Below are 72,089 nucleotides of genomic sequence, written 5' to 3' on the forward strand. Positions count from 1 at the left end.
GAGTTCGATAGTCCCGAAACGGTCCAGTTCCGTCTCGGTGATTTAGTTCGCCAGTTGAGCATGCCTGAGTTCAGTGTCGCATTAGGACTGTATACGGATGAGTTAACGGACGACGACGACTTCGACAACCTATATCGCCACATCCACTATTCGCCTTCAAATTACTGGAAGGCCCTAGTCCCTGCTTCAGCCACTTATAACCCTAGCTACTCCAAGGCATTAGCTCTCGCCCCATCCCTGAAATACCTACACACCCTCCTAGCCCACACCCTAACAGGACGGTGAGAGAGCACCGGCGTCGTCAACACTAACGATGCCTATTTTTTATGGAGCATGGCACATGGGCACATATTCAACCTTACTTATTTCATCGCCCTTGCCATTAGACATCAGACAGAGCGGCATAGGAAAGGAGTCATTTCCATCGGCCCTTATGTGACTCGTCTGGCGCGGTACTTCAGTCTCTTCAACATGGCGACACAAACATCCTCCCTCACCCTCATCGGTTAGATGTCCCCACAGGGCATCTCGAGTATGCTCTATATGAGGATGATCGAGCGACGACATGGATTTGATCTTCCCCAATAGTGCCTCGTCCAGTCAGCTGTACAGGAGAACCTAGAAGACATTACTGATGATGTCCCACCACCTCACGAGGATCCACCCTCTTAGCCACCACCTATTCATCGCCTAGTTCATTCGGCTGCTTCACTCTCTGACATCTCTGAGCATCTCGCTCGATTCGAGCAGCAATGTTTTCAGCGTTTTGATCACATTGATGCAACCTTACATCAGATATGTCAACACATTCACATCTCATCGCCACCCCCACCTCGCGAACCATCTGGCGATGAAGATTTTTGAAGATTTTTATTTATTATCTTTATGTTTTTACTTTTATCTTTTTAAAACTACATTTTTTTTTATTTCTCTTTAATTTTATTTTTACTTCATCCTTAGGTTTTAAAATTTATATTAAGCAATTTATGTTTCGGCCATTTCTTTACTAGTAATCATGCTATTTTATATTTCCTAAAGAGTTATTGATTCTATTGCAGTTATAAAGAGCTCCAAAGCTTACTATTACTTAGGAATTTGCAACTCCACGGGAAAAGGCCTCTACGACTACCATGTCTTGCTCGACCACCACGATAACCTCTTCATTGGACACTATGGTTGTGAGACCCAACCTCTACCACCACTAGAGTATCCTCCTCCAATATCACCCTTGCCTTAGTCAATTACTTTCCATAACTCCAATTCAAGGATTTCATCTAACATTTAGGAAGTTTCACTTCTTTCCCTATCGTATGATCTTATATCTATATTTTTTAGTAAGTCTATCTTTGTACATTGAGGACAATGTACATCTTAAGTGTAGGGGGTTATTCATATCATTATCAGAAAAATCTCTGAATTTTGTCTTATTCTCACGTGACTCACTCATATCACTATTAGAATGAATTTTGATTAATTTATGATTTTTATTAATATGTCTTGAATTAAAACATAGGCATTTATGCATTGATTGTTTAAACTTTAAGGAATTAAAGAATCAAGCATGATAAGTTGATTTTTGAAAATTAAAAATTTTTAGGTTGTTTCCCCAAGTTTAGGTATTATCTTGAGTTGAAATTCACAGGTTTAACATCAAAAAGCCATAATTTTTGTGAGATCTTGAGCCTTTAGAGCATATATTATTTCTTTCATGCTCACTTTTATTGTTGCTATGAGTGCATCAATATTGATTTGTTATTCTAGAACTTGCTTTGAGTATGCATGTCAGGACCACACAATTTGATTTGCTATGTCGAGATGATAAAGGCACTTAGGTTTAACCCACTTACTCTATAAAAGTCTACCCTCATAATTAACCATTATTGAACCCCCTTGAGCCTAACAAGCCATTCATTGATTTACCCTCAATATTAATCCATAACCCATTATTGTTGAAATCCCCTCATTTGATCCCTATTTTTGTCGAGATTTGATTTGAATAAATTGCTTAGCTATGTTTTATTTTTGATAGTTAACAAAGTTCTATGTTATTTTGATTTGTTCTTAAAAAAAATACATACATACATATTAGTAGTATTTTTTTATTTTTGAGCTTAAGTATTTAATTCTATATTCTGTAAAGAAAAGCTCAATTCTAGGATCTTCTAATTAAGAATGTAATTTGTCAGTTTTAGTATTTTTCTAGTTAGGTAATTTTGCAATTCAATCTCGATTCTAACCTTTTCTTTCAGCTTTTGACCACACCCCCTAACCAAAGCTACGTTACAACCCTCTAAAGACCTTTTGATTGATGTATCATCTCAATATATGGTGGTGGAGATTTGATTTTCACGCAAGCCTATGGTAATAACTTTTCATATTGACTGTTGAGCGCTAAATTTCTTGTCCTTAAACACCTCTAGTGATTTGAGTGAGTCTTTAGTGAGGATGTGAAACTCTTTGATATTTTTAATCAAAGGTGATTACTTAGATAAGGGGAGACACCTATGTTTTCATGATAAAATGCTCAGCTTTGAATGTTTGAAACTTTGATGTTCGTCAAGTTGAATTTTCAATGTATGATTACTTATGTATTATTTTGAGACACTATTGATAAGAATTATAAGTTGAGAAGAATTTATTTTGATTGTGAGTTGAGAATTTTACTTGAGGACAAGCAAACGCTTAAGTGTGGGGGTATTTCATAAGTCGTAATTTATACATATTTTTATCTCATGCTTAGCATATTTTTGGATGAATTATCATTAGATTTGTGGAATTCGATGCTCCTAATCCTTTAATTTCATGTTTTATACTTAGGTGAGCATAGGAGAGTAAAAAGAGCTAGAAACGGGCCAAAAACGGAGAAAATGGGTTAACGTGGGAAATCAACACAGCATGGACTTCCTCACACGGGTAGACCACATGCCTATGTCTATTTAACAAATTGTAACACGGCCTAAGCCACACCACATGGTCGTGTCTATTTAGCAGACTCTAAACACGGCCTAAGCCACCTCACACAAGTATGTCCCTGTCGAGCCAAAATCTAGTCCTATTCGGAAAAAGCCACTCTTGAGGGTTTTGAAGCATTCTAAAGCCTATATAAACACCCCAAGAGGTACCTAAAAATGACACACGGAGTAGGAGGCAAGGAATTACTCGAAGAAAGCCAATTGATCCATCTCAGAAGTCAGATTCTCCTTCAAGACTGAAGATCTCCCTTCAATTTCCTTCAGGGGTTTTTGGGTTTTCTTTATGTTTTGTTATTATTATTCTTATGAGATGTTTCCTTTTACACTTATGAACTAAGTCCCCTAAATACCTAAGGGGAATGAAACCTAAGACGGATCTTGTTATTATTTTCTGAATTATATGATAAATACTTGATTTGTTCTTAATTATGTGTTCTTAATTCTTGTTTTAATATTCCAAGATATTGATTCAAGTTTTGATGTGCTTATTCAAAGAAGAAAAAGTCCCTGTCTAAGAGTAGATCTAGCATAATTAAGCGGAGTTGATTGCACCCTTAGACATAGGGCAACATAAATCTGCCGGATTAGGGTCAAACCTAATAAGGGAATCCATAGATTGAGTTAATGCAACACTAGGGGTTTTAATTAGAAAGAGATTTCAATTAATCAACCTAGGGTTAGACATTGTTAGTCTCAAGAGAGATAATAATATAAGTTAGGGATTTTTACGGATCGAGTCAAGTGAATAAATCGTCTGGTTCAGAGTCAAGTAACAAGTGAAGTATAGGTGGATTTTTCCTTAGGTATTGTCCAAATCAATCAGTTTTCCTAAAAGTACTTCCCCAATTTCCTTCCTGTGCATTCTTAGTTTAGTTAATTAGTTTAGATAAAGTAAATCCCCTTATTTTTAGGCTAGATAATAAAAAGAAAGTTAATACTAGTACTTTTAGTTCCTGTGGGTTCGACATTCCGGTCTTACTGTAAACTGTACTATTGCTCGATAGGTGCGCTTGCCTTCATCATGATAATAGTTAGTTTTCAAATACGATCAATCATAAATATAAAACTTATCATGCATACATCTCTGGGATCAATTGTTTAGAATTTCTTTTGGCTGAACATGCAATTTGAGTATTTGGGGACGTCTTGTATTCTCCAAGGTCTCCTTCCTAGTGGTTTACGTGTTTTAACTAGTGAATAGTTCTCTAAATGTTTTAGTGTGTTAGGGTAAAGTCCTAATCCTATGTTACTTACCACCACCACCAGTCAAACTACATTGGCATTGCCCACTTAGCCATTACATAAGGATATTGAGCGAGTTTGAAGAGGTGTTCCAACTTTCTACAAGGCTCCCTCTTGTCAAACTACAGGATCACAGAATGCCCCTTCAACTTGAAGGCTAGGTGGTCAAAGTTAGGCCCTATTAGTATCCTATTGTTTAGAAGAATGAAATAGAAAAACTTATTAGAGAAATGCTTGATGTTGGAATTGTGATGGACAATAACAGCCCCTTTAAATCACCAATTATCATGGTGAAAAAGAAATATGGCAGTTGGAGATTATGTGTGGACTATAGGTAGCTTAACCAGTTAGCTATCAAAGACAAATTTCCTATCCCTGTGATTGAGGAACTTCTTGATTAGTTGGGCAAGCTCTTTATTTTTCAAAGCTAGATCTAAGGTCTGGATTCCAGTAGATGATGATGTGGGAAGGTGACATTCATAAGACAACATTTAGGACTTATGACGGCTACTATGAGTTCCTAGTCATACCCTTTGGTCTAACTAATGCACCTACTAGCCTCCAATCCTTAATGAATGGCACGTTCAAACATTTGTTGAGGAAATTAGTGTTACTTTTTTTATGATATCTTAGTGTACATTACTAATTGGTCATAACATTTGAGGCATTTGAGGGAGGTTTTGACCATTCTTAAGCACCATCAACTATATCCTAATAAGGGGAAATGTAGTTTTGGTGCTAATCATGTGAAGTATTTAGGGCACATAATATCTAGAGGGTTTGTTTCTGTGTATCCATCAAAGGTGGAAAGGGTTCTTAATTGGCCTAGACCTACTTCAGTCAATGAGTTGAGGGGATTCTTAGGGCTCTCAGGTTACTATAGAAGGTTTATACGATAGTATCAGGTCTTAGCCAAGCCCTTAGCAGCCCTGCTTAAGAAGGAGGTACCTTAGAGTTGGTCTTACAATGGACAGGAAGCCTTTGATCAACTCAAAGCAACAGTGACTCAAGCACTAGTATTACTTTTTCTAGACTTCAAAGAATAATTTTGCATGCGAATTGATTTTTGTGGTCAAGGTTTGGGAGTAGTTTTGTAATAGAAGGGAAGGCCTGTTACTTATTTTAGTAAAAGGCTAGGGGTCAGGCACCAAGCCTTGTCCATTTATGATAAGGAAATACTAGTACTGTTGCTAGTTATTAAAAAAAAATGGCACCCTTTGTAATAGCCTAATTTTTAATGGTGATGGAACAATGGTTCGGAACCACAAACTTCCATCGCATCGACTCATAAATATTATTTTTAGAATATTTATAAAGCCATTAGGGTCGTATTAAAATTTGGTTAAGAAATTTTAATATTTAGATAGTTAATTAAGAAAAAGGACAAATTTGTAAAAGGTACAAAAGTTAGTAATTATTACAATTAGTAATCAAATTAATAACTTAATAATTGAGGGAGGACTTAAGTAATAATTAAACCATAATTAATGTGTGGGACGACAATTAGAATAAAAACTGATAGAAAATTTCATGATAATGGCATAATTGTAAATAAATAGAATTTTAAAATAAAACAAATTAGAAGAAATAAGCTTTTCTTCTTCATGTCTTCTTTATCTATTACCGAAACACCATAGAAAGTATCTTCGAGAATCGGCTAAGCATAGAAGACTTGCATGTAAGTGAAATTCTTGCCCGTTTCTTGTAATTTTTATATTTTTGAGATCGTTGCAACTAGGTCCAGCTAGCTCGTACCTTTTTTTTTATTCTGTTAAAAATTTTAGAAGTTTCTATTTATGAATCTTGAATGTTTTTTATGATTACCATGTATTTGGAGCTTTGATTGTGTTGTTTGATGATTTTGTAAAGTGATTTTTGTTAGATTTTGACTTTAGGATTAAATTGTGAAATTTTCAAAATTTTAATGTTTGATAGTGAATTTAATGTTCATTGGGGACTGTTTAAGGGCCTAGTTATGGAATATTGACTTGAGAAAAACGATTAATTTGATGATTTTTTTGTTAAGGTACTAAATTGTAAAAATTATAAAAGTTTAGGGTAATTGTGTAAATTTTAAAAATAAAAGGATATAAAATGTAAGTGAATTGGAAGGTGATATGTCAGCTAATAATTGAAGAATTTTACATTTTAGATTAAGACCCAGTTGATACTCATGAAAAAGGAAAAATTATGGAATAGTCCTTGAACTTCTACAACTACTACAATTTAGTCCAGGTAAGTTCGTACAGTTCATAACTTAACATCTTTATGGAATGTTTGATGATAATATGTAATGTGATAATTATATTTAATTATAAATGTTCTATTTTATTTGATAAAAATTGTTGAAATTCTATGCTTGGATCGAATTAAATGCGAGATAAAGTACGGTCGATATATGGTGTGTTATGGGTGATTGGAGTGGATACGATTGTGGAGTGATATATATATGTTTCTCGAGTAAACCAAGGTTCAACATTTGTTGCGAAAACTCGTGTTATACTCTCTATTTTGGTGTATATCGATTGGATTAGCTCTTCGGAGCCATTGGTGTGTTCCGAATGGGTTAGCTCTTATGACCATTTGGTGTGTTTTAGATGGACTAGCTCTTATGAGCATCTGGTGTGTTTTGGTGGGATTCTCAATGTACTCTTATCCATAAGTCGTTCTTCAAATTGAAAATCTCGATAAGGTAATTTGTTTAATGATTTTGATAGATTTGATATATATATATTTGATTATTGAATTGAACATTTGTGATTTATCGGTTGAGATTGTAAATGACAGGGAACTTTCACGGTTGAATTGTTATTGTTTGAATTGTTGTACTTACTTTGGTAAGATTTATTATTTTAATACGTCGAACCTACTAAGCTTTATTGAGCTTACTTATGTTATTTAATGTTCTTGTAGATACTTGGAAGGTTGGACGATGGGATCGGCACTCAAGTCACACTATCCAGCATAATTCGGTAGTTTTTGGAGTGTTTATTTCGGATTATATGGCATGTTTGTGTTGTTATTACTAATGTTTTGGGATAAGTAAAATGTTTTTTTTTTTTTGGATTCGGGATAAGTAAAATGTTAAGTATGATATTATGTGTAAGTTGTCAACTTATATTATATATGTGAATGAGGTGTGGTTCTAATGCAAAAATAAAATGAATGATATTTGTTAATGATATGTTGTGATTCAGATTGTAACAGCCCGATTTAGACCCTAATCGGAACGGTGGTTTCGGGACCATGAATCCAAGTCAGAAAAATATTTTAAGATTATTTTCTGTGTTTATTATGTGTGAATTGATATCCGTAGAATTTTCGTGTTTTAATTTTGATATTTGAGTGCTCGATTATTAAAAAGGATTTAATTGCATCAAATGAAAATTAAGCATGCTACTTTGTAAAATGCCTAATTGCTATGTCTTTTTAATGTAGAGGTTTTATGTTGCAATTTAGCCAAATGAAATAAGGGTGGACGGTTATAACCATGCATGATAATGGTTGTATATTTTACTTGTAAGGTCAAATCAGTAAAGTAATTGTTTAGTTAATATATTATAAAACATATAATAAAGAAACCATATTAGTATTCATCTTTAAGAACCGAAAATACCAAAAATAAAAAGAAAAGAAAGAGTTAGGCATTTGGCTACTTCTCAAGCTAAATCAAGGTATGTATTTACTTCGGTTTTTGATAATTTTTACGTTTTTGAGATCGTTGCTTCAAATATTATCCGACCCATGCTTGAATTTTTTATTTTGATGAATATTTTGAGTTATGTCATTGATGAGAGCTTGTGATTTTTGTTGTTTGATGATGAAATATGAAAGATATATTTTAGATTAACTGTTTTGTATTGGAATTTTTGATGATTTTGAGAAATTAGGACTAAATTGCTAAAATAATAAATTGAGGGACTAAAATGTGGAATAAATGAAATATATGGACTAGTATGAATATAAGGAAGATTCGGCCTAGCTATGTTGTTGTGAGATTTTGCATATTTTGTGTTTTGTGCAATAGGGACTAAATTGTGAAAAATATGAAATATCAGGGGTAAAAATGTAATTTGTTCATTTGTGTGTTTTTGGATGAATTTGATTGAATATTTGATTTAATAAGTTTATTTTATATTAATTTAGATCAAGAAAAGAGAAAATCAGATTTAGATCGGGGGAAAACTAAAGTTGTCGCCTAGTCGATCCGAAGCGGTTTTTCATCGTTCGAGGTAAGTTTATAAGCAAATAGACGTGTTTAATTGTAATTAAATACTAGATATATATGTTGTTATGAGATGTATGGATTTATATTTATTATGGCCAAATATGAAAAGGCTTGATTACTGCATTTTCGAATTCATTTCGACCGAGATATGATGTTCGAAAGCTCCGTATGAACCTTAGGAATAGTTAGGATACATATGTCATGACATAGGATTCCGATTTATGTGTGCGAGTAAGACCATGGCATCGATATGTGACTCCGATATATGTGTACGAGTAAAGACCATGGCATCGATATGTGATTACATGTAAGACCACGTCTGGGACGTTGGCATTGTACGATATGTGTGATTATCTGAGTGTCCTATCCAATTCTGAATGTTTCATCAGGCAACGATAAGTTGTGATTGAATGTGCAAAACGAGCTAAGATGACCAGGTATGAGTTAGCTTATTACCTACTTGAAATAAGGTAAGTAAGTTACTTGATATTTGTTGCAAATTACGTATGAGGTAAATGAAAAATGTATATGTACATGGAAAGTGTATTCGGCCTTTAGAACAAATAATATGAATATTTTTGTAATAACTTAATTTTTGAATATGTGAATATAATTATATGAACATTCGGCCAAGGTAATATTTATGCATGAAAGTATATATATTATTTATGAAATGGTAAGTTCAAGATAATGTGATAATGATATTATAATTTGGTCTTGTTACAATGAGTTAATCTTATCATTGAGCTGTTTACTTGCTTATAACTTACTAATCTATGATAGCTTATTGTGTGTATATGTTTTCCTTTTTTTTTATAGATTTTAGAGTCAAGTTACGAGCTCGGGGATCATCGTCAAAGTCTATCACTCTATCGAATAACTTCAGTATTTTATAAACTAAATTTTTGGAACTATGGCATGTATAGGCTGGGTTATATTTTGAAATAATTGATTTTGGGATATGTATATATTTAAAAGCCATGCAAAAATGGCTTGTTCATTTGCTAAATATGGGTTTATGGTTTGATTAAATGATGTGGTTGAAATTTTAGATGTGTTTGGCATATTCGATTATGATATATATATGTGTGTGTATAGTTAGATGTGATTATTCGATTATGATATATATATGTGTGTGTATAGTTAGATGTGATTATTGCTTGTAGTGGTTGGTGAAAGGTGAATGGCTTGTGAATTTGATCATGAGATGTGGTATAAATATTGTTTGTCTTGAGTGATGTTTATATATATATATATATATATATATGATATTTGAGATGTGAATTGGACTTATAAATATACATGATTTGATATGTTTGGAAAGGTGTATCACTTATTGTGGTTAACACTTGCATATAGATTGATGATTCAGTTTGCTTATTGAAATGGTATAGATTTTGAAAAATATTTAGTTAACTTGTGTCAATGATTTATACATTTAAAAATTGATTTGGTCAAGTTATGTGCAATGTTATAAGTATATATCTGAGTGACTTTTTAATTCGGCAATTATTTTTTTTATATGGGCATTTGATATGTTTGTTTTGACTTGTGATCATAAGTATATAATCGAATGTATGATCATTATGTTAGTTTTATATAAGTCTTTCGATTCAATGCAAAATTGTTGGTAATTAAATTTCGACCTTTTGAAGTCATGAATATCGGTATTCGACAATTAGTATGGAAATTTGATTATTATTTGTCATGTGATATTTGCTAATTGAATAATCATGAAAATGTGATTCTTTGAAAAGTTTTCATGCAAATTGAATAATAGAAATTGGTTTAGTAAATAAATGGTCATTGAAGGAAACACATGTATTAGGCATGATCATATTTGGCTAAAGCCTTATAAAATGATCATATGAATAGTAGATTATTTATGTTTGAAATGAAAAAAAAATTGAAATTTCTTGTAATTAAAATTTACATGTCGAATGAAGTAGGGTAAACATGGTATGTATCTCGAATATGTATGCTTTATAATTTTCATGTATGATGTTTTATAATTTTCATGTATGAAATCCTTGATTGAATAAATTGCATTGTATTTGTTTTTGGTTTAATAATGAAATGCCTTGTATAGGAAAGCATATGGTAATCGACTAATGCTTATAAAAGTAACCAAATGAATAGTGATTTTAGTATTATAAGGTTTTAATGGTTTGCATGCAAATTTGGTTTTTGTGCTCTTTGATATTTCATGCTTATAATAATTGATTTAAATTATTTTATAAAGACTTTGATATGCGCATATGATTTGTGTCAAAATGATATAGTTGACATTATTTGTTTATGATTTAATATTAGATACAAGTTGATTACTATGTTATAAATTGTTTCGTAAAAATGTTAAATTGATTATTTAAGTTTATAATTGATTTGAATTTGAATTACATGTTTTAGTATGTTTGTGATTGCCTAAAAGCTATGTCTCTTCTAGTAATACCTCGTAATCCATTTCGACGACGGATACAGGTTAGGGTATTACAAAGGTACCTATGATAGGTACATTGGTTAGGTATTAGACTGGATGAATTGATATGTTGTGTTTGATGTTTTATTTTTGATGCATAAATGTATATACTTATAGTATCAATGAGGATACATCTGTTAGGCACTTAGGATGTTGATTTGGCATGTTGTTGACTTGTTTAATGTTTCTTTGAATAGGTCTTTTGGTTGTTCAATGGTTTGCTTAGAACCCAAGTAAGCTTGGAATGGTAAACCTATTGTTTAAGGTTCATTTTGGGTCCACACGGCCTGAGACATGGGCATGTGACACACAGTCGTGTGTCCCCTGTAAGTTTCATTGCATGCAAGTCAGGTAGTATATGGCCTAGCACATAGGCGTGTGAAGCTATTTCGAGAGTTACACGGCCTAGCACACAGGCGTGTGGGGCTATTACGAGAGTTACACGGCCTGACTATAATAGCCCAATTTCAGTGAAATCAGAATAGTGGTTTCAGGACCACAAATCCGAGCAAAAAATAAAATTTATTTTAATTTTATTACATGGTCTGTATTATGTTAGAAATGTCATGTGAAAATCCTGATAAGAAAATTTTACCAATTATGTGTTTAATTACGGGAAGGACCAAATCGCATAAAATGAAAAAGTTAAATTCTAGTAGCTAAAAGGATTAAATAGTTATGGAATTCAAAACTTGAGGTCCTTATAGGGTAATTAGACCATTAAAGAAAAGTATGTAGATATTTTTTGGTGACTCATCCATGAAAATTTAGGAAAAGGGTAAGGACTAAATTGGAAATTAAATTAAATTAATTAATTAAAGTATGATAAAAGAAATATCATCTTATTTTATCTCATCTTCATGATAAAAGAAATATCATCTTATTTTATCTCATCTTCATCCCCAAAATACATGGAAACCCTAGGGGAGAGAGAAGAAACTTTCTTGGCTTAATTGGGTAAGTTTTATTGTCCTGTTTTTAGTAATTTTGATATTTTTGAAATAGGGATAACTTAATCTATCTATTTGAGGGATCAATTTGAAAAGTTATCGAAGTATGGAAATTATGTCATGGATGAATATGCTGAAAATTTGAAATTTACGGTAGAAAATGAGAGGTTGTTGATAGATAAACAACTTTTACAAAGTGATTTTTGATGAAAACATGATTTAGAGACTAAAATGTAAAGTTGTGAAAATTGAAGAAAAATTCTGAATTTTATAGAATGTATGTGCTCTAAACTTTATAGTAAAATTTTGGTTAGACTTGCAATAGGGAGTAAATTGCATAAATTTCATTTTCTGAGCCCAGGGACAAAATTGGAATTTATGGAAAAGTTGGAGGCAAAATGGTAATTTTGCCTAGGATGTAAATTGAGTCCACTTGAATATGCAATGTGATAAATTGATGAATAAATTCTTTATATAGATCTGGATAACACAAATTCGAAGCTAGATCGAGGAAAAGAGAAAGTTTCGAATTAGAAGATTTATATACGCGAACAAGTGTCGAGGTAAGTTCGTGTAACTTAATTGAGCTTGTAAATATGATAAATTGAATGTTGTGGTGTATGGAATGTGTTTTGTATTTATGTGAGTTAAAATGTTATAACATAAGAAATGATTACATGCTTGAGATTGTTTGAAAAGGATTAAATTCCATTTGAGTATTAGATTTCGATGCATAAAAAAAATTTCCTTACAGAATGAGGTCCTGCATTGTTGCTGACGGGATTTAGCCTAGACTGGTAATCCTGTTGTATGTTATGAGGCTCGAGAATGTGCTTTCTGATTAAGTGCCTTAATGGGTACTCCTAAATATAAATTGGCAGGTTATTAAATTGTACACCTTGAGCGTACTATTTGAATATACATCGGAATTTCAACTATTCAACGGATAAATTACTTGACATGATATGAGAATTATGAGACGAAATGAATGATGTCTTGGAAGAATATAGTATGATGAGCTCATCTATGCTTACTTGATGCATATGTAAACATTTATGTAACTAACTTGTTTGATGAAATTGATGAAAAAACATGTTATTGAATGCTTAATGTTAATAAATGTAAATTGGTAAGTTTTAATTCCTATTATATGAACTTACTAAGCATGTAATGCTTATCTAGTTTTATTTTCCCTATTTTATAATGCTCGGAAGCTCGCAATGGTTGGACATCAATTGGAGCATTATCACACTATCTATAAATTTATTTTGGTATAAATAGTACACTTATTTTGGTATAATGGCATGTATAGGTTAATTTGGCCATAGATGACTTAAATATGTTTTTTGTAATCTAGCCATTGGAATGGCTAGTAATGGTATGTTTTGGTACTTATAAAGCATAATGTCATGATAAACACTTATGTGTTAAGTATAAATGACCAAATGATGTTCAATGTTTAGGTTAAACAAAGGTAAGAATTTAAACATGTATGGATGCTATGTTGTATCATATTAGATGTTAAAATTTGTTTAAAATCAATTCTTGGATTGGTTGGTATTTGGATGTAAGTTTTGGTGCAGGAAAATGGTAAAATTTTGGGTGAGAAATGAAGCTAGAAATGGTTTTATTTTGTCCACACGGGCAGACACACGGTCGTGTGTCTAAACCGTGTGTGACACACGACTTGGTACATGAGCATGTAGTTAGGCTGTGTGTTCCCTGCATCTTAAATTCGAGAAACAGAATGCTAGAATTGAGCACACAGGCAGAGACACGGGCGTGTGTCTCAGCCTGTGTGCTACACGACCTGGAACACGGGTGTGTGTCTTTACCGTATGAAACCTGCACCTAATTTCAAAAAATTTAATTAACCACACTGCCTAGCACACGGGCGTGTGGCTGGCTGCATGGTACAAGTTAGAGAGCTACCTAGTTTTGAACACAGCCTGCAGCACGGGCGTGTCCTAGGGTCACACGGGCGTGTCCTAGGGTCACACGGGCGTGTCCCTTGGACCAAACGGGCATGTGAACCCTGTAACTTGGAAAATTTTTTGAAATTTCACGAAAAATTTTTAAAGTTCACAATTGAGTCCTGATTCGATTCTAAAGCTCATATAGGGCCTCGAGGTTCCATTTAAGGGACATTATGAATAATCTCGAAAAATGAACAATAATTGACATGATTATCTGTAAATGTTCTAAAAATTCTGGTAACGCTCTGCAACCCTGTTTAGGTGACGGATTCGGGTTAGGGGTGTTACATTGACATAAGTGTGTGTGACACGGTCGTGTGACCCTACTAAAGAGTTACTGGGGTGAGGACACGGGCTGCGACACAGCCATGTATCCCTATTTCGAAGGTTACAAGGCTTGAGACACGAGCGTGTGTTTCAACTGTGTGAGGCACACAGCTTGGCTACACGGGCGTGTACCCTTGTAGTCAAACTTTTCTAACTTTTCCTTCAACTTTCCAAATGTTTACAATTTGGTCCTGAATTGTTTCTAAGGTATTTTTAGGGCCTTGAGGGCTCGATTTGTAACAGCCTAATTTTGGGGGCTAGTCAGAATAGTGGTCTCAAGACCACAAATCTGGATGCAACTAAAATATTTTATCATTATTTTGGAATCATTGCATGTTTATATTAGTGTACGAAAAATTTGGTAAGTTAATTTTGATGTTTGTGAGCCCAATTGCAAAAAGAGACTAAATTGCATAAAGTACAAAAGTCCTAATTTGATAGCTAAAGGTGTTATTTTATTAGAGAATCAAAATTGGGGGATTTAAAGGACAATTAGACCCTTAAAAGAAAGCATAGCCAGCCATAGAGTCAAAGAGAAGAAAAATTTTTCAAATTTGGTGAGTTAGATGGCTTATTTTTTACTAAAATAGAAATGAATAAAGGAAGGATGATATCATCTCTTTTTCATCTTCTTTCTCTACCAAAATAATCATCCATTAAGGTGGGTTTGAAAGCTAAAAATTTTCAGCAACTTGAAGCACTCACAAGTAAGTGATTTCCATGTCCTTTGTTGATGATTTTTGTACTTTTGATACCCTTGAAGCATGAGCTTTCAAATGAGGGGTCTATTTTGAAAAATGCTTGAAAGTATAGGGTTTTTCCATGAGAGCATTTAGGGTGTTTTCTGAAATTTTATGGAAGAATTTCAGTCTTGGGTGTGACATAAACAACTTTTGTGAAAGGTGTTAGCATGAAAACACCTAAAGGGACCATTTTGCAGAAGTTGTAAAATAGATAAAACAATGTGTGAAATAGCGGGAATTTGGAGTTTCTATAAGAGTCAAATAGGTTCGCCTAGTCTTGAGAAATAAATAAATTCGATAAAAATAGATTTTCAGCCCGAGGGGTAAAATGGTTATTTTGTAAAAGTCTAGGGGCAAAATGGTCATTTAGTCCAATTGCGAATTGTTGAGTGCTTAGGTTGATAAAGTGACTTAATAAGTGCATTTTGTTATTATAGATCAAGAAATACCGAGTCCGAACCTAGACCGGGGGAAAGCCAAGCAAACTGACTAAATCGGCTAGTCGTCGCATTTTGTAATCCGAGGTAAGTTGTATGTAAATAATACAACTACATTGTTAATTATATGTGCTTGAATTATTACAACATAAATTTCTTGATCGTGAAATTGAGAATCTATAATGATAAATGATATAGTAGAATTTCCGTTGGAACCTTAGAAAGTAAATCGGATATTCATGCCATGACATTTGCGTCATTCGTGTGTGAGCCAGTGTAAGACCATGTCTGGGACATGACATCGACATTGAAACGAGGGCTAGTGTAAGACATGTCTGGTACATGCATTGGCCTCGAGACGTAAGCCAGTGTAAGACATGTCTGGGACATGTATCGGCTACGAGATGATAGTCAGTGTAAGACCATGTTTGGGACATGGCATCGACTTGAGATATGAGCCAATGTAAGATCGTGTCTAGGACATGGCATCGGTTCGTTACCCTATACTTGAGGCTTATGTAATATCCGGTAGTATTCCGAAAGGTTCAACGGTAAAAGTTATGTTCTTAAGCTAACAACGAAAGTATAACCGTGTTGTGAGTGGTACCTGTACCTAATTGGTACGTATGAGATATGAGCTCAATATGTAATATGTGACTTGTATGGATGGTAATGAGTAAGTTATGCTTATGCCTACCTTAGTGTTATAAGCGTGTTGATTATTGATAAATTGTTGTTGTATACTTACTTATATGCAACTTACTAAGTTGTTATGCTTACTTCCTTCCCTTTTCATTTCCATACAGTGCCTCCTAACTAGCTCAAGGATCACCGGAAGTCAGAGATATCGATCACACTATCAACCGAAGCATTTGGTGTAGTTGGATTTATATTTTTGAATATGGCATGTATAGGACTTAGCCTTTATTATTTTGTGTCATTGAGGTTTGGCCATATGTATTGGCTTGGGTTGGAAACCCTTCAATTTGTATTAAGCCTTGAATGATGGCTAACATTCATTTTGAATTTATAAAAGATGCATTATTATAGTTGAATGAATGTCTATTGTGGCTGATTTGGTTATAGGAATTATGCTTGTTTTGGTATTGGTTGGTATTTGGATAGTACTACATATGTAAGGGTGGCAATGGGGCTGGGTAAATAGCCTTATATTGTCCATACGGGTAGGTACACGGGCATGTGTCTAGGCCGTGTATGACACATGGTCTACCCCATGGGCGTGTGGTCCGACCGTGTGTCCCCTGTACGTAAAAATTTTAAGTTAGTATGCATGATAATAAACACACGGACAGAGACACAGCCATGTGTCTCAGCCTTGTGAAGGGCACGACCTAGCACACGGGTGTGTGCCTTGGCCATGTGACATTTTGGAGTTGCTAACGTCAAAAACAGAATGCCCATGTTTTTTTACGCGGGCTAGTACACGGGCGTGTCATGCCCGTGTGAAGGACATGAGCTAGGCACACGAGCGTGTGTCAGGCCGTGTGAAAACATCTGTAGGTGTACATTTAAAATAAATTCCACACGAGTAGAGGACACGTGTAACAACCCATTTTTAGGGTTAATCGGAACAGTGGTTTCGGGGCCACCAAATCCGACGAGTAGGTTTGTAAATATTATATTTAATATTTATGAGTTAATTGTGAGTTTAAAAAAGGTTTTTGATATTGTGATTTTTATTTTATAAGCGATTTATTAAGTTCAAGTGGTATGACCCTAAGGTCAAGTGGGTTTAAAAAATGAGGTATCGAGACCTCGTTTCTATACCAAGTTGTAAATATTTTTATAAATATTTACAGAGTGGAAATAAGATGGTATTAAAGTTTCGTTGAAAAATTTTATCGTTTTGATAGTTAATTAAGCAAAAAGGACTAAATCGCGCAAAGCGTAAAAGTTGTGTTCTATAAGTTAAAGATATTAAATGGCTATGGAATTAAATAGTGGGATTCCTTAAGTGGTAATTATTCCATAATTGTTGATAGTGGAATTCCATGGCTTGGTATAATGGAAATTATTAATTTATATTAAGGTTAAATATGGTATTTGGTAATTATAATAAAATAAAATAAAACAAAAGCCAAATTACATGCTATCATCTTCATCAATAGCCGAATGTGAGAAAGAAAATAATGTTCTCAAAGCTTTGAAGGTTCGGTCATGGTTGTTCATGCATATCAAGTTAAGCCTCGTACGAGTCTATATCGACGAAAAAACAAAGTTTCGAACTAGTCCATCCATTTCAGCGTTTTGACAATGGAGGTAAGTTCGTATGTATTAAGCATTGTTAAATTTATGCTTTTAATGCTTGATATTGTATAAATTTTCTATACATGATTATTGTTATGATTAACGACTTATCAGCTAAAATGACACTTAGTGTGCGGTTCGAAATAGCTTCGGCTAAAAGTGGCACTTGGTGTGCAATTTGAGATAGCCTCAGCTATATATATAAATGGCACTTAGTGTGCAAAGTATCGAGAATGGCACTTAGTGTGCGAAACATCCAGAATAGCACTTAGTGTACGAGGTATCGAGTACGGTACATAGTGTGCGAGACATCGAAGATGCAACGGCATTATGTATACGTATGAAATGGTAAGGATCGGTACAGGTATGTACAGAAACTCAACTTAATATGAAATATGTACAGAAACTCAACTTAATATGAAATCCATGAATGGTAAGTCCATGAGCATTGTGAAATGATGTTGTGTTAATTTGGTGAATAATGATATATGTTTATAAATGTATGGATTTCCAATTGAAAGAAAGGAAGGTGTGGTAAATTTAGTTATTACTATTTTCTTACGAAAACAGTTTTGGACAGCAGCAGTAGTCTGACTTTGAAAATACACCAAAAATAGTAGAAAGTGAGTTATAGATTGAATAAAATATGGAATTAAAGCTTGTTGAGTCTAGTTTATTATAAAAGAAACAGTGTAGGCAAAAGAATTTCATATTATGTTATATTTGAAGTTGTGTGAGATAGAGTTAGAACAATTTTGAAATCTCCTGCTCTGATTTGAGAAAATCATTAAAAATTGTACAAAAATAGTTATGGGTTATAATTTATATGCCTATAATTATTAATGAGTATATTTTCAATAAAAATATATGGGAACATCATTTGAGTCTTGTATTATGAGATAATTAATTTTTAGTGAAGAAAGGTTGAGGCTATTAGGTAGTGAAACAGGGGTGATTTTAAAGAATAAACTGTATTTATTGGCTAAACCAAAAATTCTGAAAATTTTATGGTAAGAATATATATGAGTCTAGTTTCAAGGAAAATTATCAAAACTTAATTTGGAGTTCTGTAGCTCTAGATATAAATAAATTAGTGACTATGACTCGAGAAAACAACTTGACCTGAACATAAGTAAAAATACAAATATGGTTGTATTACCTTGAGAAGCAAGTTAATAAATTGCTTATTATTTTCATATGAACTTACTAAGCTTTATAGCTTACTCCCCTTCCTTTTAATCTCTTATAGGTTTATTTAGCTAGCTCGGGTTGGAGATCGCCGAAAATTCAATCATACTATCAAGTTACCATTTTGGGTATAAGTATTCAAATACTTAAGTCTATGGCATGTATAGGGGCTTTATCTTTTGTAATTATGTCATTAATAATGTGGCCAAATGTGTTGGCCTATAATGGTTATAGTTCAATTTGTGTATAGCCATGAATGGTGGCTTATGTTGATTATATGATTATGCATGTGCCTATGTCATGGAGATGAGGCTTGTGATTGTGTGTATGTAATGAGTTATATTGTTGATGGTGAATGCTTGATGGTTTAATTGAGATGAGATGATGTGTTGATAACTAAGGCTTAAATGTGTGATATGGGAGTAATCTTATAAACTTTGATGCATGAGAATTAGTAAATTTGAGCTTGACTAAGCATGATGTTTTAAGTCTGTAAAATATGATATGAGGTTACCATGATCTTGTATTGTTTGTGGATGATTGAATGTTCAAATATGCCATGTTAATGGTCAATAAAAGTAAGCATGTGAGTTTGTTATTAAGGGTGGCAATTGGCTTGGAAAATAGCCTAAAAATTTTCCACACGGGCCGTGTGTCCCCTGCATCATGTACTTTAGTTTCGAATTGGCCACACAGGTTGTGACACAGCCATGTGTCTCAGCTATGTAAGGGACACGGCCTGGAGGCACGGGCGTGTGCCTTGGCCGTATGACCTTATTTTTGTGATGATGTCATAAACAGAGAGTTACATGGGTTGAGGACACGGGCGTGTCCTAAGCCACACAGGCGTGTGACCCTGTTTCATGATGAAATTTTCTAGGTTTTCCAAAAGTTTCTAAAGTTCTCAGTTTAGTCCCGAACCACCCCCGATGTATGTTTTGGGCCTCGTAGGCCCGTATAAGGGATGTTATGCATGTGTATGAAAAGTTTTAATTTGGATGAAATTTTATTGCCTGGTTTTGTATGAATGTTTTGATGTAAGTCCGGTAATGCCTCGAACCTTGTTCCGACGTTGGATACGGGTAAGGGGTGTTACAACACGGGCATGTCCCTATATTACTTAGGCCGTGTGAGCCACACGGGCCATCAACACGACCATGTTGAATTGGCCACACGGGCGTGTGGCTCTTTCACATGGGCGTGTGCCCCTTTCACACGGGCGTATACCCCTATGTCAAGTGACATATTTCTATAGTTGACAAAAGTACCCGAGTTGGTTCTGAGTGATTTTACTATGTGTGTTTAGGGCCTCGAAGGCCCATATTATGGATATGTTGATAAGTTTGAGAGAGTTTTAAATTAGGCCAAGTCTTGGAGATTGGAAATGGTTGTAAGCACGAGTTTAAGTGAGGTAACGCCTCGTATTTCCATCACAATGTAGGATACAGGTATGGGGTGTTACATGATTAAAGGACGATACGTATATGAATGTATTTATTTTAATATGATTTCAATGATGTGTGAAATGTATGTTTAATATTCTGTTTGTTCAGTAATGCTCTGTAACCCTAATTCAGTGATGGATACAGGCTAGAGTTGTTACACCCTTATTGGTTGGCAGACATTTCCACATAAAAACTGACCACCAAAGTCTACGGTTTCTTTCTAACTGACAAGCCATCACACCCTATCAACAAAAACGGATAGTAAAAATGCTTGGGTATGACTAGACTATCACCTACAGAAAAAAAAGGGCCAGAATACAATAGTTGATGGACTATCCAGAAGGGACCATTCATACGAGGGGCGATTGTTCCAATATGTTAGGAGCATTTCTTGGTCTGAGATATGGGGACAAATCCTTGATTCTTGTTTCAATGGTCTTGGATTGCAATAGATTTGCTTTAACCTTTAGTAAAAGCCTCAACTTCACTAAAATATTCATGGTATGGCAGAATTTTGAGAAGAAAATAGAAGGTAGTAGTTGGCCAAGATATCAAGATGAGGAAGATGTTTTTTAACTTATTCCATGGTGAAGCTGTTGGGGGGCATTCAAGGGTACATGCCACAAGGCATAGACTTTCAGGTCTTCTATATTGGAAAGGTATCACAAAAAATGTGAAAAAATGGGTGAAGGAATGTATTGTTTGCCAATGGTGTATGATAATTCAACATATTCAGGCTTGTTACAACCCCTTCAAGTCCCTGATTATGCATAGGTAGCTGTTAGCTTAGATTTGGTGGAAGGACTTCCAATGTCCAAAGCGAAGGACACCATCCTTGTTCTAGTTGATAGACTCAATAAATATGGTCATTTTTTAGCCTTGTCTTATCCCTTTATTGCACTTATTGTGGCTCAAGAGTACTTAGACCACATCTACAAGATACTTGGAGTTCCAGAATGCATCATATTTGATTGGGATAAGGTGTTCATCAGCTCATTTTGGCAAGCCTTGTTTAAACAATTAGGGGTTAAGCTTCATTTGTCCACTGCTTATCACCCCCAAACTAATGGCCAAACTGAAGTCTTAAATAAGTGCTTAGAATGGTACTTAAGGTGCATGTCTAGGAAGAGGCCTTCTAACCGGATCTTGTGGTTGCCCTTAGCTAAGCAATGGTATAACACCACTTACCATTCCACCATACAAACCATTCCATATGAGGCATTGTATGGCCAAGAACCTCCACACCATCTACCTTACTTAGCTGGATCTTCTTAAGTTGTTAGTGTAAATCGAGGCTTGCAACAGAAAGAGGCAACTAGGAGTACGTTAAAGTTTCATTTAAAGAGAGCTCAGGAGAGAATGAAGCAAATGACAGATAAGAGGAGGCCTGAGAGAGAGTTTCAAGTCGACTAAAGTTTTATTTGTAAATTTTAAGGATTAATTTTTAAAATTATAACTAAATTAATATAATATATAAAATTTAAGAACTAAATTTATTATTATATCTATTTTTTAACTATAAGCTCAATTAAGTATTTGTGATTTTAATAGAAGTGGCTAAAATGACTAAACTATATAATGTTGAGAGCTTAAATTGTAAAATTATATATATATAGTTAACACGATTTTAAGAAGAGTTAATTGCATTCCAACCTTTTTTTGCGGACAATTTCAATTGAAGTATATTTAGGGCCAGTTTGGCAATGCTTTTAAAAAGTGCTGTGAAAAAGTGCTTTTGAGAAGTGCTTTTGAGAAATACTTTTGAAAAATTTAAGTGTTTGGTATTGCTGTCAAAAAGTGCTTTTATGAAGTAAAATGTCTATTTTAGACATGATATTATAAAGTAATAAATATGTATTTAAATAATGTTTAAATTAGTTAATATTATGATATTTTAGCAAAATATAAAAATAATTTATTATAACTTTTATTAATATTTTAATATATTATTAATATTTTAATATATAATATTAATTTTAAATATTTCTAAGTAATTAATATTAATTAATTATTAAATTTAATTAGAATATATAAACTATATTTAAATATTTAAATATGATAATTAAATATTTGCAATTAGATATTGACACAATTGTATTATTTTAAAATTATTTTATATTTTTAATTAATACTTTTAACACATTTGTAAAACTCATATTAGATATTAACATAACATAGAAAACATAAACCTAACAAATTAAAATATTACATATATTTGGATTAAAGTTTCAAAAGGGATAATATTTATCTACCAAATATAAATACTAAAAATTTTATAATAGCATTTATAATTTAAAGTGAATTCATTAAACTAGAAGCTATAACATCTCTTGTTAATTCCATTTCAAAACCACTTGAATTGTTTGATTCACCGTCATCTTCACCATCATCATCGTCATCGTCATCATCATCTTTCTCGACCATGCGTATTTTCTGAATCAATAGTATTCTCATATGCCCAGTTAATATCTTCGTATTCCATAAAATCTGCATCATTTCGACCGACATGTTTTCGGATAAAATTGTGTATCGTCATTGTAGCAACAACGATCATCGTTTGCTTTTCAAAACTATAACTTGGCATATCCCTTAAAATGGCCCTTTTTTTTTCAAAACACCAAAAGTTCGTTCAATCACACTACGTAATGATGAATGTGAATGATTGAATATCTCTTCTTTACCAGACACCGGTCTACCTCTACGAAAGTCAGGTAAATGATATCGCTGACCTCTATATGGTCTAAGATAACCTTTCATTTGAGGATATCCAGAATCAACAAGATAATATTTTCCTACATGTCATAACATAACAAACAATTAATTCAAGAATTTTTTTTATAAAAATTATCAATTAAAGAACTTACACTTTATTTTTTTTTAAAAATCACATATAAATAAAATATCTAACCATTTGGTGGGTGCGGAAATTTGTATTTTGGATCTCGAATTGCATCAAGAAATATTCTAGTGTCATGTGCCGGTCCTTCCCATCCAGCCATGACAAAGGTGAAACACATATTAAAATCACATACTGCCATAACATTTAGAGTTGGGATACCTTTTCTTCCAATATAGGAAATTTGTTCATTTGGTGGAAGAATAGCGGCAATATGAGTACCATCAATTGCACCTATGCAATCCTGAACAAATAATCATATTAGTCTTGTGCATATTTTTAGTCGACCAAAAATATTAAAAATATAATAAGATAAAATTAAATTTTAACCTTAAAATGTGGCATATAACTAGAATCATTACGTATTTGTTCAGGTATTGAGCTAAAGAAAGGATTTCGGGTGCAATTAGATCAGTGGCCATCCTTGAAACTTTCTCAAGCACAATTGCAAAGTATCGACTTATTGTTAATCCAGACCTTTGAAATCTTTCTCGACATTGGGAAACTTTTGCACCGGTGCCTAAGATGTATAAAAAATTCCCAACATTTCACTAGAAGATATGTTTCTTGAAGTTTGCAAGTTGTATCTTGTCTCCAAAACTCTCAACAAACTTGTGAATACCATTTTAGACATCCTAAAATTAATCATACAATGTGATTTGTGACCGTCAAGGATCTCTCGAATCCATGTCTCACCTGACTGTTTTGAATTCATGCATGGTTGCTTTAATATATACTTCTCGTAATATAATTGCACGGAAGAAGATGCAACAACAAATAATTGGTTAAAACATTTCATGCGTTGTAAAATCTCTTTCTTTTCCCTTTCATTATCACTTTCATCACCGCTGTAATTCTCAACTATACTCATCACCTGTGAAAAAATTTGAACATCTAAAATCATATATAAACAACTATTGATAAAACTAATTTAGTATAAATAAGTAGAACATAAATCAATATCCAAATACCAAACATAAACAACTATTAATAAAACTAGATTACACATAAATAAGTAGAACATAAATTCAATATCCAAAAACCAAACATAAACAACCATTGGTAAAACTAGATTACACATAAATAAGTAGAACATAAATTCAATATCCAAAAACCAAACATAAATAACTATTGATAAAACTAGTTTAGCATTTTTAGTCGACCACATAATAGATATCTCTGAACCCTAGAAGATCAGAAAATTTTCAACTATCCTCCATTTCTGTCTTAAGCCACAAAGCGCTAATCTTGGGATTAATTGATGAAAACATAATTCGCTTGTCCTTATTGAGCAATAATCTAAGTGCGAAAAAGTATAGCGGACTAGCTTCGGGAACTTCTTCCGACATGCTGTCGAGCACTTTGACTGCTTGTGGAATACCATATGGATCCATAACAGGAGTCAAACTAGATGTGGCTTGACTCATATTGTCAGCTGCATTGCATAATTTTTCTATTTGACTGGACAATCCTGTAGCCCCTCCAATTTGTTTTGAAGATTTCTTTCTTCCAGTCTTAAAATGTGAACTTGATATCTTAGGGTTTTTTCTTTTTTGACCGTTTCCATCAATTTGAACATCATTTGAAATGTGAACATCATTTGAAATGTGAACATCATTTCTCACATTTTCTTCATCATCCTCTTCATGTATTTCATTGTTAACATCTTCAAAAAAATCACTACGGAGTGTACCAGAAGAAGGTGCCCATGCTTTATCACCTGTTGCAACTATTCCCATAAACATTTGGTCCAACTTCCCTTCGAATTCAGGATCAATGCCCGATGATCTAAATTTTTGAGCTTCAGCCACAACTTACATATCAAATGATAGTTTAATAACAGTAATTATCAATAAACTCATAAGTAAGAAAAAAAAAATTCAGAATTATTAATGTACCTTTAGCCTACTCTCCCACCAATCATCCGATGCATCGACGGTTCTTTTAATAGGATTCCACCCTAGACCAGTATCTTCGCCTTTAAGTTTCTTCCAAGCTTTCCATTCTTTTTTTAGGGCATCCCACCTATTTTTAAGTTGTCTTTGTGAAAAAGCCTTGCCCGTTTCTTTCTCAAAGTTGATCATTATTTTCAACCATCCATCTTTTGTGAAATGAGTACCAGGCCTATTGCCTTTCAATATCTCTTTAATACAAATATCACAAAATGTTTCTGTCAATCTCTTATCCCACACTACTTTCACTTTTTCACCACTAACTTCAATCACCGACATACTCATCTATTGTGTATACGAATAGGTTCGTTTCAGCCAGTAAAGCAATCAAGAAAATCAAATGTCACAAAAGTATATTTTTTTATATGTGTATCAAATCAAGATAGGATCCTAAGATTTTTTTTCTCAATCAAAATCAAATTTCCAAGACCTGAATAATAATCAAGAAAGAGAACACAACTAATAATAGCATCAAACACAATTAAATCATGCAGCTTCAATGGCAAAACAAGCATACTAATAAAACATAGAGAGGTTGTTTAACGCTAAAACATATACAAGCTAATACTAGGGTAATCACGCGCATAAGATAATATATATAAATATATATGGTCATAGTATAAAAATATTACAGTCAATATATAAATATATATGGTCATAGTCTAAACCAATGGAGAAAAGGATAAAGGGATCGTTTGTCTTGCAAGAATGATTCATGGTTATATATAAATATATAAATATATATTGGGTTCATTGACTACAGCAAAAATAGTTCGGGCTTTTGATTTCAGTATTACAGATTTTAAACCATTAACTTATATATATACCATTAGCAAAGTTCAAATGTAACACCCCGTACCCGAGACCGTTGCCGGAGTCGAACACGAGGTGCTAACCGACTTAATTCATTTACTCTCACAATCCATTTAAAAATTTTCCAGACGACTGGCTAACTGCGTCACTGTCACCTTAAAAATCATAACTTGAGTTCCACAACTAGAAAATCAGTTTCGTAATTTTTCCCCGAAACTAGACTCATATATCCATCTACAATTTTTTTTCTAGAATTTTTGGTCGGGCCAATTAGTACAGTTTATTAGTTAAAGCCTCCCCTATTACAGGGTGCGACTACACTGACCTTCATGCATTACGATTTGGATATCTCCCTGTACAGGGCTTCAATACTGATGCCGTTTGTTCCTATAGAAACTAGACTCAAAAAGGAATCTATAAATATATGGCATGACTTCTAAATGTCTCTGGTTAATTTATAATGAATTTCCAAAGTCAGATCAGAGGATCCAGAAACCGTTCTGGCCCTGTCTCACGAAAACTTTAACATCTCATAATATACTGTTCATATGAACGTTTCGTTACTTTCCTATGAAAATAGATTCATCAAGGTTTGATTACATAATTTATTCGCTATTTAATTCCACTCCTACTATTTTTAGAGATTTTTCACATCCACATCACTGCTGCTGCCAGCATCTATTTTTAAGGTAAACTTTACCTATTTCATGATCCTCCATGGATCAACTAGAGTTTGTCATACATATACCAAAAGTGATTATGAATAACCATTCCCATGACTAACCATTACCAACATTTCCATACCTCTCGACGGACGACGTACAAAACGATTATAATGCTATGATCAAAGTGTACTTAAGCCATTTTCGCATGGCTATCCAAATTTACACCAAACCGAAAGGTACATGACCTACAACAAAAGGGTAGTCCTATACATTAACCAAAATATCCTCTCACTACTAGTCTATTCTATACATGCCATAATATATTCCAAAACGTAGCAGTACCAAACAGTGGATGGTGATAATGTGACTAGTTGCTGACGATCCCCGAGCTTGTAGCTTCCAAATGAGATCTATAAAACAGAGGAAACAAAGTACACGGAATAAGCATTACAATGCTTAGTAAGTTTTAAGCCGTGTCAACGGATAACAATCAAATTATAACATAGTTGTTCGTATTTTATTTCACTCTTCCTTGGGCATACCATCCCCTTTTCCGAATATGCACGTCTCATCATATGTAATAGGCGATAAATTCTCACTTGATGGTGACCTCTTATGATCATAGGTACATTACATTTTTTTTACGACTTTCCACATTGACCAAATGCACAATAATCATAGAACAGTCTCATTGCTTTACTCACATGTGCATCACATAATGACCTTGTGATTTAGTCTAAATCAAACTTAAATATAATCTCAAAATACATACCTGATCAACTTAACGCATTGAACGTATTTATTACTAATTGTCACTGTGAAGTCGCATAATCTTACGCTTTACTTGAATCTTCAGCAAAACCTTTAGTTCGGGGCTTACCCAGACAAAATCTCCACACGTAGTCATCGGGTCATTAGAGCTTGGATATAGTACGAGCACGAAGCTTACGGTCATTAATCGGTGATAATATTCTCGCATAAAGCTGCGGGTTTTAACCGGATATAGTACTAACACAAATGCCCTTCGGGACTTATCACATTTATACACTTCCACATCCATCACGTTGGCCACTCGCCCTATCACATATATACACTTTCACATTCATCACATTGGCCATTCGGCCTTATCACATATATACACCTTCACATTCATCACATCGGCCATTAGGCCTTATCACATATATACACACTTTCACATTCATCACATTGGCCATTAGGCCTTATCACATATATATATCTCATACATATTTCATATTTTTCTTGTACATCAATTTCAGCAATAGCTTATAAGCAACTCAAATAGTTTCATCAAAGTTTACAACAAAATCACATATTCACTACAAGCAGTTTTCCTGAGCAACAGTCACTAAATTGTTTATAACTGGAGCTACAAAACTCAAAATCAATTGCCGTTAATTTTCCCTGAATGTAGACTCATGTATCTTTCATCCATAAAATTTTCAGAATTTTAGGTGTGGCCAATCAATACCAGATTTTTCTTAAAGTTTTCCCTTGTTTCACTGTTCGACTAATCTGACCACTCCTCACTACGAATCAGATTTCTCATTGTACAGAATTCAAAATGTGTTATATTCAATTTCATTTGAAACTAGACTCATTAAGGAGTCTAAGCATATAACTTTTACCTTATAACCATTTTGTGCAAATTATAACGATTTTCTAAAAACAGAACAGGGATTTTTGAGTCATTCGACACCGTCTCACACAACTTTAAATATCTCTTTATAGGAAATTTCTTTGCTCACAGGGCCTCTTTTATAAGGAACTAGACTAATTAAGCTTTGATTACATATTTTATTCAGCCTATAATTCCACACCAACAATTTATGGTGATTTTCTAAAATCACGTTACTGCTGCTGTCCTAAGCAAATTATTACAATTTGCTCTTAAATTTCCAAGTCCAAACACTTATGAACTTACCATTTGAGTTTAAAACATATCATGGCCACATCATATCTTATTAAATCAACTCATTATGTTCTATTATGATTGAATTTACTCAACGTTTAATCACTTAAAACTTACCTCGGATATTTTGAATAGTTGCGGATAGGCTACTCGATTGCTTTTTCTTTTCCTTTATCTGATTTTGACCCTTTTAGCTCTTGAGCTTGATTCAAACAAATAGATCTTATTTAATAACTTATCAAATTAGCTATTCGATTAAATACATGTATATTATACAATTAAGTGCGAATGATTTTATTAACTAGTTATTCAAGCATTATACATATGCTCTACTCATGCCCCATCGAACATAATACTAGCTTAATACCTTGCATATTAGGATTTCATAGACATCATTTAGTTTCACATAGTACACATATTGTCCCAAATCGACACAAGAGTCAAACGCATCACTCAAAATGCCGAAATCCAATTAAGTCTACCATTATAGCATTATCATATTTATGTACTTGGTAAGTTGGGTTTGAACACGTTTGGCACTAGGTGTCCAACCAAATATTCCTTGAACACTAAACTCAATTTATAATCTTTCCTAATTAAAACATTTAACACCGATTAGACATGTTTACAAGCCTAGGCTGAATATTATTTTAGACATTCAAGAAATCATTTCTCAACTCGTGATTCACTAACTTGGGAGTTATTTTCTAACAAATTTTAACTTACTTTAATACCGAATGCTACTCAAGCTTTAAGCTCATGTCCTTTCATTATTAAGCAAATGTTATAACATAACTAACATCCCCTTTTCAATTCGAACATCAACACATAAAGAAATTAAACACAAAGATTCATAGCCGAAACCTATACATAACATCATTCAAGGTTTAATCCCCTAAATTCATGCACAAAGCCGAACCTTATTCATGACTTAGAATCACCGAATGGTTGCTCCCTCTCTCCCTCTTAGAATCGGCCAAGAAGAAACAAGAATAAAGACTTGTTTCTTTCACCCCTTTTCTTCTTTCTTCTTCTTCTTGTACGGCTAAGAAGAACAATGTGATGCCTTTTTTTTTTTCTTTCCTTCACCCTTCATCCCCCTTATTTTATTACTAACTCATTATTTTATTCTTTCCAACATGAACATTAGCACACCATGCTTAAAATATGCTATGACCCATAGCATGGCCGCCACTAGCTCAATTTTTGGGCAATTTGACATGCAAACCCTCACTTCTATAACATGCATTAACGTGCCACTTTACATTTGCCTAGCACACTTCTAAATTTTCTCACATAAGTCCTATTTACTAAATTTCACCTACAATTAGCAAAATTCAAATATGAAATTTTCACACATGCATATATACATATAGTAAGCATCAAACATGACAGCTAATTATTTTTATGACTCGGTTTTGTGGTCCCGAAACCACTTCCCGACTAGGGTCATATTAGGGCTGTCACATCAAATTAATCCAATTTTCATGAGCAGGGATGTTATGATTACTAGCTTTTCGGGTTTAAATATTTTATGTTCATTTGATTTTTTATAAATAAAAGTTTTATATAACACATATAGGTGAATATTTAGTATATTGACAATATACTTTTTTTCATACCTTAAAAATTTAATATATGTTTCATTTTTTTTATCAAAACATGTTTTTTTTAACATTTATTTTAAATATTTTATACTTATCAACTCCCTAACCTTACCTATTTTTTTACCATAATTCATCGTATCTATGGGGACAAATTATTTTTAAATAATAGTTTTTCAAAATAATTATATTTTGGGGTAAGATCCAACGTGCCTATAACGTTGTTTATGGATTGTAGAATATGTCGGTATTGCTAAAAAGTGAAGATCCTTACAGTTTAATCCCCTTAATAAATAAAAAAAACTGATAATCTTTGGTTTATAAAATCATAATGGAAGAACAAAATGCAATTAAGTAAAAATCTACAACTTCCATGACTAAAATCATACACAATAGAACATCATTTCAATTTAGGCATTTATCTATGTATATATATATCAAGTAGTTTAGCAAAATGGATTAAAGAAAAAAGTGCCTAAACAGAGTATTGGTAATATTCTAATATTAGAGATCATTTTATCAACCGACCTAGAAAATCCATACCATTTCTGTAGTTGACATTGTGTGAGAATGCTAAACGTGCAGTGTAAAAACTAGAAGCCAAAAAAAGCTAAAGGAAGCTGCAATCAAATCTTTGAGCCTTCAGGTAATAGCAAGCACGGCACAAAAAGGAAAAAATGACTTTTTTCTCAGGAGGGTATCCAACTGTCTCCCAACTAAAGGAAAATGAAAGGTGAGCCAATTCCAAGGAGAAATAACATTAAACTAAAGGAAGAAATTTTAGAACTTTTTTTGTGCCAAATTTGTGAGACCAAATTTCTAATTACACAAACTACCAGATTATCATAGGATGTCAGATTATTGCAAAGACATCTCCAACTAGACAACTAGATGAGTGTGATAGTCCTAATTCGACCCTAGTCGGAATGTGGTTTCGAGGCCACAAGATCGAGTCCCAAAATTTATTTAAAAATTTGGTTGCATATCCTCTATGTGTATTAGTGCATGTGTGAAAATTTGATGTTTTAATTTAGACTTATGAATGTGAAGTTCATGTGATTGACTTAGTTGAGAACTTAAGAAAATATGATAGGGGGATATGTAAGGACCAAATAATAACAAAGTGAGGAAACTTGGGTTTGCATGTCAAATTGCCCAAAAACCCAAGTAGTGGCCGGCCAAGCCATGATGTCTATCCACTAGGTTGAATTTCAATGCAATTCTTTTATTAGTTAGCAATTAAAATAAATTAAAGAAAGGAATTAAAAAGAAAAGATGAATAAAATAAGGAAGGAAGAGGGAGTATTTATCTTCTTTCTTTTCTTGCAATTGCCGTGAGTTAGGAGAAGGAAAGAAGAAATGCTCTAGACATTCGGCCAACTCAAAAGGGGTTGATTAAGCTCAAGAAGTTAAAGAAGGAGAATCAAGCAAAGGCAAAGGAAAGAACATCGAGTAGCCGAGTTGGAACCGTTTTACCCAACACAAGGTAAGTTATTAAGCATATATTTTGTATTGATTTAAATAATCATAATACTTATGTACTTATGCCGAATGGGATGATATATAAATGCATGTAGTGACAAAATTATCGATTGTAAAAAGAAGTGAGATGTATTGAGTTGTTGATTTCGGCACTAAGTGTGCGGGTATAAACATTTACGATAATGAGATTGGCACTAAGTGTGCGAGTTTAATTGTATAGCACTAAGTGTGCGAGTTTGACTATTAAGCACTAAGTGTGCGGACTTACTATATATTTTCGAATAATTATTAACGCTAAGTGTGCGACTTTATCGAGTAAATCATGGACGGAATGAGTAGATATTTTGAGTTCATAAGGAATAGACGTTATGTTTATATTTGGAATCGAGCTTGGTAAGTCTTGAACCTATGTGGTGATTATATTTGAAGTTAGGAACATAGGATTATTGTGGAATAGATGAAATGCTATTATTAGTATAATCTAAACGAAAATAAAATGATGTGTGGAAATGCATCAAATATCATATCGAATATCATACGAGATGTCAATGGAGGCTTGGCTAGTTGAGAGCATGTAATGATAAATGTGCGTGAAATTATAGCATAGTCGGTATGGATGGAGTACCTAATCTTGCATTATTTGTTTTCTTTTATGATATTTTATAAATGGACAGCGATGTAATGCTTATGACTTCTTGAGTTATATACTCATTCGGTGTGTTTATTTGTCACTTATTTAGGTTCCTTTGATCCATTTTGTGTGCTCGGGACCATCGTCAAGTCATCACACCACTTGCAACTTTTGGTATCTTCTTCTTAGTTGGTCTAAGAGAACATTTCGCATGTATAGGCTATTATGTTTTGTTTGAACTTTGGTATGTATACTTTTAGCCATGCGAAAATGGCATAAATGTTAAGTTGGATTTGGTCTTATGATACTTAGTTATAAGCAATAGTTAAAGTCTATTTGATTATTATGCCGTTTTTCATGGCTAATCATTTCCGGTGTTACACTCATGATATGGTTATTGAGTAGTAAGGAAATGCTTGGTAATGATTAGCCTTTGGTATGGCTAGTCATGATCATACTTGGTGATATGTTTGTTAAATTACTCTAATAGGTAAAATTTTACTCTAATAATAGATGCAGATAGCAGTAGTGATGTGAAATTGAAAAATCACTAAAAATAGTAGAAATGGAATTAAATAATGAATAAATTATGGAATCGAAGCTTGATGAGTCTATTTTCACATGGAAGAAGTAAAACAAAAATATGAGCTATATTGTATGAGATATTTAAAATCCGTGAAACAGGTCGAACGATTCTGGATCCCCTGTTCGAATTTGGAAATTCACCATAATTTCTACAAAGATAATTAGAAGTCATACCTTATATGTAAAGATTCCTTATTGAGTCTAGTTTTATTAGGGACAAACGGTATCATCATTGAATCTCTGTACAGAGAGATATATGGTTCGTAATACACAGAGGTTAGAGTAGTCGAACCCTGAAACAGGGGAGACTTTAACTAATAAACTGTACTAATTGGACGGACCAAAAATTGTGGAAAAATTTTAGTAGATAGATATATGAGTCTAGTTTCAGGAAAAAAATTGCAGAATTAAATTTCGAGTTTCAAAACTCAAGATACGAATTTTTAAGTGACTATAACGCAGATTGATAGTTTGTCTGGGAGTTTTAAAATAAATTGTTTGAGCTGTATAAGTGATGAATTAAGCCAGATTACACCTCGTGTTCGATCCCGGTGACGGCCACGGTTTCGGGGTGTTACAATGAGCATCTAAAGATTCTAAGGATCAGTTATATTTTTTAATTGAGAGCAAAAGATTGCCAAATGCAGAAACAAAAAATGCACCCTGCAAGCATGATTGATGGAGGCACAATGAGTACTCCTTTGACAAAGAAATATACTAATACATCAGGTAAAATAAATGATAGAAAGAAACCAAAGTTTTGATACCTCCAGCGACATGCATCAAAAAGTGAGGTGGGTACTTATCAAATATTTTATTTGAAATGGTTTGTAATCGAGTTAAAATCCAAACAAGAAGTTTTACACATATGCTTACAAAATCCAATGATTGATTGCTTGCACATTTATGACATACTTTGATTGCTTGCACATTTATGACATACTATCAGCACAAAAATTGATTTCTTGTTTAGATCATTTTTTTGACAGAAAACTCAATTTGTATACTTTATTATTTAATTAATACAAAGGAACTGTAAGGATTCGTCAATTGGGTTTTGTTGGGTCATCAAAGATTGAATATTGTTATTGGATGAGGAATCGTAGAGAGGAACCAAAGGAAGATCAAAGTGGAAGTGCTCATTGAATGTATCAGACGGAACAGATATATTGTAAGACATTTGAAAACCCAATTGGCTATGTTAAAAGAAAGATAGTTTATTAGCTGCGGCATCTACAAAGCAAACACCATCTGGTTTTTGGCTACTGAACATAAGCTTTTAAAAATTTTCATTAAAGTGAATTCATTGTTGTAGTATCACATAGATATCTAGCACACAAATGCAAGCCAGTATTAGACCATCACAGATTATTTTATGAGCAGTAAAAACACAGCAGCAGGTTACAATGTTTCTCTTTTAAGCATAATCCTTGCCAAAGTATCAAAGATGAAAAGGATAAAACCTTGAATATAAAGCAAAACAACAGTTGCAGAGATGTTAAGAAGCTCGAATATGAAGAAAAACATGATGCCCAGCTGAAAAAAAAAAGTGAAAAAATGTGAACATCATTTCATAATTATTTCAAAAATGAAAGAGAATAAGAGATGCAAAAAATAAAACTCACCACCAGTAGAGAATAGGAACAAAGCAAAGAAGAAAGAGTAAAGTTACAAAGAAGAAAGAGTAAAGGCAAAGAAACAGGCTGAGAAAAGCTAAATTTTTCTACTTCATCTACGTAAAAACACTTTTTTAAAGTTAAAATTTTTTTTCACTATGCTTGTTCTGTAATGTTTTTAGGCAAAAAAGTATTTTTACGGGGAGAAAAACGAGGCCTTAGTGGGATGAGGAGATCATAAACAAAAAAAAAAGAAAAAAAAAATTATGTTGGACATGGACTTCTATTCTATTTCGTAGAAGTCGATTAACAAATTCACTCTTCTTAACTTGGTAGTTTATCCTAAAAATTTCCCATTTATTAACCATCCCCAAACAAGATGAACAGTGTCTGCAACTGTTTGTAATCTTGAAGAAGACAGAAAGATTAGCAAAACTAAAATGGAGGGAATGATTCAGGACCCATCGCAACTGGCGTCGCAGCCACCGCAGCAGAATCAGGCAGTGGTAGGGGCGGAGAGGCTGAACCTGTTGCTTCAACAACAGCTCAATTTGGAATCTGTAAAGGCCAGAGCCATTTCCCTTTTCAAGGCCATAATTCGCATCTTTGAAGAGTTCGACGCCTATTCTCGCACAAATACTACCCCCAAATGGTCCTCTCTCTTCTCTTTCTTTCTTTTATAACCTTGAATCTTCAGATTTTCATATTATATATTTAGGGTTTTTCTTTTTTGTTTGTTCGTAAAACAGGCAAGATATTTTGGGCCAATACTCAATGGTGAATCTCGAACTTTTCAACATTGTGGATGAAATAAAAAAGGTTTCAAAGGCTTTTGTTGTTCATCCCAAAAATGTTAATGCTGACAATGCTAAAAAGTACGCATTTTTTTTCTCTTTACGCTTCAAGTTTATTTGCTGTTTTATTTCCCCTTAAAATGCTGATTGAGATAATTTGGATTGGCAATAATACTTATCTTTATTCATTGTAATTACTGAGTAATTAAATCCAGTTCATTGGCTGTGTAGTATTACCGGTTATGTTATCCTCGAAGCTACTGCCAGAGATGGAAGTGGAGGATAATTTGAAGCGAGAGCAGTTGCTTCTAGGAATGCAAAATCTGCCGATACCTTCACAAATTGATAAGCTAAAGGTGAGCTAGTGTCACACAATCATTGTTTTTCTGGTCGAATCTGGTTATTTTCAGGTGTGTGATTTTTATTGTTTTACGGGCTAGAATTGATATGATTACGGCTGAATGTGAAAGTGCTGAGAAAGAATTAGCTGATACCCGCAAAGCAGATTGTTTTGGCTCTCGTCAAGGGCCAGCCATTCTTCCTACTCTAGAAAAGGGGCAGGCTGCTAAAATTCAAGAACAAGAGAACTTACTCCGTATTGCTGTTAATTTTGGCGAAGGTGATAGTCTTTAGCAGTTAGTGTAGCAACTATATTTAGACCATGAGATGTAACGAGATATCTTTCTAGATTTTGTAACTGCAGGCTACTAATAGTTTTCAACTGATAGTTCGGTGGGCCATATGCAATGGTTGTTGTTTTATTTTTTTCCCCTCATTGAAAATAGGTTTAAATTTAGAAAATCTATTATAGTTTTCCTTGTATTGTTTTATAAGAATGCCTTTTGGTCATAGATCATCTACATTAGTCAATTGATACAGTAGTTGAAATAATTGAATTTTAATGGAATGGTAGATGAAAGTTCTCTGTATTGATTTCTATGGTTAATTGAAGTTTAATGGACCTGTAGATGAATTTCTTTAGAATTAGCATCTAAGATTTGGTTTGACTATTTATGTTCTAGAGAAAGTCCTAGTACTTTGAACTTAGCATGCTTATCATCCAATTATTGATTGGTCTTTGTATGCAGGTCTGCGTCTACCTGCAGATCAGAAGCTGATTACACCTTTGCTTCCACTTCATTTGGTGGACATTATGCCTGCAGCTGATGGAGTGCAATCTTTTGCTGATCCATCTGGTAATTTTCGTACAACTATTATAGTTTTTTATTCTATTTCAATACTAGAAAGTTTCTTGTGCGGTTTAGTAGCATACATCAAATTCGCTTACAGGCATGTACATGAAGAATACTCCTCTTATGTCAAACAACATTGGCAGTCAGGGGTCTTTGTTACAGGTTAGTCATTGACTTCCCCTTAATCAGTCTTTTCCTAAACCTATATGCAAATAAACCTGAATGTTTTCTTCAAATAAGGTGAAAGGCTATTTGTGCTCCTCATTGTGATTATTTGAAAGTTTTCAAGAGAGTTTTTAATAAAACTATTCTTTTATTATTAACTAAAGAACTGAACTTAAATAGAGAAAAGAGTCATAATCCTAATTGGGAAAATAGTTTCCTTATTCTAATAAACTACTAAAAGATAAAATAAAATATTTCTAGAATATTAATAAAACTTATCTACCTAAATAAGATTTATTTACTTAAATAAATTTAAAATATATACATATTTCAACACCCTCCCTCAAGTTGGTGCATATATATCAATCATGCCCAACAAAGATTTCTTGAGTCTACATACTCGAGTTCCAAATTTTTCTTCAAAACTTGGAGGAGGATCATATAAACTTCTTCTTCAAGTTTCCCATTTAGGAAAGCATTCTTCACATCTAGCTGCTGTAAAGACCAATCAAGATTAACAACAATTGATAAAAGAATAACGGAATTTAATTTGGCTACTGGAGCAAATGTTTCAAGATAATCGATTCCGTATATTTGAGTGTACCTTTTAGTCACCAACCGGGCTTTGTATCTATCTAAAGATCCATCTAGTTTGAATTTGGTTGTAAACACCCATTTACAGCCCACTTTTTTTTTTCCTTATGGGTAATTCCATTGTTTCCCATGTACTTGTTTTTTCAAGAGTGCGCATCTCCTCTAAAATAGTCTCCTTCCACTCAGGAACTTGTAAAGTATCTTTCACTTTTTTGGGTATTTTTACAATATCGAGACACAAAACAAAGGTTGAAAATGTCGAAGACAAAGCTTTATAGGATACAAAGTTAGACATGGGATATTTGACAATATTTCTAACACCTTTTCTTTTGGCAATTGGAATATCTAAATTAGAAAATTCATTGGCTGGATTATGAGTTTTACTTGGACTTTTGATAGAATCTTGCAGGTCGGATTCTTGATGTTGAATCTGGTGGATTCCACTTTCTTGATTTCGATTTCTTCCTGAGTAAACAATTAACTCCTTTATTTGTTTTTTATTCTCATGATCAGACTCTACACCTTCATACTCCTTTTCATTAACATTAACATCATTAATTTCTGTGTTAATCATAAATTCGCCTTCCCCATTATTGGAATCCCTATGTTGTATATTCTTAGTCTTTTCTTAATCAATTATAGAATCTTCCTTATTATAATTCCCTTCCTGAATATCAGAATCAAAATAAGATTGCGTTTCAACAAATGTGACATCCATGGTAACAATAATCTTTTTATCAATTGGATCATAACATTTGTAACCTTTTTAATTAGAAGCATAGCCAACAAAGATACCTTTTTTTTGCTCTAGGATCTAGTTTACCTTGGTTGTGAAGATGAACAAAAACACTACACCCAAAAACTCAGAAGGATAAATTTGTGATCAATTTAGAGTTAAGAAAGTTATTTTTAAAGAGACGAAAAGGAGTTCTATAATTTAGAGTTTTACCGGGCATTCTATTAATAAGATATGTAGTTGTTAACAAGGCTTCGCCCCAAAGATAATGTGATACCTGACTAGTGAACATCAATGCTCTAGTTACTTCCAAAAGATGTTGGTTTTCCTTTCTGCAATCCCATTTTGTTGTGGTGTATTTGTACAAGAACTTTGGTGGACTATTCAATCTTTGGTTAAGAAAACACCCCACCATTGTCACTCCGAAATACTTTTATTTTTACACCAAATTGTGTTTTCACCATAGCATAAAGAGACTGAAACACATTTTTAACTTCAGACTCATCTTTTAATAAAAACACCCAACAAATACGAGTATGATCATCAATAAATGTGACAAACCAACGTTTTCCTAAAAATGTCAAGACTCTTGAAAGTCCCCAAACATCACTATGAATTAACAAAAAAGGTTTGGAGGCTTTATATTTTTGAGGTGGAAAGAATGACCGATAATGTTTAGCCAATTCACAAAATTCACAATGATATGAAGGACTTTTATTTTTAAATAGATTAGGTAACATCTTAAATAGTAAAAATTAGGATGTCCATGCCTATAATGCCAAATCATAACCTTATCAGAAATAGAATTTAAACATAAATTAGTTGTTGGTTCACTTAGATGGTCGACTTTAAGAAAGTAAATTCCACTAAAGTCTTTAGCATTGCCAATCCTCCTCCCCGAGACCATGTCCCGAAATTTACAAATAGAGGAGTCAAATATAACATGACAATTTGAGGACTGGGATAATTTACTGACCGATATGAGATTACAAGCTAGATTTGGCACATGAAAAACATCATGTAAAGCCAAGGAAGACGGAATTTTAACAGTGCCTTTCCCAGCTATTGCCGAGGACCCATCTGCTACTTTGATCTTTTTGTTTCCTGCGCAAGGTGTAAGTTGAAAAAAGAAAATGACTAAGTTGAAAAAAGAAAATGACTATTAGTTATGTGATCACTAGCTCCAGAATCAACGATCCACGTGTTTGTTTTACAAGACTTGACACTGAAAAAAAAATTAGTACCTGATTGGGCAAAAGAGGAAGAAGTATTATTGGATAAGTTAGGAATAGAAGTACTAATCCGAAACTGTGGTGATTGAAAAACTTGTGTAAATGTTCTAATTGTTTCTTAGTGAATGGAGATCCTTCCAGAGAACTTTGGTCCTCATAATTTCCATTAGTTGTTTGGAAAGCTCTGCTATCCCTTGATTGTGAACCACGACAATTGCCACTCTTTTTTCTTCCATTTGTCGGTTTCCTATGTAATTTCCAATGCGTTTCTCCAGTGTGCCAATATCTTTTACAGTGATTGCACCAAAGTTTTTTCCTTTTTTCACTATTATTATTATTTTTGACAGTTACAAGAGCAAAATTATTATCATTAGCTTCAAACCCTGACCTTCACATTACTTTTCTCCTTGTCTTCTCTTTTCTAACCTCAGAAAAAATCTCACGAAGTTTTGGAAGCGGTTTTTTCCCTAAGATCCGAGATCTCACTTCATGGAATTAATAAGCCACGCAATTATTATAGAATTTTCTGACCTCCACTTGCTCATCTTTGGATCGCCCACCTGTGGTTGCTTGACTTCTCCGGTTAAATGACCTAGCTTTCCGCGCCCATCAATTGCTAATTTTACGGACTGCGACCATTCCAGATAATTCTTGCCATTCAGCTTGTGAGATGTCAGCTGAAAAGAAATGTGAGACGCCTTTGTCCCTTGAGTCATTGTACTCTCGGTAGTTGTTTCAACGGTAGAACTTTCTTCCTCTGTTTGATTGTTGGATCTCTTATCTTCAGTGAAGGCTATTTTAACCATGATGTTACTAGAGATTTAACCTAGCTTAGATGCCATGAAAGTTTTCAAGAGAGTTTTTAATAAAATTATTATTTTATTATTAACTAAAGAACTGAACTTAAATAGAGAAAAGAGTCTTAATCCTAATTGGGAAAATAATTCCCTTATTTTAATAAACTACTAAAACATTAGGAAAATAGTTCCTTTATTCTAATAAACTACTAAAAGATAAAATAAAATATTTGTAGAATATTAATAAAACTTATCTAGCTAAATAAGATTTATCTACCTAAATAAATTTAAAATATATACATATTTCCACATTATTTTCATCTAAATGAATATCTGATTCTGAAAGAGCAACATTCATATCATAGTCTGTATGAGCTCAACTTTGGACTCTATTAGAGCACACTATATACTCTTTGTTACTTAAGTGATTGTGACCTCCATATGTTCTCATCATTCTCTTTAAATGGTGCTAGGAGTAGGATAACGTAATTATGAGTAAAATTCAACCATTATAGCCACAATATTGTGATCATTGGCCTAGTGCAAAGGCCAGATCAGGATCCTGTTCTTGATAAATTCTTCGTCCTCTCCATTTTTAAGTCATTCATGGGAGACACATTCTATTTTAATCATTTTATTTGGATTATACTTATCAGTTGATTCTTATCCTATGAAAACCATTCTGTATCATTTCTGGTTATGTGTCTTATTTTCTGAAGATCAAAGTTTATATGCAACAGCTTTACTCTTCTAGTCTTCTTATGCCAGGCTACTGGAGCACAACTTATTGCTAGATCGGCTGCATCTCCTTCTGCTGCTAGTAGTGCTACCTCCTATGATAACACCACAACTTCTCCACTCCCATATGCCAACTCACCAAGGTCTGCAACGACTATGATGAACACACCATCTCCTCAGCAACAAACGCAGCAACTGCAGCAGCAGCAACAACACCAGCAGCAGCAGCAGCAGCAGCAGCAGCAAAGGCAAAAAATGATGCAATTGCCTCAGCATCAACAGCAACTCCTTGCTCAGCAACAGTTTAGGCAGTCTACGATGCAAGGACTGGGACAGGTATAAATTTTGCTTATTTTTTGTGCTTTTAAAGTTTCTGTGAGGCCATAAGAGTAACTCATGACATATCGACATCTATATGTACATATGCATGTAAGTGCATGCTTTGATTTTACATAGTAACTATGACTCTTGGCTGGATTGAAGGGTTTTCAAAACTATAATGAGGTAAAGGACAGTTAATTTTGCTGAATCTTATGATTCCTAAGCAAATTTGAATAAGTTTTTTATGTTTGTTTTGTTGAATCATAGAATAGCTTCGTATGTTTCTCGGCCATTCAGATGTATTATAACTATGAGCAATCATTTCTTTGGTACAGAATCAGCTGCCGCTTCATGATCTGCAGGGTCAGACTCAGCAAAAGTTTCAGTCGGTAACTTTCTTATGACTTCTTTTCCTTTACTTCTTGTTTTATCTGAAATTTCTTATGAATTACAAATGCATGCTTCATATATGTCAGTGCCTGAAAAACTGCATGCCAGTTATGGGTCTAAGTTATGCTTTTGAATATCATTATTGCCATAACCTAGTAAATTTAAGTATTTAGAGTTCAGGAAATGGGTTTGTTCTGTGAGTCTTTGGAGCCGCTTGCCTGCACTTGGGTAGCTTAAAATAAAACCAGAAGTTTTAGTACGACTGTTTTGGGGTTTGATTTCCGGTTGAGTTTTATACAGCAGATCTGAGAACAAAATTTTAAAAAGTGCTTCTTGCAAAGACTGCAAAGTTAAAATGATAGTGTGTGGATATTTGTTATATTTTACAGTTCTCATTCAAACATGGATACATGTTAAGTGATTGTTAGCTATTAATCACTTCCACTGCACAGAGAAAATTTTACAAGATTTGCAACTGCCTCCTGAAATAACTACAATAGTGAATTATTATGAAGGTATTCTGTGAATCAGCTACACTTGAAAGATGAATACTTTCGTATGAAAGCTGCTGAGCAAAATATATGGAAGTAAAAGCACCTGTGACGTTTTTATTGTGAAACAAAATATGAAGATCTTAGTTTTCCTTCCTTTTGTTTACTGAATTTATAGGAACCATTGAACTTTTTTTAGGCTTGTAGTCCTTTTCTATTTATTTTTCCTGTTTGAAGCGGAGAGGGTAGGAGTTGCTTGGGGTGGTGGTGTGTTGATGCAGGTATGTGAAGTGAGCCTTCAAATGAGTGGTTTTATCTCTTCCTTCTTTTGGATCTAACTTGGGACAATTTATTCTTGAGGAGGCATGTTTTACCCTTCTAAAATACACCTTTTCTTCATACTATTGGTTTAACTGAAACCAAAATCTCTTTCCACCAGTAACATGGTCAGATGCAGTTTTCTCAACCCTTGGGCCATCAGCAATTTCAGGGTAGGCAGCTTCCTCCAGGACATGTGCAGCATGGCATAGGTCAAAGCCAACTCAATCAAGGAAATCAGTTGAGTCGTCATTTAGGCCAATTCTCCAGTGCAGCAAATACTGCATTGTTCAATGCTGATCAGGGGACACCAAGTACTCAGATGGTTAGCTATATAACTCTTCAATCTGTTTTATGATCTGTGTTCTTGCGTTTGTTCCTTCAAGACATTATCTATGATGTTGTTTTTTTTTTCTCCTTAAAATAAAACTTATCATTGGATAAGGTGATTCACTGAATTAGATTTTTGTATTCTAATGAAAGATATACCAGATTGATGGTACCTTTACTCATGCTTCTCAACTTAGGACATGTGTCCACCTTCTAACATTAGGGAGTTCAAGCAGAAACTCAAATAACTTTCTGTTAGTTTGTTCATTATAGGTGCTTTTAGTTATTAACACTAAATTGTCTATTTAATTATGTTTTTATTCATCCTAGAATTATTGATGTTCTTTAAGAGAGTGCTTCCTCCATAGTTATTGAACTTATAGTTTCTAGGATTGGAAAAGCCTTTTGCAGTATTGATTCAAGATAGGCTCTTGGTTATGAGGGAGGGAACAAATATGACTTGCCTCAGACAAAAGAAAAGGGCTTCCTTTATTTGGATTTTTTTTTTTTTGCTCATTGGTAAAAGATGATGTAAGGAAATGAGTGGCACGGTTGGTTGGTTAATGTTCATTTGGTTTTCATAAGGTTTTCAAATTTTGATACCAGCTATTTTGATTTTCCTGTTGTAGAGCTTAATGCTGGAGTATATCATGATATAATATTCCTTTGTACAACTTAATGCTTTGAGATGATGTGGTGAAGAAGTGATCAAATAGGAAAATATATGCTATTATAGTAAGGTAAATTAGATACAATTATACAATAAGGAAATGCGCATCATTCGTTGTTTTGGTGGATTTATCCGCATGGACATACACATGGTATCAATGTGTCAAATTTGATAAAGATTTAGTTTTTGACTGAAAAAGGATGTAAGAATGTAACATGGTTGTGCATATGACAGATTTAGGTCAGAAGGGTGAAATGAAACATTTCTTACAGATTATGAAATATGGATGAAATTTCTGTTTCACAGCTTTGCATGTCAAATTCAGCAGTTCTCATCCCTATATTACAAGCGTTTCTATTACACATATGTTGATTTGCCTCCTTTATATTGAAGTTATATCTTTCATGGTTTAAATTTGTATTTTAAATGTTTTGATTTAGATTCCAAACATGTCCGCAACTATGTCATCTCAGTCACCACTACCAAGGATGCAGGTTAGTTGCTAATGCTGTTGCTGAGTTTCTTTTTCTTAGTCAGACTTCCCTTCATATAAATCATGCATATTGTTTAATTTATCTTGTCTGTATTATAAATGTCATTAAAAAAGAAAAAAAGACTTTCTAAGCTTCCATGTTCTTCATGAATCGAGGAGCTGTCTTTATTTCTAAGGTTCACTTTGTGTAAATATCAAAAGCTTGTAAAATTTCAGTTTCATGTGGTTGTGAGTGGGTGGTGTATACAATTTTTTGTTTGTGTGATTTTCTTCTCTAAAATTCTTACAGGAACATGATTCCTTGGTCTTAGAGATTTATACAAGTCCATAGGGATGGTTACTATTTCCTTAATTATCTAGGCATATCTTGTTCAGATTTAAAAACCTTTGAACTTTTTCACTTGTGATGAACTGAATCATTGGTTTTACCCATAGATTTGTTCAATCAATACTAGTTGTGTCATAGAGTTTCAGCTAGATTGAGACTAAAAAGAGCTGGTAGCTAAGCCTTTGATGTCTTTGCCTCTCCTTTGTATAGGATCGGCAAGTAATATCTGTTTTCCAATTTTATCTTTTTGGCTGGTTTTCTAAACACTTTGGCTCTAGGCATCTGTTAATTCTTATCTAAGAAACTAGAGAGGTTAGTTAAATAAGCATAAAAACAAGAGCAAGGTGGTCTAGGGGAGCATGGTGTGGCCATAAATGCGGGATTAGGATAGCGCTGTTTGTCAAATTCTGTTTCCTGGCTCTCAGTTCTGTTCCCTTTCATCCTGCTAGAAATTGTCACTTCTTGTTCACACAATTTTGCTGCAAATCAGGCAGCTGTTTAGCACATATTAACCATTGTCCCTAAAGCTGTATATTAATTGGTGTTTGTATCTACTGCATTTGTATACTTGTCCATATTGAAATACTACATTCAGTTTTCTTTTTTTCCCTTTGTCATAACTTCTTAAGTGTAACCTAACTCATTCAGTTCAATTCTTTCTGCAGTTTGGACTACCTGGTAGCAATCCTCAGCGGACTCATGCATCCCAAATCTTAAGTGACCAAAGTATGAATAATGGTCTTGACATTCTTTCGTGCATGCACATACATATACATATACATATACATATACATATTCATATACATATACATGTATTGATTTCTATATCTAGTGGTGCTCAGTTGCTTCTTGTGACAGCCCAAAATTGACCCTAGTCGGAATGTGGTTTCGGTACCACAAAACCGAGGCATAAAAATAATTTAAAATTTATTTTGATGCCTATAATATGTGTGTGCTCGTGTGTGAATTTTGAATTCTTTGATTTAGTTAATTTGATTGTGAATTGAAAGAAAAGGACTCATGTGAAAGGATTTAAAATATGTAGCTAATTTCAAGAGGTTAATAAAGGAATGAAGCAAAATAAATGGAGTTGCATGTCAAATACTCCATTTATTTTGAATGAGTGGCCGGCCATGTCTAGATTATGGGCAAGGGGACATGTTTCCAACATGTTTAGTTAGTGCATTATGTAGAAAGAATTAAGAAATGAAAAAAAATGAGCATGGATGCCCCCCTTGGTGCCGTAGCTAGAGAGAAAGAAAAAAAAAAAAAGTTGTCATTCATCCTTTCTTTGAGCAAAGACTAAGAAAGAAAAAACAAAAAATTGTTCATCTTTTCCCTCCTTCCTTTGGCGAAATTCCTAAGAGGAAGAAGAGATTTTGCTTCATTTTCTTTGTTTAGAAGAGATCTAGAAGGAGATTTGGCTAAACTTGCATCAAGATTAAGGTATGTATGAGGTTGTGTCATGAGATTCATGCTTGTTTTGGTTGCTAACTTGATGTGCATGTTAGCCATGGTTCAAATCCTTGTTATGCCATGAAAAATGGTATTTGGCCAAGGTTGATATTGTGTTAAAGCCATTGCATGCTAAATGTGAAGCTTGCTAATGATGCATGCAATGATGGATTGACTACTCTTGAAATTTCTTTGTAGCAATCTTGAGTAAGACATTGAGTTCTTTGTTTAACCATGACCAAAGTTCAATGGGGTATGATTGTGATGTATTCGCCATGATGCATTCATGAGCATGATTTATGCTTGTTACTTGATTGGTAAAAATTTGTGTTTTAGAGGGTTATGAACACCTTGAGATTCGCCATGCACCTATATGTGTATATATGTTTGCACATGATATTTTGATTATGAAGAAAGTGATAAATATGTTTGTTTAAAGAAGAAATTTGTTGAAGAATGTTGTGAAATTTGCATGTACATTCGCCTAGTACATGTATAGTGTGAAAAACCTTGAAATTATTTTTGATTTTGTGTATTTATGACCATGTGTAATCGGCCACATGAGTAATTTGAGCACTTGATGTTATGTTAAAATTCTTGAGCTTAAATATGTGGATGTATGTATATAAGGGCCAAGTACTTTGAACTTCACGTTGATGTTTGAATGTATTGAATTGCTTGTTGTGATGTAAAATGTGCATGACCATTGTGTATTTGAGCTAAAGGATGGCCATATGACCATTTACACTCCTTGTCATATTCGCCATAAGCTATCATGATGAGATTTTAATAAGTTAAATTTGTGTGAATTAGCTCAAGAGCAAAGGGAGCTAAATCCGATAAAGGGAAGGAAAAAGTAGTTGAATAGCCGTCGAAATCGCTTCGACAACATTCAAGGTAAGTCTTCGAGTGATGACCCTACTTGAATTATATCAAAATTATGCTCCTTGTTTGTGTGGCCATTGAGTAAAATAGTAAAGGTTGATAGATATTTTGTGTTAGAGCTTTAGTAACGAAAATGAACTATGGACGTGTCTTGAATATTGATATATGTGTAAGTGAACATTGGAAATATATCAGGGCTAAGACCAAGGCATTCGTATGTGAGTTGATATATCAGGGCTAAGACCAAGGCATTCGTATGAGTTGATATATCCTGCTAAGACCAAGGCATTCGTATTGAGTTGATATATCGGGCTAAGACCAAGGCATTCGTGCGAAGTTGATATATCCTGCTAAGACCAAGGCCTTTGTGCAAGTCACCAACCGGGTTATGACCAAGGCAATCGTCTTGAGTCGCTATATCCGGTTAAATCCAAAGTATGTGATTCGAAGTGAGCAATCTTCTTTGTGAAAATTTCACTTATACACTTGTGAAAATTCCAAAGAATGAGGTATGTTTGTATGTGCTTGTACTAATTGAATTCTTACAAGTAAGTATCGCTAAGTTGATAAACGAGCTACCTAGGCCTTGGGCTAAGTTGTTCTTTTGTGTATGAACATAAGGGTCGGTGATGTGAAATAAGTATGAGTATGGGAATGTGAATTAGTAAAGTGGTTTAATTAGCCATGTGAATAAAATACCTTAGTCAAAGCCGATTTCATTGCTTGAGACTTACTAAGCATTAAAATGCTTACCCGTTGTTTTGGCTCTCTGTTTTATAGGTTTCGCTCGTTAGCTATCGGATTCGGGATCAAAGAAGTCAAGTCATCCACACTATCGAAGCCCCATTTTGGTACAAATTTTGGTTGAACTTTGAAATGGCATGTATAGGACCATCCTTTGTTGAAGGTCATGTACCTTAGGTTTGTGTAAACTTAGATAGCCATGCGAAAATGGCTTATATATCGTTTTAGCATAGAACTATAATCGTTTGTATGTTGACCCTTATGAGGTATGGAATTATTTTGAAACGATTAGCCATTGGAATGGTTAATCATGATCACACTTTGTGCTATGTATGTAAAAGGGCCGATTGAATCATGGAAAGTATGAAATAGGTAAAGCCTACTAAAGGCGATCTTGACAATGAAGAATGACGTGGATGTGAAAAATCACTAAAATAGTAGGAATGGTATTAAATAGCAAATAAATTATGTAAGTGTACCTTGATGAATCTACTTTCATATGGAAGAAACGAAATGGTCATATGAGTTATAAGTTAATGATTTTAAAGTTCTTGTGGAATAGGGCGTAACGGTTTCGGATCCCTGCTCCAACTTTGGAAAATCATTGTAAATTAACCAGAGATAATTAGGAGTCATTCCATATATGTGTAGATTCTCTCGAGTCTAGTTTCTCTGAAACAAAGCGGCATTAGTATTGAAGCCTGCATGCGGGAGATATCCAATTAGAACGCACAAAGGTCGGTGTAGTCGATCCTACAACAAAGTAGACTTTAACTAATAAAGCTGTACTAATTGGCTCGACCAAAATTCTAGAAAAAATATGTAGATGGACATATGAGTCTAGTTTCAGGAAAAATTACTGAATCGATTTTGAGTTGTAAAACTCAAGTTATGAATTTTGGAGCGACTAGTACTCAGATTGGCGACTTGTCCGAAAATTGTCAATAAATGGGTTGAAGTCTGTTAACACCTCGCGTTCGACTCGTGACGGTCTCGGGTTCGGTGTTACAATTTTATTGGTATCGAGCTACGGTTTAGTCGATTCTAGGACTACCGTAATGCGTTTGGGTCTAGCTATACATGCCATTTTATGTGATTATATGATAGTGTGGTGATTTGACGCTTGAACTTGTGTTTATTTATAGTAATGGATCCCGATCCCAACCGAAGCGATAGTCGATGATGTGGAGAGTGTGGCGCCGCTTCAAGACAAGGGACATGGCGGACTCTCAACCTGCTAGCAATCCGAATGACGAGGCTAGACAAGTCTTTTATAAGCGTGATGAATGATTGGTTCAACCAATACATTCGAACTAATACTACTGCTCCACAACCTCCATTCCCAACAAACACATTTCAGACCTACAATGCCTCCCGTAATTGACCAAATAAGGTCGAATAAGCCCCAGTTGATAGAATCCAAAACATGGGGCTCTTGAATTTAAAGCTACGGATAGTGATGATGCCGAGCAAGTCGAATTTTGGTTGGACAACACGATCCGCACTCGATGAGCTATCTTGTACACCGATGAATGCCTAAAGTGTACCATCTCCTTGCTACGTGATTACGCCTACTATTGGTGGAGTACTCGACTTCATTGTGCCCATGAACAAGTAACTTGGGAGTTCTTTCAAACCGAATTTGGAAAAAGTATATATCGAGATTTATGGACCAAAAACGAAAGGAATTTCTCGAACTTAAACAAGGTTCCATGTCGGTACATCGACTATGAACGAAAATTCGTGAGGCTTAGCCGATGCAGCGAGAATGCATTTCTTGAGTCGTGATGTGTAAACGCTCAAGATGGATGAATGATGAGATAAAGTCAGTATGTTGGCATTTTGGAAATCGAGAGTTTGTGACTCTCGTCGAGCGAGCGTGCAAAGCCGAGGAGCTTAGTATGGAAAAAGGAAAGCGAAGCGGGAGCAAGGGAGTTTCAGTAAGAGGTATTCGGGAAGCCCTTCCTGTGATCATCAAAGAAACTTAGAGATGGCTTAGCCGATCTAGAGACACTTCGGGCTTTTCTAGACGAGATCGCGATCGACCCCTGTGACCACCACGAATCACTTCGATCGCCATGAGTGGGAATGATCGACGAGAGAGGACGGAGTGCCGTGATTGTGGCAAATGGCATTTTGAAGTCAGAGATTCCGTGACCGCCTCTGTTACAAGTGTGGATCGTTGACCACTTCATTAAAGATTGCCGAGGTTGTGCGAGAAGAATGTAGATCGGAGTGGGAAACCGGGTACTACCACCGCCGAGGTAGACCATCCGGAAATACGGCAAGGCTAGTGGTGGTCGAGAGGATCTAGAGATGTTGCGACCGGATCCGAGGCTCGCGCCCAGCTAGGACTTATGCTATACGTGCACGCGAGGATGCCTCCTCGCCGGATGTTATTACTGGTACTTTCACTCTCTTTGATACTAATGTGATTGCTTTGATTGACCCGGTTCTACTCATTCTTATATATGCGAAACCTTAGCATCCAAAGAAGACTTTGCCTATTGAGTCTCATCGAGTTCGTAATTCGGTGTCAAATCCTTTGGGTCGTTATGTGTTTGGTCGACAAAGTGTGTAAGAAATGCCCCTAGTAATTGAGGTACTGCTTTCCGGCGGACTTGATGCTTTTGCCGTTCGATGAATTTGATGTTATTCTTGGGTTGGATTGGTTGACCGTGCATGATGCGGTTGTGAATTGCAAAAGCAAGACTATTGATTTGAGATGCTAAACAACGAGATGATCCGAGTTGAGTCTACGAACTTGAAGGGTTGCCACCGTAATATCATCAATGTTGGCCCGTAAATATGTAAGAAAAGGGTGTGAAGCATACCTTGCGTATGTACTTGATGATAAGGAGTTAGGAATAGAACCCAAATCTGCGCTTGGGTGGTTTGTGAATACCGGACGTTTTCCCAAGAATTGCGGGTTTGCCACTGTTCGGAGATAGAGTTTGGCATTGAGCTTGTACCAGGACCACACCGATTTCGATAGCTCCATATCGTATGGCACCAACGGAATTAAAGGAGTTGAAAGCTCGGTTGCAAGAGTTGATGGATAGAGGTTTTGCTCGCCCGAGTTTTTCACCTTGGGTGCACCGGTGTTGTTTGTGAAAAGAAGGACGGAACCATGAGGTTGTGCATCGACTATCGTCGACTTAATAAAGTGACAATAAAGAACAAGTATCCGTTACCACGATCGATGATTTGTTCGATCAACTGAAGGAGCCTCGGTGTTCTCAAAAATAGATTTGAGATCGGGCTATTATCGATTCATGAATCCGAGATTCGGACATACCCAAAACCGCCTTCGTAAGCGAGATATGGTCACTACGAGTTCTTAGTGATGCCGTTCGGGCTCACTAATGCCCTCGGTATTTATGGATTTGATGAATCGGATCTTCAGATCATATTTGGATCGGTTCGTAGTTGTGTTCATCGACGACATCTTGGTCTATTCAAGAGATGAGACCGAACATGCGAGCACCCGAGATTAGTGTTGCAAATTTTACGGGATAAGCGGTTATATGCTAAGTTTAGCAAGTGTGAGTTCGGTTAAGAGAGGTTAGCTTCTTGGGTCACGTGGTATCTGATCGGGTATTCGAGTCGACCAAGCAAAATTTCACCATACTTAACTGGAAACCTCCAAGAAATATTACCGAGGTTCGAGCTTTTTGGGACTTGCTTAGGTTACCGACGGTTTGTAAAGGATTCTCGATGATAGCCACACCCATGACTAAACCGATTCGAAAGATGTCAAGTTTGAATGGACGGAAAAGTGTCGGAAAAGTTTTGACCAATTGAAAACTCATTTGACGAAGCTCCAAGATTAGTACAAATTTTAATCGGCAAAGAGTTTGTCATCTATAGTGACGCCTCCCTACTTGGGTTAGGTTGCGTATTGATGCAAGAAGGTCGAGTTGTGGCCTATGCGTCGAGACAATTAAAGCCACATGAGAAAAATTATCCGACCCATGATCTCGAATTGGTCGCCATCGATTCGCCTTAAAGATATGGCGACATTACTTATTTGGTGAGAAGTGCCATGTGTATTCGGATCACAAAAGTCTCAAATATTTGATGACTCAAAGAGACTTAAATCTGCGACAAAGACGTTGGCTCGAGCTGTTAAAGGATTATGAGCTGGTCATTGACTATCACCCGGGAAAGGCTAATGTGGTTGCGGATGCCTTAAGCCGGAAATCACTGTTTGCTTTACGAGCGATGAATGTACACTTGTCTATCCTACCCGACAATGTGTTAGTAGCCGAATTAAAGGCCAAACCATTGTTGACTCATCAAATTCGTGAAGCTCAGAAAATTGATGAGGAGTTGCGTGCAAAACGGGCTGAGTGTGTTCTGAACAAGGAATCGGAGTTTCAAATTGATGATGACGATTGTTTGAGGTCCAGAAGTCGTTTGTGTGTTCCAAAGAATTCGGAACTTATTTCGATAATTCTGAACGAAGCTCATTGTAGCCGAATGGCAATCCACCCGGGGAGTACGAAGATGTACAATGAGTTGAAACGTCGGTTTTGGTGGCATGGTATGAAACGAGACATCTCCGATTTTGTTGCAAGATGTTTAATATGTCAACAAGTGAAAGCGGAGCATCAAGTGCCTTCAGGGTTACTTCATAGATCACAATACCCGAGTGGAAATGGGATCGAGTCACAATGGACTTTGTGTCCGGACCGCCGTTGTCGCAAGTAAGAAGGATGCAATTTGGGTTATTATTGATAGATCGACTAAGTCGGCTCACTTTATCCCTGTGCGTATGGATTTTCATTGGATAAACTATTGAATTGTACGCTTTCAGATTGTGAGATTACACTGGTACCGATTTGCATTGTGTCGGATAGAGATCCGAGGTTCACCTCGCGATTTTGGAAGAAATTACAAGAAGCATTGGGCACCAAGTTGCATTTCAAGACCGCTTTCACCCCCAAACCGATGGTCAATCCGAGCGTATAATTCGGATACTTGAGGATATGTTAAGATGTTGCATCCTCGAGTTCGATGGTTCATGGGAACGGTACCTACCTTTGATTGAATTCGCTTACAACAATAGTTTTCAATCAAGTATTAAGATGGCGCTTACGAGGCTTTGTACGGCGTAAATGCCGTACACCATTGTTTTGGACCGAGCTCGGTGAGAACAAAATTTTGGAGTGGATTTGATTAAAGATGTGAATGAAAGTAAAAGTAATCCGTGAAAATCAAGATAGCCTCCGATCGTCGTAAATCGTATGCGGATTTGAAACGAAAGGACATTGAGTATCGTGGGAGATAAAGTGTTTCTTAAAGTTTCGCCGTGGAAAAAGATACTCGATTCGGTAGTAAGGGCAAGTTGAGCCCGAGGTTCATCGGGCCATATGAGATATCCGAGCGAAGTCGGTCCATCGATATCGTCGATTTTGCCCCGAACTCGAAAAGATTCACGATGTCTTTCATGTTTCGATGCTTCGACGCTATAGATCCGATCCATCGCACGTGATTAGTCCATCGAGGTTGAAATTCAAGCCAATATGAGTTATGAGGAAGAACCGATTCGTATCCCGCACGTGAAGTGAAAGAGTTGCGAAACAAGCGGGTTCCGCTAGTGAAAGTGTTATGGCTCAAACACGGATAGAAGAAGCTACTTGGGAAACCGAGAACTCTATGAAAGAGCGATACCCAACCCTATTTACTGGTAAGATTTTCGGGACGAAAATTTCTTAAGTAGGGAGAGTTGTGATGACCAAAATTGACCCTAGTCGAATGTGGTTTGGTACCACAAAACCGAGGCATAAAAATAATTTAAAATTTATTTTGATGCCTATAATATGTGTGTGCTCGTGTGTGAATTTTGAATTCTTTGATTTAGTTAATTTGATTGTGAATTGAAAGAAAAGGACTCATGTGAAAGGATTTAAAAATATGTAGCTAATTTCAAGAGGTTAATAAAGGAATGAAGCAAAATAAATGGAGTTGCATGTCAAATACTCCATTTATTTTGAATGAGTGGCCTGACCATGTCTAGATTATGGGCAAGGGACATGTTTCCAACATGTTTAGTTAGTGCATTATGTAGAAAGAATTAAGAAATGAAAAAAAAATGAGCATGGATGCCCCCTTGGTGCCGTAGTAGCTAGAGAGAAAGAAAAAAAAAAAGTTGTCATTCATCCTTTCTTTGAGCAAAGACTAAGAAAGAAAAACAAAAAATTGTTCATCTTTTCCCTCCTTCCTTTGGCCGAAATTCCTAAGAGGAAGAAGAGATTTTGCTTCATTTTCTTTGTTTAGAAGAGATCTAGAAGGAGATTTGGCTAAACTTGCATCAAGATTAAGGTATGTATGAGGTTGTGTCATGAGATTCATGCTTGTTTTGGTTGCTAACTTGATGTGCATGTTAGCCATGGTTCAAATCCTTGTTATGCCATGAAAAATGGTATTTGGCCAAGGTTGATATTGTGTTAAAGCCATTGCATGCTAAATGTGAAGCTTGCTAATGATGCATGCAATGATGGATTGACTACTCTTGAAATTTCTTTGTAGCAATCTTGAGTAAGACATTGAGTTCTTTGTTTAACCATGACCAAAGTTCAATGGGGTATGATTGTGATGTATTCGCCATGATGCATTCATGAGCATGATTTATGCTTGTTACTTGATTGGTAAAATTTGTGTTTTAGAGGGTTATGAACACCTTGAGATTCGCCATGCACCTATATGTGTATATATGTTTGCACATGATATTTTGATTATGAAGAAAGTGATAAATATGTTTGTTTAAAGAAGAAATTTGTTGAAGAATGTTAGAAATTTGCATGTACATTCGGCCTAGTACATGTATAGTGTGAAAAACCTTGAAATTATTTTTGATTTTGTGTATTTATGACCATGTGTAATCGGCCACATGAGTAATTTGAGCACTTGATGTTATGTTAAAATTCTTGAGCTTAAATATGTGGATGTATGTATATAAGGGCCAAGTACTTTGAACTTCACGTTGATGTTTGAATGTATTGAATTGCTTGTTGTGATGTAAAAATGTGCATGACCATTGTGTATTTGAGCTAAAGGATGGCCATATGACCATTTACACTCCTTGTCATATTCGCCATAAGCTATCATGATGAGATTTTAATAAGTTAAATTTGTGTGAATTAGCTCAAGAGCAAAGGGAGCTAAATCCGATAAAGGGAAGGAAAAAGTAGTTGAATAGCCGTCGAAATCGCTTCGACAACATTCAAGGTAAGTCTTGAGTGATGACCCTACTTGAATTATATCAAAATTATGCTCCTTGTTTGTGTGGCCATTGAGCCGAAATAGTAAAGGTTGATAGATATTTTGTGTTAGAGCTTTAGTAACGAAAATGAACTATGGACGTGTCTTGAATATTGATATATGTGTAAGTGAACATTGGAAATATATCCGGGCTAAGACCAAGGCATTCGTATGAGTTGATATATCCGGGCTAAGACCAAGGCATTCGTGCGAGTTGATATATCCGGGCTAAGACCAAGGCATTCGTGCGAGTTGATATATCCGGGCTAAGACCCAAGGCATTCGTGCGAGTTGATATATCCTGCTAAGACCAAGGCCTTTGTGCAAGTCACCAACCGGGTTATGACCAAGGCAATCGTATGAGTCGCTATATCCGGTTAAACTCGAAAGTATGTGATTCGAGTGAGCAATCTTGTTGTGAAAATTTCACTTATACACTTGTGAAAATTCCAAAGAATGAGGTATGTTTGTATGTGCTTGTACTAATTGAATTCTTACAAGTAAGTATGCGCTTAAGTTGATAAACGAGCTACCTAGGCCTTGGGCTAAGTTGTTCTTTTGTGTATGAACATAAGGGTCGGTGATGTGAAATAAGTATGAGTATGGGAATGTGAATTAGTAAAGTGGTTTAATTAGCCATGTGAATAAAATACCTTAGTCAAAGTGATTTCATTGCTTGAGACTTACTAAGCATTAAAATGCTTACCCGTTGTTTTGGCTCTCTGTTTTATAGGTTTATTTCGTTAGCTATCGGATTCGGGATCAAAGAAGTCAAGTCATCCACACTATCGAAGCCCCATTTTGGTACAAATTTTGGTTGAACTTTGAAATGGCATGTATAGGACCATCCTTTGTTGAAGGTCATGTACCTTCCGGTTTGTGTAAACTTAGATAGCCATGCGAAAATGGCTTATATCGTTTTAGCATAGAACTATAATCGTTTGTATGTTGACCCTTATGAGGTATGGAATTATTTTGAAACGATTAGCCATTGGAATGGTTAATCATGATCACACTTTGTGCTATGTATGTAAAAAGGGCCGATTGAATCATGGAAAGTATGAAATAGGTAAAGCCTACTAAAGGCGAGATCTTGACAGAAGAAGGACGTGGATGTGAAAAATCACTAAAAATAGTAGGAATGGTATTAAATAGCAAATAAATTATGTAAGTGTACCTTGATGAATCTACTTTCATATGGAAGAAACGAAATGGTCATATGAGTTATAAGTTAACAGATTTTAAAGTTCTTGTGGAATAGGGCCGAACGGTTTCGGATCCCTGCTCCAACTTTGGAAAATCATTGTAAATTAACCAGAGATAATTAGGAGTCATTCCATATATGTGTAGATTCCTCTCTGAGTCTAGTTTCTACAGAAACAAACGGCATTAGTATTGAAGCCCTGTGACAGGAGATATCCAATTCATAACGCACAAAGGTCAGTGTAGTCGATCCCTACAACAGGCGAGACTTTAACTAATAAACTGTACTAATTGGCTCGACCAAAATTCTAGAAAAAATATGTAGATGGACATATGAGTCTAGTTTCAGGAAAAATTTACGGAACTGATTTTCGAGTTGTAAAACTCAAGTTATGAATTTTGGAGCGACTAGTACTCAGATTGGCAGCTTGTCTGAAAATTGTCAATAAATGGGTTGAAGTCTGTTAACACCTCGCGTTCGACTCCGGCGACGGTCTCGGGTTCGGGGTGTTACACTTCTTCCCTCTTTTGACTTCCAATTTCTTCCTCAACCCAACAAAACCAAAATTTGGAGAAACTGAAAGCGCATTGTGCATGCAACTATATAGCCTTTAGAGCTTTGAGTTTGATGTGAGTTCAGACTTAAAAATTTTTCATTTCGGGCTTTTTTGTATGCAGTGTTTAATATGGGATCCAATCCTTTGCCTTGGCCTATACTCACGGGCTCGCTCTCTACTAGCGCGGTCCCCTTGGCGGGAGCCGGCGCATTACTTTCCACATCATCTGCTGTGGTTCTATCAAGATCCATTTACTATATAAGAAAAAAAAAACATAATTTATAATCGTCAAGAATCTTCACACTATCAACATATTTTTATGGCATGTATAGCTAGACTCGTGCTCTAGCTAGGTTAGTCTTAGAATCGACTAAACCATGACATTGATACCACTAAATGTAACACTCTTCTCCTATATCCAGCGCCAAGCTAGGGTTTGAGGTGCTACCGGACTTAAACTCAACCAATTTTAGGAAATCAGGCCATAAAATTTTGATCAATTTAAGACTTTTCATTTCATATGCAATCTGTCCCTTATTTGGGCTTACGAGGCCCAAAACATACAATTGAGGTGGTTCGGGACCAAACCGAGGGCTCAAGAAAAACTTAGAAAATTTCATAAGGTTTCATACGTCCGTGTGGGTATAGGGCACACGCCCATGTCCTATACCCGTGTGGCCAATTTAATTTCCATAATTTCATAAACAAGTGTAGACTTCACATGGCCTGGACATATGCCCGTGTCCTTTCACACGGCCATGATACTCCCGTGGCGTAGCCCGTGTGCAAAAATTTGGGTATTCTGTTTTTGACGTCAGCATCACACGACCACGGTACACGCCCGTGTACTAGGTTGTTCCCTCCACACAGCTGAGGCACATGGTCGTGTCTCTACCCGTGTGATAAAAATACCATGCATTCTGATTTGAGATTTCTAGGTGCAGGGGACACATGGCCTTCTCACACGCCCATGGGGCTGACCGTGTGTCACACACGGCCTAGAAACACGCCTGTGTGTCTACCCGTGTGGACAATATGAGGCTATCTACCAAGCCTTATTGCCACCCTAGTGTACCTATTTTCATGTCAATACCAACCAATACCAAAACAAGCATAATAGACATTCATTCAACCATGAAGATGCATCTTTTATAGACTCAAAATGAAAGCCCTCATCCAAGGCTTAATGTAAAGAGTGAAATCTATTCTAGACCAATGCATTTGGCCAATTCTCAAAGACACAAAATAATAAGGTGTAACACCCCTCGCCCGTATCCCTCGCTGGAACAGGGTTCGAGGTGTTGCCCGACATAAACTCAGTCAATCACACAAAAATAGTGCCGAAAAATTTCAATCAATTTAAAACTTTTCTTTTCACATGCAATCTGTCCCATATATGGGCTTACGAGGCCCAAAACATCATTAGCCAACACTTTTGGCTAAATTATAATATCACATACTCAACATTAAAACCCTATACATGCCATAGACTCGAAATACTAGGATTTACTTACACCAATAGCTTGAGCTCGACAGTGTGATAATATCTCCGGTGAACTCCAACCCGAAAGTGTAAATCAAGTCAACAATCTATAAAACAGAGGAATGTAACAAGAGTAAGCTTTCATAAGCTTAGTAAGTCTTAAGCAATGCAAAAAATAAATGCAATTATACTTGATTATTCAATTTCTTAAGTGGCCATATTCTAGGTATATTGCCATCCGTCAATACACAAACACATAATGCACGCTCAAGATTCTTATCACACTTAATCAATTCAGTATAACATAATTAAATCAATACTTTCACATACTTTCACACCCCGACCCGTGTATCATGATCATAGATATAGTTATAATATTTATTCACGTATGTATCACAATGCACGCCAGGATTCATTGCGATCAAACTCACATATGAGTACATAATGCGTACTGCCCACTTAACGCATCAATGTATTCATTTGTCAACCTAACACGAGGTACCTTAGTTGTGGAATTTTCTCAAATCACCGGCATTTCGCCTGTTAGGCTCGAGGCCTGATATTAGTTCACCGGCTTTATAGCCTGCTAGGCTCGAAGGCCTGAATAGTATGTAATATCCCGAATCAGGGCCTAATCGGAATAGTGGTTTTGTAACCACAAATCTGAGATAGAAATAATTATTTTATAATTATTTTGATGATTATGATATGATTGCATGATTGTGTGAAAATTTCGTGATGAAATTCTATGCCTAAAGTGCTTAAATTGAAAGTAGGGACTAAATCGAATAAGTTGCAAAATTTGCATTCTAGAAATTTTTGGTATGAAATTGCTTTGAAATATTTATTAGGAGGTCTTAAATAGCAATTTTACCAATTTTAAGTTCATGGACAAATTTAGGACATGGAAGGAATTTTTGGAAAGTTTAGTAGTAAGGTATTTTGGTCATTTTGATATTAAATGAAATAAAATGGGAAAAATAACACAAAATAGTCATCTTCTCCATTTAGTTGCTGTCGAAACTTCAATCTCACCATAGCTAGGGTTTCTTCAACTTCCAAGCTCCATAGTAAGTGATTCCAAGCCCCGTTTTTAATGTTCTTTACGTTTTTGGAATCCCGGTAGCTCGATTAAGCTTATGTTAGCAATAATTCAACTTAGGGTTTATATTTGGAAAAATACCAATAGGTTAAATTTGTGTATTTTGATGTTTTATGATAGAATATGGGGTTTTAAATTATGTTAGACAACTTGTACTACTCGATTTTAAGCAAAAACGAGTAAAAGGGCTTAATCGGTAAAAATACCTAATAGTCACAAGTACATGTTAGAGTGAGAATTTGATGTTGCCATAGAAGAGAAAAGTGATCAGCATCTTGTAAAACATAAGAATAAGGAATAAAGTTTAATCCCGAGCCTAGGGGCAAAAATGTAAATATGCAAAAGTTTAGGGGCAAAATTGTAATTTTTTCAAAATTTGAGTTAAGGATTAATTTGATAATGTGAGTATTAAATGAGCTAAATGTGTTATTTTAGATCAAGAAAGACGTGGAATCGACCTCAATTGAGGAAAAGAAAAGATTGTGGACTAAATTGCAAAATCCTTGTATTTTGGTACCAAGGTAAGTTCATGTGTAAATAATGTAGCATAATTGTTATTTTTAAGTTATTGATATTAATTATGTGTTATGCTGAATTTCATTATGAAATGTATGCTTTGTGGTTAATTTCAAATAATATGTAAATTATGTGAGCTACTTGTTAAATATAATTGTTACCGAGTATTGATTTCGCATTCTACGGAAGACGGCAAGGATAAGTGTTCGAGAAAATCCCGCTTGAACCTTAGGAATAGATTAGGATACAAGTGACATGTCACTAGGATGGTTGAGCATCCGAACTCGTTGAGTTGAGTCCGAGTTCACTTATGGATGCGAATGTCCGAACTCGTTGAGTTGAGTCCGAGTTCGTGAGATGTAACTAAGCATCCGAACTCGTTGAGTTGAGTCCGAGTTCACTTATGGATGCGAACGCCCGAGCTCGTTGAGTTGAGTCCGAGTTCGCTATGGGCGGGTTACATGATTGCTTGATTGAATATGTGGCACTTATGTGCAATTTATCCGTATCCGAATTATATTCGATGTGTTCAACGGGTAAAGTTCTACTCAATGGAGGAATATTCGAGATGTAAAGAGACGATTGGTGAGTGATGTGAAATGGATATTTTGGACGGTATGTATTTAACCCTCGGGTTGAGTATTGATACAACCACTATAAGGTAATAAGATGATGAAAATGATCGAAATGTGATATGTGTTTTAGTGATGTATGCTAATGTTGATTGGTATAACTGCTTGTTATGTTACTTATTATTTGCATATGAACTTACTAAGCATTTATGCTTACTCCTTCTTCTTACTCATTGTAGTTTTGGACAAGCCGGTTCAGAGTCGGGATAGGTCAAGGCTCACCACACTATCCTAAGATTTTTGGTAAATGGCTTGTAAATTTAAGTATGGCATGTATAGCAATATACTTATTTTGTGTAAATGATCTTATGGTATGGTTGTGAAATGGTTGAGGAAATGCTTGATAATGATAAATTATAAAACATGGTTAGTTTAGATTATGTTTGATGTTAAGGAAAACTATTAAGATACTTAGTGCATAAAAACTCATAAGAGGGATGAAATTTGCCATAAACAGAATACTGCAGCAACACTGACGCGAGTCTGAAAATTTACTAAAAATCATAGAAATTGAATTTGGTGATGGATTACATATCAAATTGAGTATTATTATGTCTAGTTTCACATGAAACAAATGAAATAGGTAAAGGAATTATATGTTCGAAGATATTTGAATTTTAGTGAAACAGGGTCATAGCAGTTTCTGAATCCCCTGTTCCTACTTTAAAAATTCACCATAAATTGTAAAGATATAATTAGGTGGTGCATTTTATATCCTCAGAATCCTTATTGAGTATAGTTTTATGAGAAACAAACCTCATAGTCATATGAATTTTGTACAGAGAAAAATGTGGTTCGTAGTAAACAGAGGTCAGACCAGCCAAGTTCTAAAATAGGGGTAACTTTAACTAATAAACTGTACTAATTGGCCCAACCAAAAATTTTATAAAAAAATTAGTAGATAGATATATGAGTCTAGATTTAGGGAAAATTTACGGATCTTGATTTTGAGTTTCGTAACTTGAGATATGATTTTTCTTGTGACTGTGACGCAAGTAGCTTAAAAGCTGTGAATGTAGAAACAAATAATCCAAAGTTCTAAAAATGTTAAACTAAGCTTAGTAACACCTCATACCCGACTTCGGCGATGGTCTCGGGCGTGGGGGCGTTACATAGTATCTCACCGGCATTATAGTTTGCTAAGCTCAAAGGCCCGAATAATCAAGTCAACAAGTTCCATATAACATACTCATATCAATTAAGTACTAACATCATTCGAACGTATATAATTATACATCTCAAACACTTTTCTTTCATCTCATTTTCACACTTAGCATTTGATAGCTTATGCATAACATTTCACTCACGTTCATTTCAAACTTATCATTCGATTATAAAAGCATATTGCATTTTTACCAACATGTTATACTTGCCATTAGGCCATATAAGCATGATACAATACACTATCATTTCATCTTTAACCCTTATCTTACAAGGAACACCGAATTCACATAACATATCATTTCACCGGCATTACGCCTGCTAGGCACGAAGGCCTGAATACACATCACCAGCACGAAGCCTGCTAGGCACGAAGGCCCGAATACACATCACCGGCACTAAGCCTGCTAGGCACAAAGGCCCGAATACACATCACCGGCACTAAGCCTGCTAGGCACGAAGGTCGAATATAATACCAAAGACTAGGCTCGGGATTTATCCGGATATAATACCAAAGACGAAGCTCGCTGGATTTAACCCGAATACACATCAAATATCATGCATATTTAATCATATATTAATACATCTCATTCAACATAGCACATTCGTAGTCATTTGCAACATTCGGGTATAAGCTCCATATGAACACCATCGTTTACATTTCGGTTCAAAAGTCATTCATAAATATCACATATCCATTTCACCATTCAAACTTAACCCATAGTGACCATTCGACTATAAGTCATATACATAAATTATTTATCGCACAACTTAATTCAAGTAGAACCAAAAGGTCACGATTCATCTAATATATACATATTGCTCACTGATTCACACACAACCTTTCAAATTAGCAATTACAAGATGGTTCCGCACATAGCCCATCCTTATCGATAATTTACGATGGTTTTACCCTTACTCACATATATGTCATAGGCATTTTTACCTATGCTTTGCAATTCACATTCATAATTCAATTCCAATCGATTTAACATGAATAAATACATATCACATACCTTAATAATTTACTTTACGGAACGAATCCACACATCGTATTAGCCCACAGTCTTATAGCACCACACTTTTAATAGTTTACCTCATCGAAGTTCACATTTAATCACTTTAGTGCCAAGCAATATTCGGCTACCACAAAGGATTAATAATAATAATTTTAGACACATCATGGTTTCCTTTAGGTATTTAATAATCACAAATCGTGATATCTCTACCAGCACATATACGACATAGTTTATTCATTGTAACACTCATTTAGTGCATCAAATTGCCAAATCCAATTCAACTTAAGCATAATAGCCATAATCGGCTTATAGCCTTAAATCATTACATATTCGGCACATTAACTAAATAAAATTTACATTCCCTTTTCCATATTAATTTAACTCTTGGGCATATAAAAAGGAATCAAGCTTAAACACTTAAGAACTTACCTTGAATGTTTCCGAACGATTACAATGGCTATTCGTACAATGGCTATTCGATTACTTTCTCTTTTCCCTTATCCGAATTTTGCCCCTCTATGCTCTTGAGCTTAAATTCAAAGATTTTAAACTAGTCATTATTCGACTATTCGAGCATCACTTTCAAAATATAATGTATACATATATATATTCGACTTTCACACCTACTGATCATAGTAAGCTTATAAGAAATCAATAAGCAACTCATTAACAAATTTTTGTCAATGTTTACCACATAATCATAATTTCACTGCAAGCTGTCTTCCTGAGCAACAGTCACTAAATCATTTATAACTGGAGCTACGAAACTCCAAATCAAGTGCCGCTAATTTTCCCTGAAGATAGACTCATATATATTTCATCCATAAAATTTTAAGAATTTTTAGTTTGGCCAATCAATACCAGATTTCTTAAAGTTTCCCTTGTTTCACTGTTTGACTAATCTGACCACTCCTCACTACAAATCAAATTTCTCATTGTACAGAATTAAAAATATGTTCTCGTTTATTTCATTTGAAACTATACTCATTAAGGAGTCTAAGAATATAAATTTCATCTCATGAACATTTTTGTACAATTTATAATGATTTTACAAAGACAAAACAGAGGATCTAGAAGTCATTCTGACCTTATTCCACATCACTTCAAATATCTCATTATTGGAAATTCTTTTGCTTACACGATTTGTTTTATAAGAAACTAGACTCATTAAGTTTTAATTAAATAATTTATTCAGCTTCTAACTCATCTCCCATAATTTATGGTGATTTTCCAAAATCACGTTACTGCTGCTGTCCCAAACAGATTTATTACCAAATCACTCTTTCACACATACCTTGCATGCATGTTATTTAAACATGCATATCACCAATCAATCATCACATATCTATAATTTTACTTAAGCATAATCTTCATTTTCATCATTTTAAAGCACAACATGTTAGCCGATTTTTCCCTTAGCATCTAAGGCACATGCATGCTCATTTACTTAGCTCAACTTCACCTATCTTCCATTTTTCATCAAAAGGACATGAAACAACAACCATTTCCTTCATTTTAATTCATGATGAATGCTCACAACACAACCAAAAATCAAAATATGCTTCATGAGTTAGGGTAGAATCAAGAAGAACTCATGAACATCAAGATGAAGCAAACTACCATGAACTTACCTTGGATTTTTCTTCCCCAAGTGACCGAACATTCAAGAGCTCTTTTCCTCTCCTTTCTCTTCTATTTTCAGCTTTCATGAACAAGAATGAACAAAACCTTCCTTTTCTTCCTTTTGTTATTCTATTACTAAACATTTTATGACACAAAATAACATATATTATTTGTGCCATACTTATGCCATAACTTCAATAAAAAAATTTGCACATGTTGTCTACCATTAACACCATGGCCAGCCACTACACATAAAATGGGGAGTTTGACATGCAAATCCTCCTATTTTGCACTACTATTTATTAGGCCACTACATATTAGCCTATAGCATTTTAAAAAATTTTCACATAAGTCCTATTTCATAATTTCACTCACAAATGGCAGAATCAAAGCATGAGATTTTCACACATGCACTTTCACATGAAATAAACACATAATATAACATTTGATTATTTTTGGGACTTGGTTTTGTGATCCCGAAACCACTTTCCGACTAGGGCCAAATTAGGGCTGTCACATAAGGTCTAGCCCTATACATGCCATAATAAAAAATATAAATCCAACTACACTGAGTTTTACGGCTTATAGTGTGATTGATATCTCTGACTTTCGGTGATCCTTAAGCTAATTAGGCGGCACTGTAAGAAGAAGAAAAGAAAAAGAGAGTAAGCATAAAAGCTTAGTAAGTTGCATATAAATAATTATACAACAATAATTTCACCTCTAGTCATCATACTCATAGCATTAAGATAGGCATAAGCTTGACTTACTCATTACCGTCTACTCAAGTCACATTTTCTATTTTGAGCTCATTACTCATGCATACCAAATAGGTACCTGTACCACTAACAACATTATTATACTTTCCTTACTAACTCACTTTCGTAACTTTTAAAGTTGAACCTTTCGGAATACTACCGGATATTCTATAAACCTCAAACCTAGGATAAGTTGTTGATATCATGTCTCAGACATGGTCTTACACTGGCTATCGTCATTGAGGCCGATGCATGTGTGACATCCCTAAATTGACCCTAGTCGGAAAGTGGTTTCGGGACCACTAAACCGAGTCATAATAATAATTAACCATCATAATTGATGCTCATTATATGCATATATGCATGTGTGAAAATTTCATGTTTGGATTTTGTTAATTGTAAGTGAATTTTTATCAAATAGGACTTATGTGAGAAAATTTAGAAATGTGCTAGGCAAATGTAAGGTGGCCTATTAATACATGTGGGAAAGTGTTGTCCTTGCATGTCAAATTAGCCAAAATGAAGCATGATGGCCGGCCATGCTATGAGTGGAAACATGTTTCCAACATGTTTAGTTAGTGGATTATGTAGAAAGAATAAAGAAATGAAAAAAAAAAAGAAAGAGAATATGAAGAAAAACAAAGAAAAGGAAAAAAAAAAGTGTTCATTCTCTCATTTTCTCCTTGCTTGGCGAATGTACTAAGAAGAAAGGGGGGAAAGCTTGAGAAAATCAGCCATGGGAGTTTGCTAGACTAAGGTATGTTGATGTTATCCATGAGATTCATGCATGTTTTAGTTGATAGTTTGAGTTCCACCTAACCCATGGTCTAAACCTTTACCATGAAATGGGGATGATATTCGACCATGGGTGTTGTCTTCTTGGTATCATTGATGTTTGATGTTTGATGTTGTGGTGGTGAGGCATGAAGATGAGTTAAGTTTCGCTAAGGTGGGTTTGTTTGGATGTCATTTGCATGCTAAGTGTCAAGCTTTGTAATGATATATGTGTATGGTGTCTTTGATGTTGTGAATGGAAGTAGAAGAAAAGTAAAAGAAATTTATGTAGAAATGAGATGTATGTGGATTCATAGGATGTTACAAATAGGTGTGAAGCTATGCTAGAAGAGAAAAGAAATTCGCCAAGTGTTCATGGGAGGAAAACTAAGTGTTTGAAAGAATAAAAAAATGATGCCATAATTGATAGTATAGGTATTCGCCATTTAATCAAGTGTGTAGGTGATGTTACATCAATTTTAGCACATTCGGCTATAGATAGGCATGTTGATAATCTCATTTAGACAATTAGACATAAAAGGGTGGTAATGAGGTTGAAAATTGTTGAATGGCTAGTTGGGTAATGAATGAAGCATTCGGCCATATGGGGTAAAAATGGGTCATATGCTCATGAGATAAAATTTTGTGAATTGATGTATTAATGATGATAGTATAGTTGATGTCATGTATATATGTATAAATATTTGGCAAGACGGTTAAACTAGTTAATTTATTGACTAAGCTCAAGAAGCTCGAGGTGGAGAAACAAGCAAAGGCAAAGGAAAGAACATCGAGTAGCCGAGTTGGAACCATTTTGCCCAACACAAGGTAAGTCATTAAGCACATATGTTTGATATTGCTTAAATGATTGTAAAATCTATGCAATTGTATTTAATGGGATGCTATATATATATATAAATGAAATTGTATGTGTATGGAGTGATGACAATTGTTGAATGTAAAAGAAATAGTGAAATGTGTAGAAAGTTTGCTTTCGGCACTAAGTGTGCGGGCAATACGTGTGTACGGTGACGAGATTGGCACTAAGTGTGCAGGCTGGAAATATATGGCACTAAGTGTGCATGCTGGAAAAATACGGCACTGGGTGTGCGAGCTCGAAGGGTATGGCACTATGTGTGCGGGCTTAAATTGCGTGGCACTAAGTGTGCGAAATCGAGTATTAAGCACTGTGTGTGCGTACTCTATATATATGGAGGGTGTGTCTCCATCGAGTTGAGTATGGACAGCGGATCGGGTAAGTACCTCGAGCTCATGACGAATAGAAAATACGTTCATGCTCGGGGTTGAATTTGGTAAGCCTTAAATCTATGTGATGATTGAAATTGTATGATTGTGGTGGAAATGAGTTAGTGTGTGAAAATGCTTCAAATATCTTGTTGTGTAGAATATGAAATGTGGATGTATGACTTGGTATGAGATTGGACCAAAAGGTCCGAGGAATTATGGTATAGATTCGATATGGATGAGTACCTAGCCTCGTTTATTGTTCATGTTGTAGTAACTTTATCAGTGGATTGATGAATGCTTATGACTTACTGAGTTATAAACTCACTCGGTGTTTTCTTGTCACCCATTTTAGGTCTCTCGGACTCGAATTGTTTGCGTGATCGGAACCGTCGTTGAAGTCATCACACCGCTGAAATCTTTTGGTATTGTCTTCGTTGTTGAAGAACATTTGGCATGTATAGGCTATTATATTTTGTTGAACTGTGGGTTGTAAACTTTAAGCCATGTGAAAATGGCCTATGTGGTCGCCGAGTGGGATGCTAGAACCTATAGCCACGAGTCTTAGAAACTTTAATTTTGATAAGGTGGCCATAATTTGTGTCATGTGTGATGGATGATTAAGGCCAAGGAAAGATTCATGAAATTGGCATAGTTCATCTGTAGTAACTGTTGCGGACAGCAGCAGTGAGATGAGATTGAAAAATCACTAAAAATAGTAGAAGTAGAATTAAATAGTGAGTAAATTATGAAATTTAACCTTGATGAATCTATTTTTATATGAACGAAACGAAACGACCATATGAGCAGTATACTGAGAAATATTAAAGTTCTCGTGAGACAGGGCCAGAACGGTTTCTGGGTCCCCTGTCGCAACTTTGAAAATTTACCATAAATTATCCAGAAACAATTAGAAGTCATGCCTTATATGAATAGATTCCCCTTTGAGTCTAGTTTCATTAGAAACAAACGGCATGAGCATTAGAGCTCTTTACGAGATGATATTCAAGTTGTAACGCGCGAAGGTCAGTGTAGTCGACCCCTGTAACATGGGTGACTTTAACTAATAAACTGTACCAATTGGCCCGACCAAAAATTCTAGAAATAAATCCATGGATGGATATATGAGTCTAAATTCAGGGAAAATTTACGGAATCAGTTTCCAAGTTTTGGAACTCGAGATATGATTTTTAAGGCGACAGTGACGCAGTTTTCCAGCCTGTCTGGAAATGCCAAATTGGTTGGTACCTTGAGAGGATTTGGCCCGTTAACCCCTCGTGTCCGACACCGGCGACGGTCACGGGTTCGGGGTGTTACAGCATGTCCCAGACATATCTTACACTAGCACTCATCTCAATGCCAATGCCATGTCCCAATCATGGTCTTACACTGGCTCTCATAATGTGGCTGATGCATGTCCCAGACATGTCTTACACTGGCACACAAATAACCCAAATGTTATGGCATGAATATCCGGTTGGTTTCCTAAAGTTTTAATGGGATTTTTCTACTATCACAATTATTAATATGCATTCTCAGTTCACAATCTAGCAATTCATACTATATCAATTCAATGACAATTCAAATACATGCATTAACAGTATAGTTGTATTATTTATATACAACTTACCTCTGTTTGCAAAATGTACTCAACTAGTCAGTATAGTCGATTTGCTTGGCTTTCCCCTGGTCTAGGTTTGGATTCGATAAATCTTGATCTATAATAGAAAAATGCACTCATTTAGTCACTAATTACAATTAGGCAATCATAAATTCACATCTTAAGTAAAATGACCATTTTGCCCCTATGCTCGAAAATTGATTTTTATCAAATTTCTTTGTATGTCAAGCCTAGACGAACCTTTTTTACTCTTATAGCAACTTCAAATTCTCACAATTTCACATATTTATCAACTATTTTACAACTTATGCATAAAAGCCCCTTTAGGTGTTTTCCATGAAAACTCCTTCACAAAAGTTGTTTATAACATAACTAGGACTCATATTCTTCAATAAATTTTTAGAAAACACTCTAAATGCAATGCTCTCATGGTAAAACCCTAAAATTTTCACCATTTTACAATATAGTCCCCTCATTTGAAAGCTCATGTTTCAAGGGTTCTAAAAATTCAAAAATCATCAACAAAGGATAAGAAAATCACTTACTTGTGAGGACTTAGAGTTGCTGAAAATTTTTTTGAAGCTCAAAACCCTTACAATGGCTGGAAAAATCGGTGGAAGTTAAAATAAAATGAAATGAAAAGATGATAGCCAGGCTTAGGCATTATTTTAGTACACCTTAGGTCATCAACATACCTAATGTTGACTTTCCAACATTTCTCTCTACCATGGCCGGCCAAGCTATCATAATAGGGTCCAATTGCCTATTAAAGACCCCCAATTTTAATTCTCTAGCTATTTGACACATTTGGGAACTAAAATGTAACTTTTGCTTTTTATGCGGTTTAGTCCTTTTTCGTAAACGAGCCTACAACATTAAAATCTACTAATCAATTTTTTCATGAGCTAATGTAATTATACTATAACCTCATAATAATAATAAAAATTATTTACCCAATTTTGGATTTGTGGTCCCGAGACCATTGTTCCGACTAGGCCCTAAATCGGGTTGTTACATGTTAATTCAAGTGAATTATGAATTGATACACTAACATGTGTTGTTGATGATGCTTAGGCTTGTGCCAAGCTATTGGTTGGATTATATTATGTTTACTTTTAAATTTTGAAATGGTAAGTGTCCAAATGGAAATATGCTTATGTTCATGAAAGGGTGGTAAGGGTCAAAGTATGTAATTTCTTATGAACTGGTTTATCTTGAAGTTGATTCCAAAAGAGCTATGTTAAATGCACTAGCTTGTGGCCATTGTTGATGTTATGCTTGTGTCTTGTATGTTATGCATATGAATAGGGTGAGGAAAGGTAATTAAATGGTAAGTTCATAGTTGAAATGTAATATGATGAAAAAGGAATGATGAGTTGAATGAAGTACTTATATGTGGGAGATTTACATATGCTATGGATGAATATACCTAGTTCATGAACAAATATATTAATTAATGAATTGATGTTGTTATTTTAGCTAAAGTAAGTAAATACAATGGAAAGTAAGTAAATGGAAGGGTTTAAAGTCTTATAAAATCCTATTATGTTAGGAATGAAAAAATATATGTGATATTGATGAATTTACTCATTTATGAGTTGATGGTTATAAAGTTTGATAAATTTTGTGAAGTTGGTATAGGTTTATAATTACCCCATAAAGTTCATTATTAAAATGAATTGTTATATTTAAAGTATATACAAGCTTACTAAGTATTCATTACTTAGTTATCTTTCTCTTACTTTACAGATTATCGGAAGCTTGATCGATTTGGAAGTTCGACGGAGAACTATCACACTATGTAGCGATTATATTGGCAGATTATGATGTTTTGATCAAGGTTATAATGGCATGTATAGGTGGACTTTTGTTTTATGTTAGTTGATGAATTTGGCATGTATATTTTATTTTGGTTGATGTAATCTTGGTACTTTTGATGCCTCGTTGATGTGTGTTATTTTGACAATGTGTTAATGCATGTTTGAATTGCCATAGTGGTAGGTGATGAATTGACCTCAACATGGCCAAGTTATTGTAACACGCCTAACCCGTATCCATCGTCGGAATAGGGTTATGAGGTATTATCGAACTATCACATCATAACATATATATAACCCATACATTTAAACATTCAAACACATACATCATTCATATACAATCATATTGTCCCTTAAAAGGCTCTATGAGATCTTAAAACATGCTTTGAAAAGGTTCACGACTAAACTGATAACATTTGAAAACTTTGGGAAGCTTAGAAAATTTTCTTGAACATAGAGGTCACACACCCGTATGAACAGACCGTGTGTCTCTCACGGCCATCAGACATGTCCGTGTGTCTATGCACTGTGAAAACAAGGCATATATACTGGCTTGCCTCAAACGACCGAGAACACGCTCGTTTGCCAGGCCGTGTGAAAACTGGAGGGTATACTAACTTGGCCACACGACTGACCACACGCCCGTGTGTCTAGGCCGTGTGCAAGGCTGACTTGAATTTCTAATTATTTCCAGGGGACACATGGCCGTGCATCAAGGCCATATGTCACACACAGTCGAGCCACACGCTTGTGTGTTCAGCCGTGTGGATGTAAATAGGCCATTTGCAAGGCCAATTCGCCACCCATAATGGTCTACCCTGCAAACTCAAAATGTGGCACCAATTCATACAAAAAAGTCATCCCAAAACATTAACAAAGTATGCCCAATTCATAGCCCAAAAACATCAAACAATTTAATACACATTTACTACTCCAAAATTTACCAATTCCATATACCAAAACCAACCATTTCACCTAGTTCAAATACAAGCATTTTATCATCACTTTAACTACCATTTCCAACATTACAAACATACCAATTCACCATTTCTATCCATTACCAAAATATACCATTTCTCAAACAATATACCATTTATAATGAAAATAAACTCATAATCACTAAACCATAACCATTTCCATAATCATCTTACCAAACACAAAACCAAATATATATGTACACACCATAAGCACATATATGAGCACATATCATAAGCCAAACTCACATTCAACATTACGAAAACACATTTTCACATAGCTCAAGCCTATACATGCCATATAACCAAGTCACAAGTGTATAAATACCGAAATCAAAAATCAGATAGTGTGATGCGATTTCTGCCGACTTCCAACCCGAGCGAATGTCTGGATCACTATAAAACATAGAATAATAACACAAAGTAAGCTCTAAAGCTTAGTAAGCTCACATGATATTAAACTTATCTTATTGAATAAACACATATTAAACATTTACATATACTATAATATAAATTCATTCGATTTCATCTTTATACCATAATTCCAATCACATAATTAACAAAACTTCACAAGTTTATTTATTTCTATGCTCATACGGATCAAAAACATTCTTATCAGTTCGATCACATTACATATACAAAATTGATAAACCGTAAATTATACATATTTTTACCCCATGTTTAATGCATTTTATGGATGATTTCTTATTAGAATTGGTGAATTCGATGCTCCTAATGCTTTAATTTCATGTTTTACACTTAGGAGAGCATAGGAGAGCGAAATGAGCCAAAAAGGGACAAAACGGACCAAATCGAGAAGATGACACGGCCTAAGCCTTGCCACACGGGTAGCTCACACGTCCGTTTCTTTCGAGGGTGTTGACCAAGGCTTTCACAATTCACACAGCCTGGCCATTGACCCACACGGCCATGTGCAATTTAACGGATCGAACACGGCCTGGAAATCACGTCACATGGCCGTGGCATACGGGCTTGTCCCTGCCGAGCCCAAGTTAAATCCAATTCGAAAAAGGCCATTTTTGAGGGCTTCTATGTGACAGCCCAAAATTGACCCTAGTCGGAAGGTGGTCTCGGGACCACAAAACCGAGGCATAAAAATAATTAAAAATTTATTTTGATGCCTATAATATGTGTGTGCTCATGTATGACATTTTATGATGATTGATTTAGTGTTATAAGGGTGAATTCCACAAGAAAGGACTTAGTAATGAACT

At 34.9% G+C, this 72,089-nt stretch overlaps 1 protein-coding gene and 1 pseudogene across 1 annotated transcript; one reads left to right on the forward strand and one right to left on the reverse strand.

Moving 5' to 3' along the window:
* Nucleotides 1-24,356: 24,356 nt before the first annotated feature.
* Nucleotides 24,357-25,382, reverse strand: LOC108484950 (L10-interacting MYB domain-containing protein-like). Its single transcript, XM_017788825.2, has 2 exons — nt 25,061-25,382; nt 24,357-24,964 (listed from the first exon to the last, which is right to left on the reverse strand). Exons 1-2 carry the CDS (start codon nt 25,380-25,382, stop codon nt 24,357-24,359), a joined length of 930 nt encoding a protein of 309 aa, XP_017644314.2.
* Nucleotides 25,383-34,419: 9,037 nt separating this feature from the next.
* Nucleotides 34,420-47,420, forward strand: LOC108484089 (mediator of RNA polymerase II transcription subunit 8-like; annotated as a pseudogene).
* Nucleotides 47,421-72,089: the final 24,669 nt, after the last annotated feature.

Source organism: Gossypium arboreum, unplaced genomic scaffold (genome assembly GCF_025698485.1).
Source record: "Gossypium arboreum isolate Shixiya-1 unplaced genomic scaffold, ASM2569848v2 Contig00172, whole genome shotgun sequence".
In the NCBI taxonomy this organism is placed as follows: Eukaryota; Viridiplantae; Streptophyta; class Magnoliopsida; order Malvales; family Malvaceae; genus Gossypium; species Gossypium arboreum.

Excerpts from the sequence above, each read along its gene's own strand:
- LOC108484950 (XM_017788825.2), bottom strand. The coding sequence starts at position 25,382 with ATGTCGGTGATTGAAGTTAGTGGTGAAAAAGTGAAAGTAGTGTGGGAT. Across the intron at positions 24,965-25,060 it reads ATCGGATGATTGGTGGGAGA|TTGTGGCTGAAGCTCAAAAA; the intron begins GTAGGCTAAAGG and ends TTGATATGTAAG.